The sequence below is a fragment of the Geotrypetes seraphini genome, chromosome 11 (assembly GCF_902459505.1).
Source record: "Geotrypetes seraphini chromosome 11, aGeoSer1.1, whole genome shotgun sequence".
Taxonomy (NCBI): domain Eukaryota; kingdom Metazoa; phylum Chordata; class Amphibia; order Gymnophiona; family Dermophiidae; genus Geotrypetes; species Geotrypetes seraphini.
In genome coordinates, this window is record NC_047094.1 from 55,051,040 (window position 1) to 55,117,830 (window position 66,791).

General features: G+C 42.0%; 2 protein-coding genes across 3 annotated transcripts; one reads left to right on the forward strand and one right to left on the reverse strand.

Moving 5' to 3' along the window:
• Positions 1–5,033: 5,033 nt before the first annotated feature.
• PIGQ (phosphatidylinositol glycan anchor biosynthesis class Q) lies at positions 5,034–50,280 on the reverse strand. Its single transcript, XM_033914714.1, has 10 exons — positions 49,589–50,280; positions 39,317–39,448; positions 38,760–38,880; positions 29,042–29,168; positions 21,758–21,911; positions 19,671–19,782; positions 16,529–16,609; positions 15,473–15,587; positions 14,339–14,400; positions 5,034–6,297 (listed from the first exon to the last, which is right to left on the reverse strand). Exons 1-10 carry the CDS (start codon positions 50,278–50,280, stop codon positions 6,145–6,147), a joined length of 1,749 nt encoding a protein of 582 aa, XP_033770605.1. The 3' UTR covers positions 5,034–6,144.
• A 5,062-nt stretch (positions 50,281–55,342) lies between these two features.
• On the forward strand, positions 55,343–65,526 carry NHLRC4 (NHL repeat containing 4). Of its 2 annotated transcripts, none has more exons than XM_033914580.1 (2): positions 55,343–55,392; positions 63,370–65,526. In XM_033914580.1, the coding sequence occupies exon 2, from the start codon at positions 63,385–63,387 to the stop codon at positions 64,477–64,479; it is 1,095 nt and encodes a 364-aa protein (XP_033770471.1). In that variant the 5' UTR covers positions 55,343–55,392; positions 63,370–63,384; the 3' UTR covers positions 64,480–65,526. The 2 variants fall into 2 exon arrangements, with proteins under 2 accessions (XP_033770471.1, XP_033770469.1); XM_033914578.1 differs by lacking the exon at positions 55,343–55,392 and adding an exon at positions 56,513–56,604.
• Positions 65,527–66,791: the final 1,265 nt, after the last annotated feature.

Below are 66,791 nucleotides of genomic sequence, written 5' to 3' on the forward strand. Positions count from 1 at the left end.
ACTAATAGTGCCTGCATCACACACCACGGCAATTTCTGCCCTTGCATGCCTGGAGTAGGAAGCGGCCAACAGTGTCACTGTGGAGGGGGTTGGGGGATAGAGATACTGGATAGGAGGGTAGTTGGGAAGAGAAAGGGGTAGCTGGTGGACCCTAGGGTGGTGGGAAAGGAGGAGTGTGTGGCGCAGTGGTTGGATCTACAGCCTCAGCACCCTGGGGTTGTGGGTTCAAACCCCGCACTGCTCCTTGTGACCCTGGGCAAGTCACTCAGTCCTCTATAGCCCCAGGTACGTTAGATAGATTGTGAGCCTACCGGGACAGATAGGGAAAATGCTTGAATATCTGATTGTAAAAACCGCTTAGATAACCTTGACAGGCAGTATATAAAATCCTAATAAACTTGAAGAGATGCTGGATGAAAGGGTAGTTGAGAAAAGGAGAGATGGTGGATCTGGGGATGGTGGGGTTCATTGCTGCAGCTGCAGGGGTGGAGATGAAAAAAAGGAAAGATGCCAGACCTCCGGGGGAGCGAAGGGAAATGGAAAGGGAGGACAGAGATGGAAGATGGATGGTTAGCATGGAGAAAGAAGGAACGACAAATGGGTAGGAGACCCTGGCAAGAGAGTTATCAAAAGACAACCAGAGCCTGGGACCAACATGATTTGAATAATGACCAGACAACAAAAGGTAGAAAAAATAATTTTATTTTCTGTTTTGTGATTACAATGTGTCAGATTTGAAATGTGTATCCTTTCAGAGCTGGTGTTAGACCACGAACATGAGCTAGGATTTAACAGAGAGGAAAAGTCTTTTTTCTTTATTTTGTTTACACCACAGTGCCAGTGTGGGTAGGACAGGGCAAAGGGGATGAAGAGGCAATAAAATAAACCCACCAGGATGTTTAAAAAAAAAAAAAACCACCCAAATGGGCAGGAAAATCAAATAGAATTGAAAAATTGATTCAATAGGCTGAATCGAATCAAAATTTTTTTTCCTGAATCGGGCAACACTAGTGCTTGGGGCTGGAGAGGCTTAGCCTCCCTAAGTCTCTTATATGGGGCACCTATGGTTAGTTACCATCCTCTTCAATTAAAAGCAGACTCGGAAAGCAATGAAACTATCTGAGACAGGTACAATTTGTAACAAATAGAAATGTCCTCATGGCTTAGACTTTGCCCCAGCTACTAAGCCTTTTCTCTTTTTTTGAACAGCAAGTGATTTCACAGTCATAACCAGATGTAAAATCCTATCATGAAGATGATTGGGGTAGAAAAGAGAATATGATGCATGTTTTTCTCTCTATTAGATGTCCACACTGACAAATACTGTAAAAAAAACATGAAAAATATGTGAATACTATACAGTAAAGGTCAAAGGATAACACTAAGGCTAGTTACTTAGTCCAGATCCAACATGTGATGGCACCAGTCCTGTCACAATGTTTGGGCAATGTAGTAATTACACTGGTAACCATTACCCTACTGTAAATTTTACAATCACAGAATTCACCAGAGCAGTGTTTTGGCTATAAAATTCATCTTGGCTTACAGACAGAAGACATGAGCAGTGTTGAAGTTAGAACTTTAAATTCTTGCATATCACATACTTCAAAACATTTTTATGCTGGTAGAGGAACAAATGTGCAAATGGTCCCAAGACCTTTTCATGGAAGATAAATGCATATCATTCTCACCTTTGGCTATACAAAAATCACAGCCACCTACCCTTAACAAATATAATTTTACCTGACCTAATACAGGGGTAGCCTGCATTGATTCCTCTCCATGCCCTCCCCACCCCTTTCTTTAAATACATTTCATGACTACTGCAGCAGAACAAAGAAAAAAGTGAATCTATGAAATACAGCATTCTTGAAATTATTTGAACAGTTATACAACATGGCCTCTGGCGTATTTTAATTCTACCACAGGCCAAAAAAATAGAAAAATCTTCACTGAAGAGCTGCATATCAGAATAGAGGATGTTACCAAATAAATAAGTTCATGTGTGTGTGTATTTTTTCTTGTTTAAGTTTAGAATGATGAGATTAAAACCCTTGGCTTTTTAAGTCAGACAATAAAAAGGCAATACAAAAAATTTTAGAGCCTCAAGACACATGTGGATTCCTTCTGGAACACTGGACTGTGTATAAAGCTACAATTCCAGAAGCATTCATTTGATCAGCCGGAGAGATTTCCTAATCATGCAGTGACTATTCAAAAGCCACTAAATGTAGCATTACCATTCTGCTGCTGTCTATAGGACTACAAACACTACTTTTGCAGCTTGTTCTCTTTAACAAAATTATGCTTTTGTGCAAAGTTTCAAGAATACATATATTCTGTTGAATAGTTTACCACTTACACAGCTATCTTCTTAAATTTCCTTTCCCTAACAAATCCGTGTGAACACAACATATTAATTAAGAAAAAGAAACAAATGTAGATCTTGGGTACTTGTCTGAACGGAAAAGAATTGCTTCAGTAGACAATTAGGTTTCCGCCACAACAATGGCTGTACAGTCTGGGTATTCAGGGTAGGTAAGACATAGGAGAAAGTATCACTGCTTTTTGTTTAGGCTGAAACTACTTCTTCTGCGCTTCAGGAAGGGCTCAGTGCATTTTAAGCTGCATTATTTTTCCTAACCTGTTGCATTCTGTGTCTATCACTATTATTTCAGGGTGCACCCTTCTCTATTGCCAGCTTTATGTTTGCATTAATATAGAACATCTTCACATTAGCTTACAGAATACCACGATATGAACCTATACAGAGAAACTCAGCAACAAAAAGCTACAGCTATTAGCCAGAGGCCAACAAAATAGCATTGCTAGAAATGCACAAGATAAAAAGGAAATAACTAAAGCTTAAAAAGATATAGTTCCCATGAAACCTGGCTCAAAGTGGCAGGGCACATGAGAAAGGTAAAAAAAAATGGCCACAGCTATGCTGTACATTACACTAAGCTGCATAAGAGGCAGTCCTAGCTAAGACACGGCCACATGCTTGAAAAATAGTCACCCAGCAAGTAGCAGGTTTCTGCTCTTATTCAGAAAGCAGACAAGCATTAGGGAGATTCCACCAATGAAAGCAACAGTGGAATAAACACTTTTGTTTTAGGGCTAAACAACCAACCAATATGTTTCTCTTCCCTCCCCCTCAGCCCAAGCTCTCAAACTGTGTTGATGCTGTGTTGAGCAAGATATTGGTAGGATCACAGAGGTAATGGTAGTCCACCCCATTCCAACAACCTAAGGATTAAACTGATGAACATATTAAACATTTACAGAACACAGGGAAGATGATCAAGTCACGCTTTTCAAAGCCCTACTAGTTTTCACTTTAAAAGACATTCAGTGTCATTATCATGCAATGATTTTATAAATGCACAAAATTTTCTAAATCAGGGGAAGATTCTCAAAACCCACTCCTTCCTGCCGCTGGTACTGCCCACCCTCTCAGTCCAAGGTCAGCCAGAGGAATGCCTATTCACTCCAGCTAAACAAAAAAATGGAGCAAAAAAACCTCTCAAAACATTGAGAGGAGAGTGATTAAAGGAAGTCAGCAAACATGCAAATTAATCACTCAATTAGTGAGTAAATAGGTACTTATAACCATACAACTTGTTCATAGAGTCTTGAGCTCAGAGATATGGAAGTGATAACAGGGAGACTCCCAACACTACCACCTCACCGCCCAATCATTGCTTCAACTCTAAAAGCCTGTTGTAAAGTCCATTACTATTTAGAGAGTGCACAAGGCTACTGTTTTTAAGACATAATAAACATAGTAATGTAAATCTGAAACCGCAAACTTAGCTTAGGCTTGCAGGTTCCGACAGACGTGGCCCGTTTCGTTCCTGCTTCAGGGAACCGAAAAAGAGGTTTGAAAAAGTGCTCAAAGCATGGGCGCGATGAAACTCTGAAATTACAAAAATATTAAAAGATGTAAACTTTATTACTAAGTAATCACCGTTAAAACAAGCAATTTCAAAAAGATATATAAAAAAACCATTCAAGCTACAAGTGTACAAAAAAGAAGAACATGAAAATTCAGTAATGAAAAAACGCAATACAAGAAATACTATATAAAAAAGCTGCCACTATCTCGCTATTTAAACCTCTCGGGTAGAGGGTGTTTAACTTAAAAATCCAACTTTGCTCTTTCATATACAACCTCCCTTTTAAGTCACCCCCTCGAGGTAAGTTGGGAGCTTCCAGAATGGAAAAACGTAATGTAGACACTGAATGATTTTCTTGTAGCCAATGCTGAGTGAGAGGCGCTTCAAGAACTTGAGTGCTAATTCTGGATATATAATGGGGAACATATATCCAGAATTAGCTCTCAAGTTCTTGAAGCGCCTCTCACTCAGCATTGGCTACAAGAAAATCATTCAGTGTCTACATTACGTTTTTCCATTCTGGAAGCTCCCAACTTACCTCGAGGGGGTGACTTAAAAGGGAGGTTGTATATGAAAGAGCAAAGTTGGATTTTTAAGTTAAACACCCTCTACCCGAGAGGTTTAAATAGCGAGATAGTGGCAGCTTTTTTATAGAGTATTTCTTGTATTGCGTTTTTTCATTACTGAATTTTCATGTTCTTCTTTTTTGTACACTTGTAGCTTGAATGGTTTTTTTATATATCTTTTTGAAATTGCTTGTTTTAACGGTGATTACTTAGTAATAAAGTTTACATCTTTTAATATTTTTGTAATTTCAGAGTTTCATCGCGCCCATGCTTTGAGCACTTTTTCAAACCTCTTTTTCGGTTCCCTGAAGCAGGAACGAAACGGGCCACGTCTGTCGGAACCTGCAAGCCTAAGCTAAGTTTGCGGTTTCAGATTTACATTACTATGTTTATTATGTCTTAAAAACAGTAGCCTTGTGCACTCTCTAAATAGTAATGGACTTTACAACAGGCTTTTAGAGTTGAAGAAATGATTGGGCGGTGAGGTGGTAGTGTTTGGAGTTTCCCTGTTATCACCTCCATATCTCTGAGCTCAAGACTCTGAACAAGTTGTATGGTTATAAGTACCTATTTACTCACTAATTGAGTGATTATTTTGCATGTTTACTCACTCCAGCTGGCAGGTCCGCCTCTTCAAAATGGTGGGCCTTCCCCTCCCCGGGGATGCGCCGAGGAGGGGCCTAAGGCTCTGATTGGCCCAGGCGCTTAAGGCATCTCCTATGGGGGTGGGAATCACCGGCAGCAGGAGGGAACAGATATCCTTCCTGCCAGGGGGATGGATGTGGGGTGTTTTGGGGATGGGAATCACTGAGGGCAGGAGATAGTGGGCATCCCTCCTGCGGAGATGTCAGGGACCCTGGCAGCTGGAGGGAATGGGCATTCCTCCTGCCGTCCTTTAATTCGGAGGTCTTTGTTTTAAATGTGCAGGTGTATTCTGCACATGTGCCAATTGCTATCACTAGCAACTTGTTATATGCAAATATAGCATGCTTCCTTGAAACTCATTTGGATGTGTGGGATTTTGAGAATGACTTATCTTTTGCAAAATGTTGTATTTAAGCTTGCGACAGTGGCCTGTCATATTTTACGGCAAAGTTTTGAGAATCTTCCCAAGTCAGTAGCACTCCATGAATTTCAGAAAACAGCTAAAAAAGAACAATGATCTACAGATAGTGTTGACAGATATGCAACCAGGAATGAGGTTCAAAGTAAAACAAAATCATCATGCTCCAACTATAAATACAATACCATGTTAACTAAACATTTCCACTATATACACAGCATCCTAAGATTGAGAAACCCAGTTTACTGTTTTAGCAGTTGTAGCAAGGGCCTGAGCAGTGATTGTGCTTGGAATTTCTGACAGCTGCAATTTTACCACACTTGTAAAGAGTATTTAGATTTGGAGTTACTGTTCTTCCCCCAAATCCTGTAATTCCTTGAAGTCTGTCCTTTAAATACCTCTGCTGGATACAGCAGCATGGTGCTGGACTGGTATAGGTTGTGTAAATTCTGCCTTCATGGAAAATATTCCTGGAGTTTGAGCACTTACATCCTCCTATGGAGGGTTTGGGGAGGAAACGGTTACTGGATACCTCTGGCTGTGGAACCATTGCAACGGCCATATTCTTGCAGTACCAGTGAGCAGATATGGGTTGAGCTTTTTTCCCTTCCTATCTTCAGTCTTGCTTATTATCCTTTTGCTTCCACGGGTAGATCAACTCTCCCAAGAAAAGCTTCTTAAGCAAGGAGCTCCAGGAGTCCTTAGGATAGTTGCTGGAGGTAGGCAGACTGTACAACTGTACCACACGACCATAGGACAGAGGGTTGATCTGAAAACATACAAAATATGGAAAATTGTAACTGGAACTAGTGAGCACTATCTCCTGTCTGGTATGGTAGATTCTGCTTTGATGCAATTACAGTGGAACCTTGGTTTACGAGCATAATTCGTTCCAGAAACATGCTCTTAAACCAAATTGCTCGTATATCAAAGCAAGTTTCCCCATAGGAAGTAAGGGAAACTCGCTTCGATTCGTTCTACCTCCTCCTCCCCCCCTCCCCCCCGAGGCTACCGGCGCTGCTCCCTCACCCCTCCTGTTCAAACTGACATCGCACCCCCCACCCGTGAAAGCCCCCCCCCCCCGCGAGAACCACATCACACCCCCGTGCTGGAAGTGGCATCTGCCCGCCCACCCAAACAAGCTCCTTACCCCATTTAAGGAAAGATCCTCTTGCCAGAAGGCCTTGAGCATGCACAGATGCTCAAGGCCCAGCCCAGGCAAGAGGCGGGATCTTTCCTTAAATGGCACTGGCACGCAGCAGATGGGGTAAGGAGCTTGTTTGGGTGGGCAGATGCCGCTTCCAGCATAGGGGTGCGATGTGGTTCTCGCAGGGGGAAGGGGTGCTCGTTCAGCGGGACAGTGCTCGTTTTGCGAGTTAAGGTTTGCGGGAGTGTTTTGCTCATCTTGCAAAACACTCGCAAACCGGGTTACTCACAAAACGAGGTTCCACTGTACTTTACTTTGCTCAGCTCTGAAGTTTTCCTCTTTCCTTTTGCCCAACATCCAATACACAGAGGCTATAGCACCTGACTAAATTTAGATGCCTACTTTCCTCTCTAGATCACAAATATAACTAAATATATTCAAATATGTACATATGCACTTAGGTGTGAACATATATCAGCCACAGAACTGATGTAAACAGGTTTACTTAAACGCCAAAGATATTTTTTATTTTTTTTTATTTATTCAATTTTCTATACCGTTCTCCCAGGAGAGCTCAGAATGGTTTACATGAATTTATTCAGGTACTCAAGCATTTTTCCCTGTCTGTCCCGGTGGGCTCACAATCTATCTAATGTACCTGGGGCAATGGGGGGATTAAGTGACTTGCCCAGGATCACAAGATGCACCATGGGTTTGAACCTACAACCTCAGGGTGCTGAGGCTGTAGCTTTAACCACTGCGCCACACTCTCCCATGCTTAACTAAGCATGAGTCCTGCCTAGCCTTAGCCAAACTATAAAATACGCTCCATGTAAGGTATGTATGTATTTACTGAATAGCACTGGTGAGTTTTTAGCATTTACTCATGCATGTACACATGTAAATGCCATTGTTCTAATAAGTAACACATGTAATCAGCATGTAAATGTTAATGTCTATTTTATGGAATTAACCTTTTACTTACTCAGCTCTTTTCCCTCCCTATATTAAGACTGAAAAGTAGACTACTACTCTATCTAGCCTTCAAAACATACTTCACAAATAGGGTTTTCAGGCACCCACAATGAATATGCATAAATTTGCATATGCTAATTTCATTGCCTTTCGTTATATTACATGGGCCTGACGTGCCACTGGGGCTTCTGCACATCTGAGAAGTTGAAAGCTATGCTATTTGTAGTTTTACTACCAGCAGGGCCTCCTCCCAAGGCAGACAGGTTTCAGTGGAGATGTCAGACTAATGATGTACCACCCATCCGGGCAGCAGCAGTTGGGCAATGTTGGAGGTGGAGGATCGCATTTGATGCGACATCATCAAATTTACAGTGCGCAGAAGAAAGACCCAGGCAATTTACTTCTGTATTTTGCCAAGAAAACTTGATGATGAGACATAAAGAACTGACATATAGTGCTGGAAGATGGTCCCCTATGTCAGAAGAGCTGACAGTCTCCCAGAGTATGCCCAGTGTTTATGAAGCTGACGAATCAAAGCCGCCAGGATGTCCTGACGCTGATGGACAGAAAAGAGAAATCAGAAGCTGTAAAGATATTCTCAACATAGGAACATGGAACGTACGAAGTATGAATCAAGGAAAACTAAGATCAAATGGAAAAAAAACAAAAATCGATTTGATAGGGTTCAGTGAGCTTAAATGGACAGGACAGGCCATTTTCAATCAAACGAGCATGGATCTGCTCTCTGGTCATGAAACTCACAGGAAAAATGGCATGGCATTAATCCTCAATAATAAGCTTTCAAAGACAGTACTAAAGTATAATGTTATCAGTGATAGAGTTGTGTCAATCTGTCTGCAGGGAAAGCCAATCAATGTCACCTTAATTCAAGTATATGCTCCAACAACAGACGCAGAAGATAAGGATGTAGAATTGTTCTATGAACAACTTCAAAATGTAATAGATCAAACGCTGAAACAAGATGTACTGATCGTTATGGGGCACTTCAATGCAAAAGTAGGAAGAACATCTGAAGATGCAGTGGTTGGGAAGCACAGCATAGGAGAAATAAATGTAGCTGGTGATAAACTTAGTACAGTTTTGCAAAACAAACCAACTTGTTGATCATGAATACACATTTCCAACACCATAAACGTCACCAATACACATGGACCTCTCAAAATGACATGTATTGAAATCAAATTGACTACATCTGCGTAGGACAGAGATGGAAATCTGCAGTTTTGACTGCAAGGACTAACCGAGGAGCTGATTGTGGAAGCAACCATGAACTTTTGACACGCAAGATCAAAGTAAAGCTTCACAAGAAGATGATCATTAGATACCTCCCAAAATATGACATTGAAAACATTCCATCAGACTATTGAATAAAACTAAACAACAGGTTTGCCATGCTTGCACAGGAGACAGAGAGCCTGAAGAGTTATGAAATGACATCAAAACTGTTATAGTGATGAAGCTAAAAAACACACTCCAGAAGAAAAAGAAAGCCAAAAAAAATCACCTTAGATCTCAGAAGAAACCAGAAAAGGAGCAGAAGAAAGAAGACAAGCAAAACTATCTAGTGATAGAGAAAAAGTATCACAAATGAACTGAGTATTTCAACGTCAAGTTCGGAAGACAAAGAAAATTGAATCAGAACATTTAAATGGAAAAAAATCAGATTAGCGTATCAGGATATTAAGAGATTGCGGCAGAAATTCCAACCTTGATTGGGAATGCTTAAAGATGCCAATAGAATGATATTGAATGATCCAGAAAGCATTAAAAAGAGATAGAAAGGATATACAGAAAATTTATATAAACAAGGAAAACATTGGGGAAATTAACCAGGAAACTGAAGCCGAAGAAGAACCAGATATTTTAAAAGAAGAAGTCATAGCAGCAATTAAAGCTTTACTGAAAAACAAGTCACCTATTATTGATGGTATTTCAATTGAATTAATAAAAGGCTCAGAAGGTGCTATCATGGCCCTCACTCGACTGTATCAACAGATTTGGAAGGAAAAAACATGGCCAACCAATTGGAGAAGATCACTGTTCATACCTCTACTGAAGAAAGGTGGTTCCAAAGACTAACAACTACAGAACGACTGTATTAATTCCACACACTAGCAAAATATTGCTGAAAATAATACATTGAAGGCTCCAATCATACATTGAGCAAGAACTACCTGAAGTTCAGGCTACTTTCAGAAAAGGTCAAGGAACAAGAGAAATTATTGCCAATCTTAGATGGATATTAGGGAAGAGCAAAGGATACCAAAATCCCCTATACCTTTGTTTCATCGACTACTACAGCAAAGCTTTCAACTATGTGGATCACAATAAACTATGGAGAACTCTACTGCAAATGGAAATACCCAAACAAATAACTCAGCTGATAAAGAGCCTATAAGAAAAATCAAGAAGCTGCAGTGAGAACTGAATATGGCAACACTGATTGGTTTCTAATAAAAGTGGCGTCAGGTAAGGATGCATCTTGTCACTTTATCTGTTCAACCTGTATGGTGAAACCATCTTCAGAAAAGCAAATTTGGAAGAAGAGAGTGTCGGTTTCAAAGTTGGTGGCTAAAATATAAACAACCTGTGTTATGCAGATGATATAATGCTCAGCAGCAGCAGCAAATAAGACATGCAGTATTTACTGAGAAAAGTTAAAGTCAAAAGTCATAACATGGGATTAGAATTGAACATAAACAAAACGAAAATCATGAACATGGAAAATGATGAAGATTTTAAGCTTGAAGGTGATAGAATAGAAGTTGTAAAGGATTTCAATCTCCTGGGCTCTTTTGTAAACAAATAAGTAACTAGCAGGGATAAATGCTCTGCAGAATAGCACTTGGTCGCTCTTCAATGAAGGCTCTCAACAAAGTATTCAAAGGCAAGGAGGTAACACTCCAAATGAAGATCAGACTTGTCCATGCGCTCATTTTCTCAGTGGTCAGTTATGGATGGGAAAGCTGGACACTACAGAAACAAGACAGAAAGAAGACTGACTCATTTGAGCTTTGGTGCTGGAGAACTAACAAATCGATTCTGGAAGAGATCAAACAGACTACGTCACTTGAAGCCCAAATGATGAAGTTACTACTCTCTTATTTTGGTCACACCATCGGAAGAGAGAGATCACTGGAGAAGGGACATCATGTTTGGGAAGATCGAAGGAACCAGGCAAAGAGGGTGACCTGGAATCAGATGGCTGAACACACTGAAAACAACCATGGGGATGATGTTGAAGGACCTTTCCAGACTAACGCAAAACAGATCCACAATTAATCAAGTCGCTAAAAATTGAACACGAGTTGATGGCACCTAACAACAACCACCTCCATTTTATTCAAATTACTTACACACATACTCATTGTGGGAATCCAGAAAAACCTGACTGGCTGGGTGTATCTCGAGGACTGGATTAGAAATCGTGCTATACAGCTCTAATTCCTAACCTATGTGTGGTCACTTCTCTTCTCCAAGCCTCATACTTTTAGCATAGTGCTTCTCACCCCTCTCCTGAAGACACACCTTGCTAGTCAGGTTTTTAGATTACCACTATGAATATGTATGGCCTTCAATACAGTGTAACTACAAAACAGAATGTCTAGAATTTTCAAAAATAACTTGAAACTGGTCAAGCAAATAGATTATACACCCTCAAAAAAATCCACTAACCAGTGAATAAAATGTTAACTGCAGACCTCAGCGGTACCACCCAGGATTGCCTGTATTAGCAGTCACTAACAGACAAGTTACAATGAGGACCTTATGAGAGATGTTGCCATAGGAATTTGATAAGTTCAAATAAATTGATATTTGTGTTGATAAATGGGAAGATGTTGACATGTACAAGCAGGACTAGAGAATGACATGGGGCAAAGTCCCCACCCCTGCCCCATCTCTGCAGGCTCTGTTCCCATTCCCGCACGCTCTGTCCCCATTTGCACAAGCTTCGAACACTTATGATTTTATATTTAAATCTTTTTATTAAAATATAAAAAGGGACAATATTCTGTACAACTGTTTAAAAACCGCAAATAGACCCTTCCATTTTGATCTGAATTTGGAACCACATTCCCAAAGATTCAGTTGCCTAAGTTTTTACATAATCTGGGAAGGTAATTGGATTGTCTTTCAAACATGGGTGTAAAAGAGAACCTAAACTGTGTAATGGATGAACAGGAAAATAAGTGTCTATTAAATGAGGGAAAATGTTCCTTAATACCAGCAACGATGGATGAATCTGTTGCAGTAACAGTAAGATGCTTCAGCAGCTGGGCACACATCATGGAAAGATGCTGAAGGTAGGAGTCTGATCAGCAGAAAATATTCTTGTTGCCACATCAAAGGCAGGCAAGACATAAATGATATCATTTAACAGTAGTTCATTTAAATCCAAAAGCAGCTTCTGCACTTCTTTTTAAATCACTTAAATCACTGAATTCAGTTGCCAATTGTCTATGTTTTTACATATTTATACTATTTATTTATATGGATACCAGCCTCAAGATTTTAGAGAATGACACGGGGACAGTGTCCCTTGTCCCCGCCCCATCGGCTCTGTCCCCATCCCCACCTTGTTGCCACAAGCTCTGTCTCCGTCCCCGCCCCATGGGCAACCATGGGTACCCATCTCTTTGTCATTCTCTAAGCAGGATTACATTATACAACACTTCTGGAATACTGTAGAGTCCAAAGAATTCCCAGAGACCCGAGGATACTTAAAAGAACCAAAAATGTCCTCAGATGATGATGCTGATGATTTTATAAAGAAATGGAATTTGATCTGATTTTGTGTCCGACTTTTAATAAGCCTGTTCAAATGCATTGTTGCCAACCTAATTAGTCCTTCTTTATTCTTTTGTGTTGTTGACCAGGTGCACTCTGACTTGATTTTACCTCATCTACTCATATTTGCTTTTGACCTATGCTACACGAGCCAACTGGTAAACTCATTTATGGTCTCTTTGCCAACAGTAATCAATGTGGCTCCATTAATACCTGCAAGTAATAGTACGAGTTGAATGTCTTCCTCCCCCAGTTTTAGGTTCATTTCATTCTCAGGATTATAAGGGGGTTATCAAGTATTAATTTTTTCCTTAAAACTAAAACCAACTGAAATCAAAACTAAATTTAGTTCAGATAACGGATGTTTTCTTAGACCTCCTTAGATCAAACTTTTTCTATAGACATTCCACAGATAGGGGGGTCCTATATATACATTTTTTAGCTTTGGTTTTCTTCATTCCCCTTTTGTAATGAAAAATGATCTTTTTCCGAATACATTCTCGGGATTGGTTGTTTCCCTTCTCACTCATGCGAAGGCGGACCGGTTCCTCTTCTCGGGGTAAGATGGGATAGACTTGTGTTATATAACCTGCAAAATCACATGGTTAGATCTGCTGGTGATTAACAAAATGTTATCCAGCTGGAGTGTGGGGTCGGGAAGTGCTCATTTGTAGTGCACTGTACTGCGGAGAACCAACATTTGGATTCACACCGTATCGGGAGATGCCCCTGAGGTTGCCACTGACGAAGGATAAGAAATGGGGCTCTGAAGGGCGATCAGCTGGCACCCCATAAAAATCACAGCGGTCAGCAAATTAAGATAAGTTCCTGAATTTGGAGCATCTTTTGACTTATGACAAAACTGATAAGATTGATTAATATAGGAACTTCTCTAATGTCAAATTAGATGCGATTTTAATTTTTGATCTTAAATTCTTCAGTTTGATTTATTTAAGACATTAGGATTATTTGGGCTGCAAGTTAGGTTTTTTGTAATAATATAGTCATATAGAAAAAAAAGAAAGAAAACCAAAAGAAAAAATTTTATGTATATCAATTATAGTATTTATAGGAAGTTAGCCAACTGGGTGTGCAAGGTGATGTAAGTGGGTAACGTCTGCCAGGCACTTCTGTGCTACTGGTGGTATTGAACCCAGGTGAACTCGCTTTAAAAAGTTGTTCTTAGCGAGTTCCCACATACTGATTGACACCCTACAGCAGGGCTTTATTAGTCACAATGAGCCTGATTCGCCCGTAATCCGTGTGGCGCTTGAAGAATAAGAGAGCAGGTCTTTATCCAGAGTTTCAAGATTTTTTTTGACCCCTCTCATTTAGAGTAAGGCTCTATCTTTTCTGTCCATTAATACCAGGAAATTTTCTATACTCCTGGACATTCTGCCCTCTGTCCTCCCACTAAAATGGTCCGAGTTGAGTAAGTAGCTGCCAACAATCTGTGGTTTTTACTTAGGTTTGTGTAAAAGTTATGTTAATTGAGTTTTCTATTCTTTTTTACCTATTCAGTTCAAGGATGGATTACATTACAAGAGGTTACCCAGGAAGTTTAATGGACACTTTGACACAGACATTCATTAGGGTTGCTAGTACAAGTAGATCAGTACAACTATTAATCACAGTTTCAAACACATAGTTACAAGTAAAAGTAGGTCATTGTTGGCTCTTCTTTTTGTCCCAAGAGTTGCGTTAGATAGTTTAGGAATGAGCTTTTACAGTTTCCATTTCAGATACATCAGGGTTGGCTCCCTAAAATAGCCACCATTCTTGTGCTCGCCCCCCCCTCCCCCCTTTCTTGCTTACTAGGACATTCGCTTCCCCTCCCGATACACCTCCATTTTTCAAGTGTCTTGCACCTTTGGTTTACCTGCATTAGCAATCGAAGAGGTTTCCCAGTCTGCTGTTCAAGAACTCGAAACTTTACACCAGCTGGGGGGGGGGATGAAGAGAGGGAAGAGAAAATTAACACATGGCAAAACAAGATATGAGCCAACATCTGCAGTCAAATGGGTTCTACTCACCTACTCTTTATCAAGGATTATATTTGGCCAACAGCACTGGTAAGGAGTGTTCAGGGTCAATAAGAATGTTGGCTCATGTATATTAAAGAAGTAAATTCCCAAGGTGATAGTACTGAAAGTGCCTAGGCAGAATTCATCGACTATCTTTATGCTTCATAGATATTTACAGTGTATTAGTAATAGTGCTTAAGGGGTTGTTACTCAATGGACTCATAACAGATTGTTATAGAAAATAGTGTTGCACAGCCATTTTCACTGATACATTCAATTTTCTTCCCCCTCTCCAACCCTACAATGGATATAAGCAGTAATTACCCAGTTTTCAAAATCACGAGAGCCAAATTTTGTCAGTCTTCTTTCTGTGAGGGCCCATGAACTTGCAAAACTTATTGATCCATAGGAAAGAAATGATGGATCATTTACAGAACAAGAGTAAAGATGTTCATGATGTCCATGGCATAGCATCTTACTAGTCCTCACTCATGTTGATAGACAAATGCACCTGGGATTATGATTGGGAGGGAGAGTGGGGTAAAGGTTTTTTACGTGGTGTAATTTCCATTTAGGTTTTTTTTAAACTTTTTAAAAATTTTATGTATTGTTCCACACTTTGCAGTCTTTTTGGCTAAAAGAATGGGCTATAAAAGCATGTATTAAATTTAATTTCACTTTAGTTCTCATTTCATCTGTAATTACTGGTTTCAGAACCTGGACATTATGTTGGATATCTCAATACAAGTGCTTTTCACCTGCTTCAGTATTTTCATGGTGCAACTCTTGCCTAGAGCTTACATGGAAGTACAAATCAACAATGCCAATGACACTTTGATTTTCCATGACTGAACTCAAAAATCTGAAAGCCTAAGCAAGCAAACTACTGTTGAATCTGACTCCTTCATACATGCAGTCACTGAGATATCAAATTCAAGTGCATTCCTACAGGAAAACACTTGCTATGCATAGTATAATGCAATCCTTACCTGCAAGCCTGTAGGATCTACACAGACGAAGTACAAGGGAATACAGTGGAAGCGAGTCGATCATGTCCACCAGCAGATGGATTAGACCTTGAACCAGCACCACCACCAATCGCAGCTACAGAATGAAAAAAAAAAAAAAAAAGAAATCCTTTGAACTATATAGGCAATCCCTTGCCATGGCAATTCACAGCTGATTAATGCAGAAATAAAGAAATGCTATTAAAGTAGAAATATTTTCTATTAAGGGGGAATAAGAATAAAAAAATATATAATCAAAGCTTATTAACTTCTGCACTAAAGAAGCAGTGGTGCCTAGGTGAATATAACTTTGTACAGGTTAGAGTAGGCCATTTGTTCATCACTATAGCAAAGTGGTGATGGGACAAAAGCGCGCCGGACAAAGCCGCGCCGACATTTCAGCACAGACAATTGCGCACAAGACTCCAGCGCACCGCTGTAAAAGTTAATTTTAAAAAGCTCCGACGGAAGGTGTGGGGGGAACCCCCCCACTTTACTTAATACTATTCGCGCTGCCATTTGGGGGGTGGGGGCTGCAACTCCCCACAATATACAGAAAACAACTTTTTCCTAAAAGAATCGGGAAAAGGTTAAGTTTCCTCTATAATGGGGGGTTCCAAGCCCCCCACCACCACCACCAATGGCAGCACGAACACTATTAAGTCAACTGGGGGAGTTCCCCTCTCACCCCCCCCTCGTCGGAGCTCTTTAAAATTAACTTTTCCGGCGGCGCACTAGAGTCTTGCGCCCAATTGTCTGGGCTCAAATGTCGGCGCGGCTTTGTCCTGTGCACGAATGACTGTGAACCTAGCAAAGTCCACAAACAGTGCCTAAGTGAATATAGTTTTGTACAGAGTAGAGTAAGCCATTTGCTCATCACTATAGTAAAGTCCACAAAGTCCTTATAGTGGAGAAGTTTCAGGAAGAATGCCATTGCACCAGTCAGTCTAATGTAATTCTTTCACTGCCATGCAGCCTCTATATAATGGTTCCAGCTACCACTGTCAATCAGTTTGCACACTAGATAAAGTCACTTACCAAAGTGAAGACCAAATAATAGAGGGCAGTAGTGGGCAGCAGGAACAAAAGGATGGTAAAAAGCAAAGTTCCGATAAATAGCTATAAAACAAAAGCATAAGACATACTGGCTCATGAGAATAGAAACAAATATATTTTGGTGTTATCAATTTGGTTCTGATAAGAGTGATATCATGGGGAGGAAGGGGGGGGAGGTATGAAAACAGACAGTATAAGTTCTGAGCTCTGGAATCTTAACTTCCCATTCCTTGCATGCTCAATTCTGTGTACACTCCAGATCTAATCTAAAAAAAAGTCTTGTTTAGTAAGTCTAGACAGTAGTGATGAGAAGACAGGTGAACCAAATTCAATGTACAGGTTTGATTAAACTTTCAATAAAATTTCTCAGAACTAAAAATAATTAGTACAATTTGGCACTGTGAGGTAGGATGTATACCTGTTGAAGTATGAAAGAACTGTGCATCATCCAGAACATCTATTTTTATTATTTTAAACTGCCTAAATTTGATAAATGTTCAGTGGTATACAGAGCCGGATTAAGGCATGGGCAAACTAAGCACATGCCTCGGGCTCAAAAAATTTAGCGAGGGGGGGGGAAGAGTCAGATAAGCCTAGGATTCAGGAGCCTTGAATTGTCAACTATCTGGATTTTTAAAGGATTCTACAAATTTTGAAATCATTAGGCTCAAAATCAGAATGATGGCTAAAGTACTTGTATCTGGATGTTTTTCACAAATTTAGCCCTCTTTAGGTCTCTACCCACTTCCAGGCAGAGACTTTGGTAGGATCCAGCCAATGGGGAGGCTGATAGTCATGAGAAGGAGGGGTCAAGACCTGTTTGGGGTTTTGGAGAGAGCTGTTGAACTAGTGAGTATTGTGGGGGAATGGGATTGTTGAATTTAAGAAGGGAATAAAGTGTGGGTAGTCTGCAGCAGGCTGAAAAAAGAACTGGCAGCAAATGCAAGAACTTTGCATGATGGTGTGGAGGTGGAAACACTGCCTGAGAGAGTACTTATGTATACTGTTTACTAAATGAAGGGAGGTTTTCAACCTAGGAAATTTACCTAGCTAGCTATTAAGTTTCCTGGACAAATTCCTTTGAACACCATCCTAATACAGCCTTCTCTCTCTCTATTCTTTCATAATCACCCCCCAAAAATGAATTTTTTTAATTTGCTGGTTCCATTTTTAAAGCTTTTCTCACATATAAAACTTTATAAATATATACCTCAATTACATTGTCCTGTGTTATCACTAGTTTTTATCAGAGGCAATGGAGGGTGAAAAAGACTTGCACAACTTCTTTGGTTCTTGGCTTACTGCTGCAGAGCTGCCAAGTTGCCCAGTTGTAGGAGGGAGACTTTTGGCCAGTCTGGTGGTTGAACTTACATCCCAATTCAGTGTGTAATTTGTAGTCCCTTATACTACCAAGTTAAATCAGTGCTTCATGTCCAATAATGTATCAGGATAGGGTTGCAGAAATCCAGGACTAGTTCAGAATCTCCCTCCTGGAACTGGGTAATTTAGCAGCTCTCCAGCTCTAACATTAAGTCTCTCCACTTGAGGCATGTGGTTTCAGGGTCCTCCTGTTCACTCAAAGTATTACTGCCACAATGTCCACAGGTAGGCTCTGCACTTTTCCTGCTACTTCTGGAGAGGTGAAATGATGGGGTGGGAGGGAGGGTGCAAGGGTGAGAAAATAACTAAATTAGAAAGAGGGGGAGGGGAAATCCTGGTAGGGGGCCCACAAATATATGTTTGCCTAGGACCCAGTATCTAATATAATAAAATGCTAGGCCGCGCATGCGCACTCCCATCTGCGTGCGTCCGTTTTCCGTGAGATGTAGGGCACCTTAGGTAGGAGTGCGCATGCGCGCTTACGTCACCAGCCGCCGATGCCTCCACAAGCCAGGACCGCAGCCAGCTGCCGATCTATGTTCCTCCAGCGGGCGGGCGAGCAGGGGGGGTGTCTCGGAGGAGAGGGATTGCGGCCGCTCAGCACCCCCACCGAAGAGCCAAGCAACTTTCCGCCCTGGATCGGGACCCAAGTCCCTTGCCCCCCCCCTTCCCTTCCCGCGGATCCGACTACCTTGGCGATTCAAGCAGCGTGTGCAGCAGTCTTCACACGCTGCTTCGGGCCCTTCTACTGCCCTGATTTGCTCTGCTGTGTATCTGATGATGTCATCAGTGACATGCCAGAGTAAATCAGGTCAGTAGAAGGACCCGAAGCAGCGTGTGAAGACTGCTGCACACGCTGGAATCGCCAGTTTCGTAGTCTGTACCGCGGGAAGGGAAGGGGGGTAGAGGAAACGCTAATGCTGCTGCAGGGAACTGGTGTGGGGGGAGGGAAATGGAGGGGGAGGGAATGCTGCTTTGGACTGACAGACAGAGGGAGGAAGGGAGACAGAAAGAAAAGAAGAAAGACACAGGGGCAGGGAGATACACAGAAAGACAGAAAGACAAAGGGGACCAGGGACAGAGACAGACAGAAAGAAACACAGCGGGAGTCGTGTCAGGCGGGGTGCGGGATGCGGCAGAGGGAACTTTTCCAATGGGTGCAACTGGGCGGCTGTCGGGAACCTCTGATCAGGAGCAGAGCAAGGTAAGTGTATCATAGGGATAAGAAGGAGGGGGGGAGAAAAAGGAAGGGTCGCCTACTGCTGGACAGGGGGAGAAGGAAAGAGGTGCTGATGGACAGGGGGGCTGAAGAAAAAGGAACGGAGGCCTAATGTTGGACAGGGGGAGAAGGAAAGAGGTGCTGCTGGACAGGGGGGAGGTAAAACAAAGGGAGAAGGGCTGCTGCTGCATAAGGAGAGCAGTGAAGGGGTGGTGGTGGACACAGGGGAGGTAAAAGGAAGGGAGAATGGACAGGGGGAGCAGGCAAGGGGTGGTGATGGACAGCCAAGGAAAAAGAAAGACAGAAAGAAAGAAAGCGGCTAAGGAGAGAGAGAGAAAAAAATAAAGACAGACACACACATATATTCTAGCACCCGTTAATGTAATGGGCTATAAGACTAATATGACCCTGCTGGTATATCAAATTTTAATAAACTAACTGCATTTTCTGGAGGAATAAACCTAATAAAATTCTAACAGAGAGTGTACATAATCAGAGCACACAACTCTCAATTTTTGCTTATACCTGATCCAAATCATAGGAGCAAGAATCCACTCTCTGCCTCAGTACATTCCATTTCTTCCCCCGGAAGAGACGCCAGAGTGATGACAATCCATGGATTTTCAGGCAGTACAATCTAGGCAAAGAGAAAGTGGATCAGAAGCAGGAAAACGGGCTTAATGTAGTAATTAAATGCAAAAACAAGACCCCTTAAATTCATAGTTAGAAAAAGATAAAAAAGTGAAATATTTATGAAAAAGCTTCTAGGATTTTGTTTTATATTGAGCCTTGAACCTCAAGAGTACATACAACTGGTCAGTGAATGGCAGAGCCAGAACCAAAAGGAAGTTAGTGGGATTCCCAGTCCAGTGTTATCTGTGTGACACACATTTTCCATGCAGCTGTTTCATAGCTTTTAATAACAGATTATGAGTTCTGTACTTCTGACAGCTTTCAGATAAGTCTCAGAGCGGTAACTCCTACCCCGTAGTTTGTTTCTTTCTTTTACTGGAACTAAAAATTCCTTTTTTGGTATCTCTCAGTAGTAGCATCGAAGAGCTAAAGGCAGTTTGTTAGGCTTTAAGAAAACAACCTTGGCAAAAACTAGGAGAGAGGGAATTCTTCAACCTTTTTTCTGTCCCCCAGCATTGAAGATATTCTTCTAGTCATGAGAAAAGCCTGATTAGTATGTTAAAAGGAATGAATTCCAGACTATTCCCAGGGCAGATTCCAGCAGGAAAGAATCTGCATGACATTCCCCATGTGTTTAATAAATCACAACATGCAAAGTCCTCACCACATCCGGTCACACATTGTCCATATTCATAACCCTCTTAACTTCACACTTCAGATTCACCTCCAAAACTTATTTTTCTTACTGTAAAACATTTCAGGCTCAGTGTTTTAAGGCATAATTAACTACAAAATATTAACAGACTTTCATGAACAATATTTTTTAACTTGACTTCTTACTGAAAATAGAATGTATTAAGAAATGTACTGAGGAACAATAAAATAGAAAAAAATCTTCATTGAACAGTCAAAATTTGCAAGTGCACTATTTTCTGCATGTAGGTTGAGAATAGAGAGTTACATGGGGACAGAAATTTCACCAACCCTACCCATCCTCAACAGAATCTAGCCCATACCCACCTGTACCCACTAAGATCAATTCCATTCTCACAATTAATCTCCTCCATCCCCACCTGTACCCACATAAGTCGACAGTATTAGTGCTTGCAGCCCTCTGTTCCTCCCAACCCCAATAACCGTTTGAGATTTCTTGAATGGTAGTCACTATTCAACCAGAGTATGTTCCAAGCCTCAGTCTCATATTCTAGTTGATTCTCTGGGTATTCCAAGCCTCACTCTGGTACTCCAACTGCCTCCCTTTGTATGTTCCAAGCCTCATTCTGGAGTCATCAGAAATTTTGACTACACTCCCACAGGAATCACATAGCATCTACTTCCATTCCCACGGAATTCCGTGGAACTTCTTCCATTCTCCAATTTTGTGCAGCTCTCTAGTTGAGAGACCTTGTACTAAGTGTGTTTCTATGAAACTATATTAGTAAATAGGCCCTGCTGCCTTTCACAATAAACATATATTTAAAATAAAAAAAGAAATAATGGAGTGCACTACCAATTACACCACATGGTAATTGGTAGTGCACTTTAATGAAATAGTCTGTTAAAGAGGCAATGGGGGAAGGTGAAGAAAGAGAAGAAATTTATTGCTTATGCTATCATAAAAGGGAGAAGCTTAATGCCTTGCTCTGCACACCATCGAGGGAACGCAGAAGGAAAATAAAGCCCTTAGATTTCTTACTCTCCTAGGAAGAGAGAAATGGAACCTATTACTCTGCCTGGCCCTATGGGAGTACAAGGATCCACTGTCCTACCCTCTCCTGAGGAGACATTAAGCCATTAGTCTAGCTCAGAAATACCTATTTGGCACATCTTAAGAATGTGACAAATCCATTATTCTCCCTTTATGTGCCTTCAGAATAAACAGCTTAATATGTAAACTTCTCCCTCACACTATAGTGGTGGTGAGCAATATTTGTTCTCTGCCCTTTACATCCACATTCAATGTGTTACTCTGCACTTACCTGGCACCATAGACATAGAAACAGTAGATGTGGAAGGTGAGGAGAGCGATAATGTCAGAGAGTATAGAAAGAGCCATAGTGAAACCCAGAAAGGTTGACAACCCAATATACCACAGGATCATCTCAATGAATGGTGACATCAGATGGATATAGCCTGGAACAGAAAAAAATTTAGCAATGAACAAAACAGAGGAAAAGTAGAGGACACCAAAACCAGAGAAGTTCCACAAGAGTAATTTATTGGTATCCAACTGTGTGATCTATCTTAATTGCATGCTCACGTTTCAACAATTTCCTGCCTCAGGAGCCCAGAACTATATGGATACACATGCATAGGAAGATTAGGTTATTACCTCAATCTTCTTTCTAGTAGAAAGACATATGAGTCTTGAACCAGTGGATTCCACTTTCTCCACTCTCTAATCATGAGTTGTGTAGAAGGCACCATCTACATTTTTTGGCTCTGCCTCCATCACAGGGCTATGCTGTAGCTCCTCAGTTTATTCCAAAACAGTCGACAACTGGAGAAATAACCAAGAGAGGTTTGGGGACCTCCCAGAAAAAGTCAATTCTGCTCTGCAATGATTACAATTAAACAAATCAACATCAATAGAAACATAACCTAAAACAAGGTGGAATGAAAAAGCCACCCACCTGAGTGCAACCAACATTAACACTTATGTAGTTCTCACAGTCTCTTTCTTCCTACTTTGCAACAGAGAATTAAGGGCTCCTTTACAAAGGCGCGCTAGCAGTTTTAGAGCAGGCAATAGTTTTTTGGGTAGCACGCGCTAATCTGGTGCATGCACTAAAAACGCTAGCGCACCTTTGTAAAAGGAGCCCTAAGTCATCAACAAGATGGCGGCCAGTTAGGTCATCATCTGTGCCATTTCCTCACTTTACTTTTTTATTTTTGTTTTCTTTTGCTTGGTTTATATTTTATTTAGTTTTTTGATCTTCTGTTTATTGGTTTTATTTATTTATTTTAATTTCATTCCTTTGGTCTGGGACCTCCAGTCTTATTTGTTAAATCACTTCATTGAAGCTCCGATTTGACCGTTGGCTCTGGTCTAACTGTCGAGGGGCCTCCTACCTATTGCTTGGTTCCAGCTGGTTTCTTTTCACTCCTTGGCATGTTGTCTCTACAGACTTCTAATATCAGAACCTAATGTCTGACTGGAATTCATTTTATTTTTTTAATTTTAATTCAATTTAATTTTACTCATTGAATACTTATCTTGTCTCTATCTCTATCTTTCTACATATCTTGTCTCTATCTCTATCTTTCCTATCTGAATATGTTTAATGGATTTCCTTTCAGTATTCAATTGTTACATTGTAAACTGCTTAGGTCAGTAAAATGCTGGAGCGGTATATCAAAAATCTTTTTTTTTTTTTTTAACTTGAAAATCTTTATTAAAAGTTTTGTATTATACAAGCAAAATAAGGATATCAAGGCTCAAGTACTCCATAGTATTGAACAGAAGACAACAGGCTCAGAAATCACAATACAGCAAGAAGAAAACATCATTGCCAAACAGATATCCCCTGCAATGAATCACAAATCCCCCCACCCCTCCCAAGTAAACTGAAATATACAAAGTGGACACCTCCCTGTTGTTCCTTCAGGAAGTTATCCCCACAACAACAATCCCCCCAAACCCCCCAGCCCCAGTAAACTTAAACCAAAGTATCAATCTTGTCCATAATAACAGTCCAAGTTCGGAAAGATGAAAAGTAGTGCCCATGACGTTTAGCAATTGAAAGTTCCATGGTACACAATTGATGAAACTGCAAATACCATTCTAACATAACAGGTGCCTCGGATCTTTTCCAGGATTTAGCAATTAAACATTTAGCTGCAGCCAATCCCCACCTGCGGAGTTTAGTTTGCCAAGTGTGTTCACACACATTATGTAAGCCCAGTAAACATTCCACTGGCACCAACGGGAGCACAATTTGCAACAATTGGGATAAACAGCCAACAACATGTTTCCAGAAGATTTGTAAAGGAAGACAATCCCACCAAATATGCAAAAAGGTGCCAACGGCCCCCCCACACCTCCAGCACATTGCAGAAGATCTCAGAAACATTTTATGTAACCTAGCAGGGGTATAATACCACCTGGTAAACACCTTGTAGGCATTCTCCTGTATAAGAACACAAGAGGATGCCTTGCCCACCTCAAGACAAAGTTGGGTCCACTCCCTCTCTGAGAAAGAACACCCCAAGTCCCGTTCCCAAAGACCTTTGTATTTAGGGTGAAAGACAACCGAGCCCCTAAAATATTGATAGAGAACTGAAATGGGTTTGGGCAGGTTACGAAGTGTAAGACACAGATGTTCCAAGGGAGCCCTTGTCCTGATCGAATCCCCAGTCCAGCCCTATGATTGAATAAAATGTCGGGTTTGGGAGTAAGCTAAAAAATCCCCCTTAGGCAAAGCTGCACTCTTCTGAAAAGCCTCAAAGGACACCAGGATCCCCCTATGAAGGACATCCGAGAACGTCCGGAGTCCCTGACGCTCCCAGCGCTGAAAAACCAAACTCTCCCTACCCGCTATATCAAAAATCTTAACAAACACTCTTTACCTGTCTGACAGAAGAAAACCAGCACATGCATGTCTGAGACACTAAGCATGCTAAATGAAATCTGTCAGGGTGGGCCTTCAAGACTCGTATGCCTTTCTACTAGAAAGAAGATTATTGAGGTAAGAACCTAATCTTCTCTTCTAGTGCAAAAGGCATACGAGTCTTGCACAGTGAGATATACCAAAGCAATAATCACTAAAAGGACGCAGAAGATGATGAAGTGGGGCAAACTGGAAACAACCACAGCAACAACAAACCCCACTTGTTAGGGTTCAATTAAAGGAAGGCAAGAGGGCTTACGAAGTCATTTACATCAATATGAATGAATATCCAGCTTTGGCTCCTCTAATTGCCTCCTTGCAGATCAAATTGCCCCAAATGAGTGAGGACGCTGAAATAGAGCTCCTTTATGAACCCTTGAAAAAGCCCTTGTGGGCAAAACGGGTCCTGTCGGGACATGCTAGAGACACTGCATTAAAAGGATAAGTAATAGAAAAATGTGCTGTTTTGTTTATTTTGAAAAGTGAAAGAAAGAAAAACAGCAGTAAACAAGCTACATTTTATTTAAAAAGGAGGCAATTAGAGGAGCCAAAGCTGGATATTCATTCATATTGATGTAAACGACTTTATAAGCCCTATTGCCTTCCTTTAATTGAACCCTAACAAGTAGGATTTGTTGTTGCTGTGGTTATATACCAAAGCAGTCCCTGTCTTGTCAGCTTGCAACCTCATCTTTGATTCATCTCTCTCCTTTTCTTTGCATATCCAACAGACCGCCAAAACTTGTCGCTTCTTTCTATTCAACATCATTAAATCTGGCCCTGCCTTTCTGAAAAAGCTGCCAAGACCCTCATCCACACTAGTCACCTCTCTCCTAGATTACTGTAACATACTTCTCGCGGTTCTTCTGCTAAGCCATCTCTCTTCCCTTCAATCTGTTCAGAACTCTGCTGCACACCTCGTATTCCACCAACGTCATTATACTCACATTATCCCCTTCCTCAAGTCGCTTCATTGGCTCCCTCTCCTCTTCCACATAGAGTTCAAACTCCTTTTACTGACCTACAAGTGTATTCACTCTGCGGCTCCTCGATATCTTTCCTATCTCTCTCTATACTCTGCCCTAGGAACTCTGTTTGGCATGTAAGTCTCTCTTGTCTGTATCCTTCTCCTCCACAGCCAACTTCCAATTCCGTCCCTTCTGCCTTGCTGTGCCATATACCTGGAACAACTTGTCTGACTCAGTATGATGGGTTCTGTCTTTGGTATTATTTAAGTCCAAGCTGAAGGCCCACTTTTTTGAAACTGTGTTTAAGTCTTAACCCTATCAATTTGTAAAGCACCACATTTGTTTGTCATTCCCTCTATAGCCCCCTACCCTCTACCTCTTCTCCCTTTGTATTTCCCCACATGGACAGCATATATTGATTTACCATTTTTATCCAGTGTGTCGTTCATAATTAGATTGTAAGCTCTTTCGAGCAGGGACTGTCTCTTGTGTGTTTAATGTACAGTGCTGCATGTGTCTGGTAGCACTATAGAAATAATAAATAGTAATAGTAGGATGGGGACAGATGAGCCTGCTGTGAGCACCGAGGACTCAAAAGTGGTGTCCAATCATACTGCCGCATTCACCCTGTAAAATTTAGTGAAAAGTATGGAGAGTGGACCATGTGGTCGCCCTACAAATCTCTTCAGGTGGAACTGCCCTTGAAGCAGCCATGCTCCTTGTAGAGTGTGCTTTCAAAGAAATCGATGGTTGCTTACCATACCCAATGTAAACTGAAGAAATATCCATGCAAATCCATCTTGAAATGAAAGCTTTAGAAGCCAGTTTCCCCAGGCAGCCAGGACATAGAAACATAATGGCAGATAAAGGCCAAATGACCCATCTAGTCTGCCCATCCACAGTAACCATTATCTCTTTCTCTCTCCGAGAGATCCCTTGTGCCTATCCCAGGCCCTTTTGAATTCAGACACAGTCTCTGTCTCCACCACCTCTTCTGGGAGACTGTTCCATGCATCTACCACCCTTTCTGTAAAAAAATATTTCCTTAGATTATTCCGGAGCCTATCACCTCTTATCTTCATCCTATGCTCTCTCATTGCAGAGTTTCCATTCAGATGAAAGAAACTCAACTCATGCACATTTACATTACGTAGGTTTTAAAACATCTGTCATATCTCCCCTCTCCTGCCTTTCCTCCAAAATATTCAGATTGAGATCTTTAAGTCCGTCCCCATATGCCTTATGATGAAGACCACATACCATTTTAGTAGCCTTCCTCTGAACCAACTCCATCCTTTTTATATCTTTTTGAAGGTGCAGCCTCCAGAACTGTACACAATATTCTAAATGAGGTCTCACCAAAGTCTTATACAGGAGCATCAATACCTCCTTTTTCCTACTGGCCATAACTCTTCCCTATGCAACAAAGAGATGATCTGAGGGATGACAATCATTGGTCACCTTAAGGTGATGGAGGAGAACTCTACTAATATCCAGCAATGTCAAAATTTTGTCCTTTTTCCTCAAACCCATGTCAAGGAATGTGGGCAATTGGACCTCCTGATTTATATGGAAGGTTGAGACAACCTTTGACAGAAAAGAAAGTACCATGTACAGTGAGAGATACCAGCCTCCATAAATCTGAGGAAAGGCTCTCTGAATGAGAGCCTGGAGCTCCAAAAGCCTTCTTGCTGAGGTGATAGCCATCAGAATAACCATTTTAACAGTACATTGGAGCAGCTGAAACTGCTTCAGAAGGTACTAATCTTATGTTTAGGGAGATTAAAAAACCATCAGTGATTAATTTGGAAGCATTATAGCAAACTATTATAGTTATGGGTACCAATCTAAAAACAGCCTCTTCTGTTTTGAAGACTGATTTTAAATCTGTGACAGCCAAGGTTGAAATGCAAGGAAAGATGTTATAAATTCATCGACTAGACTGGGGAAGCAGGAAGAGCAGATCAAAGATTCAAAATCTAGACTTTTGAGTTTATGGAGAGGAACTTGTTGAGAGGCGACTGAACATGTTGATAACAACTGAGGAAAAATAATCTCAGACTATTAAACTTCCCGAAGTCACCTATAGTATTAGTGATCGAGGTAAGAAGGTATTTTTGAGAGATATTAATGACGCCATCAGAATCTAAGCTCCCTATAGTTAGTGCACAGTTTCTCAATCTAGGTAAACAGAAGTTCAACTCCCGATAAAAAGAGAAGATTAACAGATGATATAAAACCTAAACTCTTTTTTAGAAAGCTCCCTAGAAGTTGTCATGGATAGAACAACTCTTTTGACCTTTGACTTGCAGCTTGACAGATAACTTTGTTTTATGTACATTTAAAGTGTCAATGAGCAGTTTTTTGGCTCTAGTGTTCATATATTTCCTGATATTTCTCAAGCATCTCAGAGGTGTAGGAAGAACTTCTAGGTATTTAAACCAAGGGCCTTTGCTACTTTTATTTTGTGCTTTCCTGTTAAATGTTGCGTTTTGTGGTAAAAATTATTTGAATGAAAGCAACTTGCTGAATTTACAGTGGTGAGAATATTTAGCTGTTACAATTCAGTCTGAGGAGCCTGTCATAACTTAACATGTTCCAGCTATGGGAAGATTGCTGTACCTTTGAATGGTATTTCTTGGTATTTTTCTTTTTTGATCTTGATCCTTATATTGCTGGCTAAATAATTTGGCTATTTTTTTATGATAGAATTATTTCTCCATTTCCTTTATTATTTTGGATCTGTTCAAATAATCTGAAGTTTGCTTGATGTTATTAAAAATGTGTGTAAATAAAAAAAAAAAAAAAAAAATCATATCTCATATTTTTCTCCACCTCCTCTGACTACCAATGTTCTCTTCTACCCACCTGGCCCTATCAGTATATCTGTAGATCTAGATTTTCTCCTCTCTTATTAATTACTTCTTTAGTCCATCCTCCATTTCTTAGTGTCTTAAATATTTACCTAGAGGCCGAGCAAAACCAAATTTGTGGCCAAAATTCACTGCTTGGTTTTGGCTGGAACCAAAGCTGTGGCCCTGCCTCCCGCCACAAGCAAATAACTTGTACATTTTAGATGATTTCAACTAATTTCAATTGACCATGTACACAGCATGAGGTCAGTAAATTTTTGTCATGTACATAGAACTGAACTTCCTGAGTTATATTTATGAAGCCAACATATCCCACATTCCAACACACTTTACTGAATCCGATTCACATAAGTGAAATATAGTATTTTTATAGGTTATGGAATTGGCTTGCAAGAAGTCCTTCAGTAACTACAAACAGCAGTATGCGAAGATACAACCACCTAGTTTTTTATATAAACTTAAAGGTCAAACATTAAATTTCATGAACTCCTGATGATGTTACAAGCTTTTTCAAATGATCCTATTTGTATGAAAATTAGCATAATGATTGAAGAAGAATAAACTACAAACAGTTTCAATTTGGTTCATGATACACATCTATTATACTATATTAACAAAGCATTCATTGCATAAAAATCTTTCCAAGGATCCAAATTCTTTGGATATTTGCTTAATTAAGATATTTTCCTCAGGCAAATGTGATTGCAGACTTTTGTCATTAGGGGATGAATAAAGATCTGGATGAAATAAACTTAGCACAATTTCAAGCCAAGAAATGGTCATTGACACTTCAGCCCTAACAGCACACTTACTTATCCATAGGTGAATATGGTACTGGAAGAACCGTCCCAAAACCTGGTCCAAAGCTCGATTCATTTTAAGGCCAGCTGGTACTCCCATCAACCACTGAAGCAGGTCTTGGAGTTCTTGAGCCACATGCTGAAAAAAGAAGCAATGAGTTTTATAACTGTATTGTAAAGCATATGTTTATTGTGTAATTTACAATTGTACCAAACTACTAATGGGGCAATTCTGTAACTTGGCACTCATAATGGGACATACTTAGCACCAACTCTATAACAGCACGCCTAAGCCTTTATATTATAGAAACAAAGGCAGATCAATGGCTGGTATAAGAGAGTGTGCCATGTACAACTGACAGTATTCTACATTGAGCATATTGCATGGTGACATGCCCATGGTACACGCATACTCTGTAGAAATCAAAAAAGATCTTCGCTACTGAATATAGGGGTGGTTCTCGCATTGAATATGTAATGTATATAGCACAGTGATAATGAAAAATAAATTGCCGACATAAATAGTGGAAAAAATTTATAAGCCTACATAAGGAGTAAATTCAGTATTGGGGTCCCTTTTAGGTTCAAATTGGATTTACCCCCAGGGTTTTGACAGAGGCTCCTTGCAATAAAGATAAGACATCCTCTTACATCTTATTGCACTCTGTGATATTTCCAACGACAAATGTGCTCACATAAAACGGGAGTTTAACCACTGCCCCAACAACTTTACGTCAAAAGCTTCAAATTTCAATGTATATAACAATTCAAATGTTGCTAAATGCAATTATGTTATGACATCCAATAAGTGCAGTTCAATAAAAAGAGAAACTTATCTCAATCTCAGTCAAGTATGAGGCAAGTTCCAGTGAGTACTGTCCATGAGTATGCCCTCCTTGCAGGTACATACTTAACAAATTTGGCACATACTTTATAGAAGGACACCAACATGCATAAATGCAGCTTATTGGCAACAATGATGCACATATTCTATTTACATATTCCAGTATTCTATAACTGACATGCATATCTGGCACCTTATTTTATAGTACTGCCCTTTAGTTGTTAGAATACCAACTGACAGGGTTAGAAACTGGTTGAGTAGAAGGGTAGATTTAAATGGAGTTCATTCTCAGTAAAGAAATTACCAGGGGTGTTCCACAAGGATCAGTTGTTTACCTTTTTTGAAAGCAAAGCTGCAGAAGGGATATCTGGTAAGGTTTGCCCCTCTGCAGAAAATAGCAAAATATTCAATAGAGTAGTCACCACTGATGGAGGAAAGACCATTGGATGATCAAGAAGCAAAAGGGGAGCTCAGGGAGGATAAGGCCATAGTGGAGAGACTGAATTAATTCTTTGCTTTGGTCTTGACGGAAGAAGACATAAGAGATCTACCTGAACTGGAAATGATTTTCAAGGGTGATGATGTGGAGGAACTAAAAGAAATCTTGGTGAATCTGGAAGATGTACTAAGCCAAATCAACAAGTTAAAAAGTGATAAATCACCTGAACCAGATGGTATACATCCCAGAGAAAGAACTCAAATATGAAAATGCTGACCTGCTGTTAGTGATCTATAGCCTGTCGCTAAAATCGGCTGTAGTACCTGAAGATTGGAGAGTGGCCAATGTTACACTGATTTTTAAAAAGGATTCCAGGGGAGATACGGGAAATTACAGACCAGTAAGCCTGACTTCAGTGCCAGACAAAATGGTGGAAACAATTATAAAAAATAAAATTGTGAAACACGTAGACAAACATGATTTAATGAGACAGAGCCGAGGAAGATCTTGCTTCACCATTTTGCTTGACTTCTTTGAAGGTGTGAATAAATATGTAGATAAAAGTGAGCCAATTGATGTAGTATATTTAGATTTTCAGAAAGCTTTTGACAAAGTTCCTCATGAAAGGCTCCTGAGCAAATTAAAGAGTCATAGGATATGTGGCAAAGTTCAGTTGTGGATTAGGAATTGGTTATCAGATAGAAAGCAGAGGGTGGTTTAAATGGTCATTTTTATCAATTGAGGAGAGTAAATAGTGGAGTGCCGCAGAGATCTGTACTGGGACCATGCTATTTAACTTATTTATGTTTAAATAATTTTTATTGAGCAAATAAACAAACAAATCCAATATTCCTTACAGCAAAACAAGAGCTCAACCATTTTTAAGTGTAAACTCCCCCCCCCCCCCTCCCCTATCCGGGGTCCCATAGAAACTGGCACTAATATAAAGGCACATAATTTAAGCAAATGTTCAATAGTTCAAAATACGACTTCTGGCCACAGGTGTCATAGTATTCCAAAAAGGTTCCCAGATAGCCGTGAAATGGAGACCACGTACTGAGGAAAGGTCCGGAACACTTTGATGTTCCCAAGCTAGCAAGGTAATCATCTGAGTCCTCCACAAGGAAAGCGTGGGAACTGTTGGCTCCAACCAGAGCTACAAAATGCATTTGAGAGCAGACAAAATTGACCATCGCAGGAAGGCCCTAGCACCAGGTTGTCTAGGGTGATGAGAAGGTAAAGCCCCAAAAAAGAAATTCTGGTGAGGGACGTACTGTCATCTTCCAAATATGTCCAATGAAATTAAATAAACTAGACCAAAAAATCTGAACAGCCAGGCAAGACCAAAACATATGGCCGTGGGTAGCTTCCAGGTGTCCACATGTTGCACAGCAGGGGGAAGGGCGTAGCTTGGCTCGATTCGCCCACTTAGGTGAAACAAATAATCAAAACAGCAATTTATATTGCATTTCAAAAAAGGATACATATTTCCTTAAAGAAGGCAATTGAATTACAGCAGTTGAAATAGTATCATCAGGCAGTATAACTTTAAGATCCTGTGCCCAGGCGATCTGATATTTAGCATAATCAGGCAATGAAGTCTCATCTTTCAAGTATTTAACTATTAGTTGTGGTATGCACCATATCAATGATTATTTCAGGGGAACGTCTGATTTTTCTAATACCTCCTTAGAACTTACTTGTTTCTTGGGAGATCACTTCAGTGCATATCTACATTCCATTTCTCTTAACTTATTTATAAATCATCTGGAAATTGGAACGACGAGTGAGGTGATTAAATTTGCAGATGACACTAAACTATTCAAAGCAGTTAAAATGCATGGAGGCTTAATATTCTGCTAGCAGTTTGAGAACTTTAGTATTTTGTCCTTTATGGGACCAGAAGTTTCAGTGTATGTGCTGGGTTGGAATGGGGAGGAGTTTGTATTGCACTGATGTCATCTTGGGGCGTCAATTAGCTGGAGCTTAAAACAGGCCTGTCCACCGGCACTCTTTTGGCCGCTGTATAATGAGGAGGTACGAATTTTTGCAGTTAGCACTGGAGTTCTAACAATATATGGTGAGTTCCTTTTTTCCTTCTGAAGTCAGGATGTAATTTTAGGTTAGTAAAGATGTGTTGGTTTTAACAATTGTGTATAAATAAAGTAATGCTGGATTTTAACTTTGTTTGCCTTAGAGACTTCATTGCCCACTTTTTTGGAAGGGTTCAGCAGTGGCTTTTCGGTTCCCTGATGCAGTATCGAAACGTGCACGTCGGAACCAGCGATTCTCTAAAGCTAAGTTTTATTCTTTTTAGAGTTTCATACCCAAAATGATAAAGCTATAACCTGTTTGGTTTTGCATAATCAACTAAAGAGATATATACCATTCTTCTGACACTGTATTGAACTATGCAATGATTGGGTGGTGAGGCGGTTTTATAGCCTTCATGTCTCTGAGCACAGTTCCTAAAAACAGTAAAGAAGAACATTTTTAGATTTTTTTTCTGATTCAATACATATGGAGTGACTTTTTGTTTGTTATGTTCTCTTTTGTCACTTAACAGCTTAGTACTGTGTGAGTTATACTGCCTCTCTTTTTGGGTTTTTGACTGTGCCCTGGATCAGTAGCATGGAATATTGTTACTCTTTGAGTTTTGGCTAGGAACTAGTGACTTGGATTGGCTACCATGAGAACGGGCTACTGGGCTTGATAGACTGTTGGTTTGACCCAGTAAAACTTGAAGAATGGCCTACAATTTGGCAGCTATAATTTAAGACAAAAAAAGGCAGACATGCATTTGGACTGCAAAATTTGAGGAAGCAGTATAGTATAGGAAGTGAAATACTTCTGTGAACGAGAGAAGAGCCGGACTATTGGCTTGATCATATCTGATTTTGTGGTGCAATGTGTCTAGGAGTCCCAACAATAGACGATTTCCCATACTCATGCATTGTATTGTAATAGGATGAAATTTACATTCTTCAGCTCCGTCTCCTTCTCCAGTGGCTGAAGTGCCTCCTTGAGTTTTTCTTTCAGAAAGTGAGTCAAGCAAGTGTAATTCCGATCTGATAACTTATTATTTTATTGGGGGGTTTTCTCCAAATTTCAGGCTTTTTGATCCTGGGGCAGCTCTGCCCAGGAGAAGACGCAGACTCTGTGACAGGTCTGCAGCAGGCAAGGCAACCTTCCGGATTCCTCTCTGGCCAGCCTGCATCGAGACTTATGGAGTTTGGGGTCTGTTCCCATTGAAGCTAGCTCACATCCTGATTTATTGGGTGCTTGAGCACAGGCTGTTTGGCCTCAGGTCAGTCCAGCTGCGTGGATTCCTCTCTCTGCTCATGCGTGGATCCATGGGGGATTGAGGCCTCAGTCAGGCTTTAGTCTGACTGGCAGCCCAAAGATCTCAGCTTGTGGACCTGGTCTGGAGGATTGAGGCAGTGTCCTCTCCATTTCCAGTTTCTGTGAGGACTGATGCAGGCTATCACCAGCACACACAGACAGTGAGTACTGCCTTTTGTGGTCTATGTGAAAATCAATGAGGGGGAAATCTAAATTTGCAGGTTTTGAGCTTACCTAGGGGGTATTTAGGGTTCCTCACCTCTAAAAACCCTTTCCTGAATTTTTTGACCCTTTAGTGGGTTTTCCTAGGCCGTATTTGGCGTGACCACATTGTCAGTCAAGGAAGCACTAAGGACTGCACAAGGAGACTTGGCTTCTCCAAGTGCATGCTCTCCAGTGGAGAATTCTGAGCAGCAACTGGAGAACCAGTCGGATAATGACTGGAGGGACTAGAAGTCGATTCTATGCCTTTACTGTCCCAGAGTGAATCACCCCTTCTGGGGGATCCAGGGTCTCGGTCAGAGGCTAAAGTTCAGGAGACTGTAGTCCCCTTTGAGCAAGGTGAAGACCCAACAGCTGCCACCTTTTTAAAGCAGCTATGTGGATGGGGATTATTCCAAAGTTGCTATGGGAGTTAAACCTGGAGTCTCCACAGACTACAGCTGCTCGATTAGGAGTATTTCACAGGCTCAAACTTCATTTTTTCCCTTGCATCCAGATCTTACAGCTTTAATTACAGAGCATTGGCAGGCCCCATAGAGCTCCTTAAGGAGGGTTAAGACAATGACCAAACTGTATCCCATGGCTCCTGAATTTCAGCATTTCGTCCAGCCTAAGGTAGACTCACTGGTAGTTCAGGTTACCAAACGTACTTCCCTATCTAGTGAGGGGGATGTATGTCCAGGACCACAGGGTTTATGTGATCCTAAAATGTCAGTATGAGGCCTTAGTCTTGGGAATTAGAGCAGCATCAGCAACCTCTTTTGTGGCATGCATGTGTCATACCAGAATCCATTAGATTTCAGGCACAGACGATGAAGTATGTCCCCAACTGGTCATGGCGTGGAAAGACTATGTGGCAGATGCTCTGTATGACATTATTAAAATATTAAGCGAGATCTCAGCCTATTCCATCTCTGCCTACAGAATGCTCTGGACTAAGCAGTGGGCGGGAGACTCGGCTTTCAAAGACACTTTAAGCAGGCTCCCCTTTAAGGGTCAGATGCTGTTTGGAAAAGGTTTGGACAACCTTATGGTCAGTGAAACCGATCATTGGCCAAAGACCCTTCCAGACAGCAGAACTTGGAATTCGCGAGGGTCTACTCTGAGTAATTTTTGTAGCTTCTGGCGTTTTCGTCAGTACTCTGGAGATTCTCTACCCAGAGATCATTTCAAGGGTCCCAACAAAGGTTTGACAACTTGAGACAGACCCAGTCCTCTAGACTGTGCTCTGCCACAGCCCCCCCAAAAGTCCCAATGAGCAGTAGCCAGACTCCAATAGATAAGAGAAAGGCTAACAGGCTATTGGGAGGCATTGGTGCGGATCAGCTTGGACCGCTGGGTGCTGGACATAATCAGAGACGGTTACTGAGTCAAATTCAGCTACCCTCTGGAGAAGCAGTTTGTGGATTCACCAGCAGGATAGCCAGAAAAAGCAGTCAAAGTTCAGGCGACAGTGCACAAGCTTTTAGTCATTTGAGCCATAGAGCTCATTCCACACACAGAATTGGGCTAGCTTAGCAAAGCTTACAAAAGGTTTGGATAATTTCCTAAAAGAGAAGTCCATAGGCCATTATTGAGATGGCTTGGTGATATCCACTGCTTATTTCTAGAATAAGCAACATAGAATCTGTTTTGCTATTTGGGATCTAGCTAGGTGCTTGGGACCTGGGTTGACCACTGTTGGAAACAGGATACTGGGCTTGATGGACCTTTGATCTGTCCCAGTCTGGCAATTCTTATGTTCTTACTCTATATACTTCATAGTGCCCACAAATGACTAGAAGACTGGAGGCCAATCCTGGATCTGAAGTCAGTCAACACAGCCTTGAAGGTGCCATGGTTTCACATTGAGACTGTTCAGTCATTGCAGCGGTCGTCCAAGGGTAATATCTGGCATTCTTGGATCTGATAGAGGCTTATTTCCATATTCCAATTTTTCCAGAATATCGGAAGTTTTTGAAGTTCCATGTTCTGGGGCAGCACTTTCAGTTGTCCACACTTCCATTCAGGCTGGCAATGGTGCTACGTACCTTCACCAAGGTAATGGTGGTGACAGCAGCGCATCTCAGAAAGCCAGGAATTCACGTACATCCTTATTTGGATGATTGGCTGATCAGAACTCTGCCTAAGACGGAAGGAGAGAAGGCAGTGCCTCAAGTGATCCAGCAGCTGCAGGACCTGGGTTAGATTGTCAGCTTCCGAGAGTCTCTTGGAACCAGTTCAAAACTTGGAATACCTGGGAATCTGCTTCAACACGACAGAAGGCTGTGTCTTTCTTCCTGAGCCACACAAATGGAAGCACATAAAACAGATAGACTTCTGCTCATTCTATAGCACAGTGGTTAGAATGAAGGTTACCACATAAATCTTGATGATGCCAGTGCCGACAGCATATAGCAGAAAAAATGATATCAAATTTTATGACAGTATGGCATTATCTCCAGGTTCTAGGCTTGATTAGAAGCAACCATATAGGTGGTCCCTTGGGCAAAGGCTCATATGCATTCTCTCCAGAAGGCTCTGTTGTCCCACTGGTCTCCCACAGAAGGATTTTCTCCAGAATTGCTGTCTTGGACAGTGGAAGATTGGCAGAGCTTGCATTGGTGGTTGCAACTGGAGTCCCTGGCAAGGATGTCACGCTCCACTTCGCTTTGTGGGCAATTCTGACAACAGACACCAGTCGTTACATCCAGTCCAAGGTAGATGGACTCCATTGCAGAAGAAGTGGTTAGAGTTATGGGCCATTTGGCTCACCTTGCAAACACTGGAGAAATCTCTGGAATGCAAAGTGGTCAGGGTTTTCTTAGACAATGCCTAAATCAATCATCAGGGAGGCATGAGAAGTGCTCCTCTACGTCTGGAAGCCAAGATGCTATTCAGGTGGGTAGAGCTCTATCTTCAAGCAATATCTGTTATACATGTAGCAGGAGTGAACAATATGCAGGCCAATTATCTCAGCAGGAAGACCCTAGACCCAGAGGGTATTTGACTGCATAGTGCGATGCTAAGGCATTTGGTGGACAACAAAAAGGTGGTATGGTTTTTTAGCAAAAGCTTTGAGCTAGGAAGCGATGGATTGGATGACCTGGTTCAACTGTGGCTAGCATAAGGTGTTTCCCTTGTGGCTCCTGATAGGCCAGGTCATCCACTGAATAGCAAACCATTGCAGACAGGTAATTTTGGTGGCTCCGAATTGGCTGAGGCAGCTGTGATAAGGGGGATCTGGTGCACCTGCAAAAAGACAGATGTCTCATTCTTCCACTGCATGTGGATCTTCTGTCCCAGGATCCAATTCTCATTGAGAGTACAGAATGCTTTTGTCTTACAGCATGACTCTTCAGCGCACAGCCCTAGTGCAAAAAGGCTATTGCTACCCTCTTTAGAGCCAGAAAGCCTAATACCCTCACTGCCTATGCTAAGGCCTGGAGATTGTTTCATTAGTGGTGCGCAAAAACTCAGATGGAACCCTCAACAGCACCAGTGTTGAGAGCTGCAACCCAAAGCGATGTTTAATATTGATTCCTTTCGGGAGCTCGGACCTCCTATGCTACCCCTTCCACTTTGTTTTGACCTCACTTGTGCAGGAGAGTAAGCACATGCGTGGATTGCATCTACAGCCAACAATGATGGTCTGCGCATGAGTCGTGATCCATGGGATCGCTTGTGGGCGTGTGTCTGATCAGGTAATTTGCATGGGGAGCTTTTAGTGGATTGGTCGCCCGGCAAAACTCATCCACGGATCAGAAAGGTAAAGGGGGTTTAGTGAATCTAGCCCTTAAAGATCTCAATATGTTTACTATGGAAGAAAAGTCAGAGAGGTGTTATAGTATAAGGATAGAGGCATCTAAATACTTCTGTGGCATAAACGCACATGAAACGAGTCTCCTTCAATCAAAAGAAAACTCTGGAATGAGAGGGCATAGGATTAAGATAACAGGGGATAGACTCAGGAATAATTTAAGAGAATATTGCTTTATGGACAAGCTCATGGATTTGTGGAATAGCCTCCTAGTGGAGGTGGTGGAGACAGATTATCTGAATTCAAGAAAAGAATGGGACAAGAAAGTATCTCTAAAGGAAAGAAAGGGTTAGTAGATTGCATGGATGGTCAGACTGGATCAGCCGTATGATCTTTACCTGCCATCATTTTCCTATGTTTAGCTATTAAATGGAGGTAGTGCCATAGAGCAATTTTCTTCTTTAAAAAATGAACAGAGCAATACTTTCTATTATTTAATAACTTACATCTTAAGCAATAGCCTGGAATGTATGCCTTTGAGTTGATCACTGACCCACAGCTGCATGCACAGTGAGAAATCCTCCCTGTGATGTCTCAAGGCAGAATACAGGAAGTGATAGCCCGCAGTATTGTTATATGCCGCGACTTGTTCAATTGGCAATATGACAGCGAGCCCTTGAGATCCTAATATCTCTTTATTTAATTTTCTTGATCCATGTTTATATGTATATGATGTTCTGGCTCAAGCATTAGCCTATTTTTTGATGATAAGAGTGTGATCCACAAGTGTTTAGAAGGGATTATTAGAATACAGGAAATGACAGCCTAGATTAGAGTAATTGATTTTTCTTGCCTAAGTTTCTTGCCTGTGTGTATACCTTATGTTCTCCCTTCTTCACTAGTTACAACTTTCCATTTTCCTGCTGTTGGAATAGATTTTCCTATGAATCCATATAAGAGCAAGATCACCTGTTTGGCCAGTAGGATAAGAACTGCACTAGATCAGTAATATTAATTAACATTCTAAAGTACAAGTTGCAGAAAGCATAATTTTATACATTGCTCTAATTATGCCACAGGCCCCATGGCAGTCAGTCTACTTTGCTACAAAGTAGGTCGCCATGCCAAAAGTCATATTCCTTACATCAGCCATGGGAATAAGTGTGTCAGCTAATTGGCCAATCCGATTATTACTGTACAGCCAGGACAGTAACAGGACTCCCAGAACAATATCCAAAAGGAACGACATCAGAATGTTTGCCTTCCTGCAACAAATCCAAACAGAAAAAACAAACAAGGAGTGAAAAAACTACTTTAAGGATAATCATACAACAGCTTGCAGAGATACTGTGTAAAAGTGCTATATATGGAGAGCTCATTATAAATCAAATGTGTCAAGCATGTGGTTTGTCCAAGATACACAAAGATTCTAACAAAATTAGTCTGCTTTGTGACTAAACTCCCTACATGCTGACCGTTATAGCCTCTCCTACCTAATTTTAAGGAGGAAGAGAAGACAGAAATCATCACCATTCACATCTGCTTGTTACAGAAGCAGCATTCAGAGTCAGCCTCAAATAAAACTTCTTTCCTGTCCATCAAGGGCACATGTGTATCATCTAGGCATGGTTTTACGATTATAGTGGGGGGGAAGTTTGCCAACTTAGCACATATAAATCTGTATTCATCTACTGCCCAAACCTCATAAATTGAATTTGATCCTGAGCCTTCTTGCTGCTGCAAAGGAGACGAAGTTGGTGCAGACGATGCCCTAGCTGTTCGCAAGTTGAGAGCTTACTCCAAAGGAATGATAAAGGCCACAAATGGAGTACTCTGTAGGAAAAAAAAATGGAAAAAAAGCTTTAAACTTACTTGTATCATTAGAAATCCGTTATGGATAGTGGCTAGTCTTATTGAAAAACTATGCACTTGTCTCATTTCACTGACTGGCATTGCCTAGCCAGAGAATCAAATGGCTGGCCACACATGTTAAAAATGAGCTACCATATGGTCACTTTTTCTAGTATACACTGATCAAAATATGAACCTGCCTAATTAACTACTTTTTTAAGGGGAAAAGGGAATGGGACTTGTATACTTCTTTTTTGTGGTTGCACATTCAAAGCAGTTTACATATATACAGGTATTTATTTTCTACCTGGGCAGTGGAGGATTAAGTGACTTACCCAGGGTCACAAGAAGCACCACTGGGATTTGATCCCACAACCTCTGGGTGCAGAGGCAACAGCTCTACTACTAGGCCACTTCACAGAGGTTGTGGTAAGAACGGTTAATGTAACTGGTTTTAAGAAAGGTTTGGACAATTTCCTGGAGGAAAAGTCCATAGTCTGCTATTGAGAGAGAAATGGGGGAAGCCACTGTTTGCTCTGTATCGGAAGCATGGAATGTTGCTATTTGAGCTTTTGCCAGGTACTAGTGACCTGGATTGGCCACCGTGATGATGGGCTACTGGGCTAGATGGACCATTGGTCTGACCCAGTAAGACTATTCTTATGTTCTAACTACTGACTCAGTAAAGTTTTGTACAATTAAATAGGTTGTATCCAGGCACAAGGCTTGTTTATTTAAATAAAGTTTCTATGGAAGACTTGTTCAAACTAACTCTTGCTTATTATAAAATCAAAACAATTAAAAAAAAAAGACTATTAGCATTTCAAATGACAGAACTCATGCAATTAGAGAAATGGTATATCATTGTAAATTTTGTGAAGGCACAGAGACCCCAAAACTTTTCCTAATCTGCACTGTGATAACATGAATGAGGGCAAGCCTGGAGCCCAGATAAAAACGGTCACACAGTAGGTTAAAGTGAATGAAAATAATATTTAATAAAGGTGTTAGGTAGGGAGTCTGTTCAATTTACGAGTAGGGGAGAAAGTAAACATGAAACTAGTCCTTAGATGTAAAAAGGTCTTCTCATGGCCTATTTCTGCAGGGCTGCATTGTGTGGTTGTGTACTATGGTACTGTCTCTGCAAGGCAGCATACTCTGCTTAACTGGTCTGGAACCTCCGATTTTACCAGTATAACTTTCTGCAAATAGCCTAGACCAGTGGTCTCAAACTCTTTGCAGGGCCACATTTTGGATTTGTAGGTACTTGGAGGGCCTCAGAAAAAATAGTTCATGCCTTATTAAAGAAATGATAATTTTGCATGAAGTAAAACTTTTTACAGTTTATAAATCTTTCCTTTTGGCTAAGTCTTAATAATAATATTGTAATTTACAGCTGAAGAGACATATTAATTAATTAATTAAACAAATACCATAAATAGATTGTAACCTACCCTCTCTAACTGAATTCCATATGTATTTTTCATACAGTTCTTCACTGTCAGTTTAATTTCCATCCTATAAATTCACATAGAATTTTTCTTTTTTCAACCATCTTTATTTTCTCTTCTTTATTAATTTCCAGGTACTTTAGTTAGATTGTGAGCCTTCGGGACAGTAAGGGAATTTTTTAAGTACCTTCTTACTTCTCATTTATAATCTTAATGTATATTTTCTTCAAACCGCTTAGAACCTAACGGATGTAGCGGTATATAAGAAATAAATTACATTACATTACATTACATATGATCAAGAAACTGTTTTATTTTACTTTTGTGATTATGATAAACATACTGGAGGCCTCAAAATAGTACCTGGCGGGCCATATGCGACTCCCGGGCCACAAGTTTGAGACCACTGGCCTAGGCTGACAGCATCAAAGATACAAATCTGCGAGATCCCAAACTGAACTTGGCCTCCCTAACTGTTAAGGTTGCAGTTCATAGATATGTGATTATGACCTATGCAGTAAGGCACCACTGCATTCTCCTGGGCCTCCTTAACCTAGCAGTGCCCTGAGCTTTTATGCTTCTTGAACCATGCCCTCCTAGCTCTCAGGACTGATGCAGAAGGAATATCAGAAGACCTGAATATGTATACTCGGAAGGAAAGGAGGGTCAGGGGATATATGATACAGATGTTTAAATACTTGAAAGGTATTAATATAGGACCAAATCTTTTTTAGAGAAGGGAAAATGGTAAAAACTAGAGGGCATAAAGTGATGTTGCAGGGAGGCAGATTTTGGAGTAATGGGAAATTATTTTACACGAAGAAGGTGGTGAATGGCTGTAATGCCCTCCCGAGGGAGGTGGTGGAAAACAGCGACAGAATTCAAAAAAGTGTTGGATAAACACAGAAGACCTCTACCATATATACTCTAATATAAACTGATCCGAATATAAACCAAAGTAACCTTTTCCCCTCCAAAGAGGAAGAAAAAAAGTTGACTCAAATATAAACTGGGGGGTGATTTAATATTCAAGTGCAGTGCCTTGCCCAGCTCTACACCCTGTTACCACTCCCTCGCTGCTCTGCCAGGCTCTCCATCCAGCTCACTCACTCCCTTGCCCAGCCAGTCTCTGCAACCAACACCCCTCCCAGATTCCGTATGCTTTCCCCCCTCCCTGGCGATGCCTTGCAGGCCTCCACTGGGCCTGCCATGAGACCTGATGGTCCAGCAGTGTCCAGGACAGGAGGGATTCCTCCCGCCACCCCCCATACCTTTAGTTTCCCTGATGGTCCAGCGGTGTCTGGGACAGGAGGGATCCCTCCCACCTCCTGTCCCAGACGATTCTAATTATTTTTAATCTTCCTCTTGCCTCCTCTGCGTGGTGGTCCAGTGGTGAAATGCGACTTTCCTTTGCTCTTATCCATGCAGAGCAACTAGCTAATTGGTTACCGCAAGTTCTTGAAAACGCGCTCTTGCCGCAGTGGAGGAAGGAGGGAGATAAAAATAATTAGAATTGGCTGGGACAGGAGGAGGGAAGGACCACCAGGTCTCATGGCAGGCCCAGCAGATGCATGCAAATATGTTCAGGAGGAGGGCAGGTCAGCACTGATCTGAATATAAACAGAGACCCCCATTTTTGGGCCCAAAAATCTCAGTTTATATTTGAGATGTTAGAATCTATCATATCCACTCAACTCTCATCCTACCTAGAAAGATTCTCTATTCTCCTGCCCCACCAATTCGGCTTCAGACCCAACTTCAGCACTGAATCCCTATTGGCCTCACTAATCTCTAAGGTGCAACAACTACATTCTCGCAACAAATTAGCTGTTCTTCTACAATTCGACCTTTCCGCAGCATTAGACGTCGTCCATCATGATATCCTAATCTTTCAACTCTCCGAAATAGGCATAAGCTCCATAGTCCTAGATTGGTTCTCAAAATTCCTATGCTTCCACTCCTACACCGTTAACATAAACGGTACCTCATCCTCCCCCTGGAGGCCGATATGTGGAGTCCCGCAAGGCTCACCCCTCTCTCCTATCCTTTTCAACATCTACATGTCCTCTCTGAAACTCTTCCATCTATCCCCCCTAGAAACTCTCTAAACCTATGCTGACGACATCCTCATCCTCCTCGAGACCGACTCGAACCTCACTAACCTCGCTGAGAACATATCCGCATGTATAATGAACCTCCAATCCTGGGCCCAATCTGTACAAATGAAACTGAATGAGTCCAAAACAAAATTACTTTGGCTCGGCCCAATATTAGATCATTTACCCACCTCCATACCATTATCTTCAGGCCCCACTCTTCAGCTTGAGTTTTCAAGCAAAGTCCTGGGCATCATCAGACTCCTCTCTCTCCTTCAATGACCACCTCAACTCCTTGGTAAAAAAATGCTTCTTTAGTCTTAATATGCTGAGGAAAGTGAGATCCTGCTTTCATCATTCTCACTTCGCCGTCCTTGTACAATCCACCATCCTCTCTAGACTGGATTATTGCAACTCCATCTATATAAGCCTAACTAAGAAAAACCTCCATAGACTTCAGCTAATTCAGAATGCTGCGGCTAAGCTTATTTTCGCAAAAGGCAAGTTCGACCACGTCTCTCCACTCCTGTCCAAGCTTCACTGGCTTCCAGTACACTCCAGAGTCCTCTTTAAATGTGCCTGCTTAGCTTTCAAGATCCTACACGGCATCCTTCCTCCCGTTATTCCACTCTTTTGGAACTCCTCAAACCCCAACTCCACCAGATCATCCCAAAAACTGAAACTATCATTCCCCTCTACAAAAGGTATATCCCGCGCAGGAAAACTAGGAACATCCCTACCCTTTAGAACCACAGAACTCTGAAACAACCTCACATCCCAGCTCAGAAATTCAAGCTCCCTCCAACTCTTCTGCAAACACCTGAAAACCTGGCTCTTTTCAAAAATCTAACACCTCCCGCTCTCTGGTACCCTTGTCCCTCTCTATCTTCTTAGCTCCTTTCCTTTAACCCTTCATTGGAATTCCTTTCCATCCTAACTCTGTAAACCGTGCCGAGTTCTACGCTTGCGGAGATGGCGTGGTATACAAACCTAAGATTTAGTTTATTTTAGAGTGTATACAGTAATTAGAAAATGAAAACTAAGGCCAATACTGGACATACTTGCATGGTCTATGTCCCATATATGGCAATTCTATATAGGAGTGGCTAAGGAGGACATTGATGGGAACTCTAGTAACTTGGAACAAGAGGACTTTGCTGGGCAGACTATGTATCCACAAATGACAAAATGATTGGATGAGTTGGAGTTAGCTTCATTGGCAACTCCAGTAGTTGGAACCTAAGGACAGTACCGTTATGTTTAATTATGATTGTATTGTACTCAATGTATGTATTTTAGTGTATTTTAAATTGTAAGCCACCCTGAAGGTTTCCCCAAGGCACGGGGTAGTAAATTTGAATAAACTTGGACTTTACGGTCTATGACAAATATCAAAGAAAAAAAAAAAGACAATTTAATTTAATCATGATTTATAAGGCGTGTAACTAATGGGCAGACTGGATGGACCATTCACGTCTTTACCTGCTGTCATTTACTATGTTACTATGTATCCTATAGACTTCCTCACATGGACATTCTCCAAGTCAAGGGCTTTACCTAGTATTACTCTGTGTGTCCTCCAAATCACTGGCATCCTGGTAGTATTATGCAGGTGCATCTCCCACAAACCTAACTGCTGTCATAGTCCCAGTCCCACTTTTGCCACTCTTCGTTCTGCTACTAATCTGAAAACTAAGACACATTCTGCTAATCCAACAAGATTACAGAGAATGCTGTATATACTCGAATATAAGCTTTCATTAATTAAATTAAAACAAAAAATTTGGGACAATTCAGAAGAAAAAGGATTTGGGTTTTTTTTCCACCAACTATTAAAAAAAACCCTTAAAAATCACTTTACACCCCCCCCCCCACACACACACATCTGTTCTGTGTGTGCATGTGTAGGTGGAGGTAGATTTCATAACAAAATGTCTATGTCAAAAATCCAAAACACCACCCATTTTATGAAGGCAACATAGGTGCCTCTGTGCTTTTATAAAATAGGGATAGTTCTGAGAGCCCTAACAGTGCACAAATTCTCATTCAATTTACACTTGCTCCAAGAATGTAAATAGGTGCAGCACATACAAGTGTTGTTGGAGTCAGTAAAAATGTATCAACTGACTCCAGCTTCAAAATAATAACTTACATTATAATATACAGTAAATTTATCATTAAATTTTTGTTATATTTACCAGTATTTACCTCATAGTTACAAAACGCTGCTTATTCCTGCTCTTTTTATGAAATATTTGTGGTGTTTATGGTCAGTTCAGACAGCTCATTTACTCATTCTCACCGATCTAGTCAACTAGCTGACAACACCCAAAAGACAGCTATCTGTACAGACCAACAGCTGATAACAGCTATCTATTCACCAACAGCTGATAACAGTAACAGGCCAGAGTCTCAATACTGCAAGCTTTCCAGCACAATGAAAAGTCTGTAGAATTTGTTCACTTCTACAGATATCTCCTTTAAAAAAATCCCCATTTAATATTTTAAAAATATTTGTTTTATTTTTATCAGAGGAGAAACAAAAACAACAGTGGAGATGTGTGATGTTCCTGAGATGAACTTTATTGATATTAAAACTTGGCAAACCACATACAAAACCTCTAGGACTCAATCCACTGAGAGCCTTGGACCCTGGACCCAACAAGGTCCGTGTTTCGATAAGAATGTCTTCTTCAGGGGTCCCTATAAGTCCTAAAATAAGGATACATGGATAAATTGAACAACCCAAATGTACTAGTTTGTAGAAACTCTGCTTGAGAGAAGGGCTCGGATGTACATTTAGACTGTTCAATTTATCCACATAGCCTTACTTAGGACTTATAGGGATGTACTAGCTCATAGAAACTCCACTTGAGAGAAGGGCTCACTGTTTTGCTGCTGTCCCTGCTCCATTCCTGGGAGAATTAGAAGCAATAGCAAAGAACAAAGAACTGGAAATCATTGGCATAACAGAAACCTGGTGGAATGACGAAAACAAATGGGATACAGTACTTCAGGGATACAAACTTTACAGAAGAGATAGAGTGGGGCAGAAAGGTGGAGGTGTTGCACTATATGTTCGTGTAGAAATAGAATCTGTGAGAGAGACTATGACAGAAGAGAAAGAGAAGCTGGAATCCCTCTGGATAAAGATTCCCAGACACAACGGAGCTGACACAAAGATTGGCCTTTACTATCGACTACCAGGACAAATAGAAGAAACAGACGTGGAAATGATAGAGGAAATTAAACATGAATGTAAGACAGGTAATGTCATAATCTTGGGGGATTTCAATTTTCCTGGAATAGACTGGAACCTGGGAATTTCAAATTGTGGCAAGGAGGCAATGTTCCTGGAAGTGCTAGGGGACTGCTTTCTGGAACAATTGGTGGGAGAGCCAACAAGAGGAAACGTCACCTTGGACTTGGTCCTAAACGGCATTACGGGGCCAGCAAAGAAGTAGAAGTCACGGTCCCGCTGGGGACGAGCGATCACAACATGATCAACTTCAGACTCGATGAAGGGAAGGGGAAAAGTACCAAAACCTCAACCACAACTTTAAACTTCAAAAGGGGAAGATATGACAGCATGAGAGCCATGGTGAAACAACGGATCAAGAAAAAAATGGGCAAAGTCAAAACGGTAGAACAGGCATGGTCCCTTCTGAAAAATACTATCACGGAAGCACAAAGCCTCTATATTCCGAGGATATCCAAAGCAAAGAAAACCAAAGGCAAAAGAGAGCCGGCATGACTTACTAAAGAGGTGAAGGAAGCCATAAAAGAAAAGAAGGACTCCTTCAAAGCATGGAAACGCACGAAAACAATCGAAACTTGGAACAAACACAAGGGTGATCAGAAGAAGTGTCACAGGGCAGTGAGGGATGTCAAAAAGGACTATGAGGAGAAAATAGCGCAGGAGGCCAAAAACTTCAAGCCCTTTTTCAAGTACGTGAAAGGGAGAAAACCCGCAAATGAGGCGGTGGGACCGCTGGACGACCAGGGAAGGAAAAGGTACATCAAGGAAGACAAACAAATCGCAGACAGACTAAATTCATTCTTTGCGTCTGTCTTTACAAAGGAAGACACTGCAACAATTCCAGAAGCAGTGAAAGTGTTCAAAGGAGTAACAGAGGACAGCCTTACCACAGTAGACATGGACTTGGACCAGATATACCGCCAGATCGACAAACTCAAAAGCGACAAATTCATCCGAGAGTCTTGAAAGAGCTAAAAGTGGAAATCGGAGAACTATTCCAAAAACTTGCCAACCTGTCAATCAAAACAGGGCAGATACCAGACGACTGGAAGATAGCGAACGTCACGCCGATATTAAAAAAAGGATCAAGAGGAGTACTGGGCAACAATAGACCTGTGAGTCTCACGTCGGTCCCTGGGAAGATGGTTGAGGTGCTGATCAAGGATAGCATAACCCGGCACCTAGACACACACGACCTGATGAAAGCCAGCCAACATGGATTCAGGAAAGGGAAGTCATGCTTGATGAACCTACTTCAATTTTTTGAGACAGTGAACAGACAAATTGATAATGGAGAACCGGTGGATATTATATACTTGGATTTTCAGAAAGCGTTCGACAAAGTTCCACATGTAAGACTCCTCAGGAAACTGCAGGGCCATGGAATAGAAGGAGATATACTAAGATGGATAGGCAAATGACTGGAGAACAGAAGGCAGAGAGTGGGCATAAATGGGAAGTTCTCGGACTGGGAAAATGTGACTAGCGGTGTGCCCCAGGGCTCGGTACTTGGGCCCATCTTATTTAATATCTTCATCAATGACATAGAGGATGGAACATCCAGTGAGATCATCAAGTTTGCAGATGACACAAAGCTATGCCGGGCCATCAAATCACAGAAGGACAGTGAAGAACTCCAGAGTGACTTGAGCCGATTGGAGAATTGGGCAGATAAATGACAGATGAAGTTTAATGTGGAAAAATGCAAAGTGATGCACTTAGGGAGAAAAAATAAGGAACACAAGTATAGTATGTCAGGTGCAACTCTGGGAAAATCTGAACAGGAAAAGGACCTGGGAGTATTAATCAATAGGACACTGAAGCCATTGGTGCAATGTGCGGCGGCAGTGAAGAATGCGAATAGAATGCTAGGCATGATAAAGAAAGGAATCACGAGTAGATCGGAGAAAGTCATAATGCCGCTTTATAGAGCGATGGTCAGACCACACTTGGAATACTGCGTCCAGCATTGGTCTCCATACCTAAAGAAGGATATCATACTGCTAGAGAGGGTGCAGAGACGAGTAACAAAGCTGATGAAAGGTATGGAGAACCTGGATTACGAGAAAAGACTTAAGAGACTGGGGTTGTTCTCCCTTGAGAAAAGGAGACTACGAGGAGATATAATCGAGACATTCAAAATACTGAAAGGAATCAACAAAATAGAGCAGGAAAAAATGTTATTTACAATGTCCAATGTGGCATGGACAAGAGGACATGGGCTGAAGCTAAGGGGGAACAAGTTCAAGACAAATATCAGGAAGTTCTGCTTCATGCAACGAGTGGTGGACACCTGGAATGCTCTCCCAAAAGAGGTAATTGCGGAATCCACCATTCTAGGATTTAAGGGTAAATTAGATGTACATCTTCTTATGAGTGGCATGAAGTGACATGGGTAGGGGTAGGCTAGATGCACTTCTCTTTACGAGAAGCTTGGAGCGATATGGGGACTAAAACTATGCCAGGGTACACCTGGCGGGGCCTCCGCGTGTGCGGATCGCCGGACTTGATGGACCTAGGGTCTGTTCCAGAGATGGCGCTTCTTATGTTCTGCTTTAACTGCACAAGCCCCGAACACTTATTTTAAAGTGTTTGAGGCTTGTGCAGATGAGGGCGGAGCTTGCAGGAATGGGGCAGGGACAGGAAAAGAAGTCACAAGGACAGGACAGGAAAATGAGTTCTCAAGGGGATGGGGAAAAATTTGTCCCCTGTGTTATTCTCTACTTCATAACAATATTTAGCTCTACAACCAGAACTAAGAGGGGAATTCATCAAAAGGCACTAAATGCGTTAGCACCCTTTGATATAAATTCACCTTAAGTATCATGACAAGAAAAAGCAGAGAATCCAGGACACAGAACTCCCTGAATATAGATGGAATCAGTCTGTTGTCTCATATGTCCTGGTCCCTGCATGTCAGCAGACAGGCAACCCATGATATGGCTATTGTTGCAGAGGGTATTTTCTAACTGCTAAGGAAAACATCTCCTTTATCCCACACCCCTACTAAAAATAGTCCTAATATTAACTCTTCTGCTAGGAAATCCTGCCAGTTGATCATCTGGTACAGTGTGCCCTAGGGCTGAAGTGTTTGTACTACACACAGCTACTAGGCAGAGAGAGGAAGAGATAGTGGATGCTTCTGATGGGCAGACTGGATGAGCTATTTGGCCTTTATCTGCCACCATGCCACCATGTTTTCATTGAAATAAACGTAAAGGTCACTTTAAGTTTTCTAATAGTTGGCCATTACTTTCCACTTCTCAGATATGGCCCATTGGGGTCCTACTCTCCACGCCCCTTATTGGTAACCTACCTGCTTTTACAAACAGTAGACAGCAAAGAGAGGAGGAAAGTGAGTAACATGCAGACTGGCCCGGACACTTGCTTCAGCAGCTCCACCAGAATGCTGCCCTCCACGCCCTCTGACTGCCAGTGGGTCAGCCTCACCGGGCCCTCGTCGTACCTGTCTGTCATAAACAGGACCCGGCTCTGAGCCACTGTATTGAAGACGGCAGACAGCTCCGAGGCGCCGCCTGCAGAGAGAGGATCTGTCCGGTGATCACCGGCTGCCAGCTGGCTCTCCGGCGGGTGCAGGAGGGACAGCATGACTTTGCGCTGGTCGTGGTAAATCAGGATGACTTTGCCCTCCTCCGCGGCGCTCTCCTCGTGGCTCCTGGCGGCTTGGCAGCTCCAGAACTTGGTGCCGTTCTCCCTGCGAATCTGCAACCAGGGCTCGTGGCAGAAGATGATGCGCAGATCCTCCAGGAACTGCCCCATGTCCTCCCGCTTCTCCTCGGAGCTGTTACTGAACGAGCCGAGCACGGCCAGGCCGAGGCCGCTCGCCAGCCGAACTTCTGTCAGGTACTGCTTCACCTGGCCGGGGATGAAGGGGAAGTGCAGGACAGCGAGCACCACGGCAGAGCTCTGCTCTGGGATCCAGCGGCCCACTAGAAGCCCGCTGTCCGCCGCCGAGCACGACGTGGGGAAGAACACCTTGACAACCATGACGGCGGGCGGGCAGCCTGCCAGCCCACCGAGGAGGGGCGCGAAGCGCTGCCAGCCGCTCACAGAGTCCGCGGCGTGCCGGAGGCGCCAAACCGAAGGGCACCTCCAACGCTTCAAAAACTCTGAGCTTCCGGGATTCTGACGTATCGCGCAAGAGGCGTGTACGCCAGGCTTTTAAAGCGAAGGCGGAGCCTCAAGGAATGGGATGGCGCCTCGAGAGCTAAGGGCCTGACTATGTGGCACGTGCTCTTCTGCTAGTTGGCGGGCTTCCAAAATGGGCAGACAGCCCATTTTGAGTGGCCCTCTCTTTTTCCCTTCCTTGCCACCCCAGCCCGTTCAGCCTTTCAGCCTTTCTTTCTCTCCCTTGCCAACCCCTCTCCCCCAGCCTGACAGACAATTTTGAATAGCCCTCTCTCTTTCTCGCCCTTGCTACCCCAAAACCGGTGCCGCCTTTTTCCCCCTCCCTTGCCAATCAGAAGGCAGGACCCCGACCTTGGCCTAAAGAGGAAGAGAGAGGCTGCACGGGCTGGGAAGGGAGGATAGAAGAGAGGTTACTACACAGACTGGGGGGATTGGCAAGGGTGACCTGTGGCTGCTGAGTGAACAGGCCCGCCTGTGGCTACGCCCCTGGAATAGATGGATTCATACATTTGGATTTTATGGTTTATTGTTTACAGTTACCAAATTTGAGCTCAAGGCAAATTGCATTCAGTTCAACCAACTCTCACATTTTCTGGATGAAGTGTGCAAACAGGCAGAAACGGCCTTAGGATGCAGAGCAGAATCAGAATGCTTCCTCATGCTGCTTAGGCTCTGTTCTGCTTATCCATCTCTCTTTCCTTGTATTAGACGAGAATGGAGTTGGAGTAATCTAGTTTAGACAGAACAAGAGAATATGGAGGGAACTTTGTTGAAGAAAAGAACGAATGGATCAGATTTGACAAAGCGTAGAAAGAAGAAGATACCATCTTAGAGATGTGTGAATGAAAACTTCTCTGCTTAGTATATTTGCTCTTTATTTACTATGTACTCATAGACACATTGTTAATCTCTCAAATTGTAAATCAACTTGAACCTTGTTAGGCATAGAGCAACCCAGAAATTACAGATTAGATTAGATTATTTAGAGCTGTATCAAATAGCTTATTTTACTATTTGGTTGAATATGAATAATTAAAAATATTCAGCCGAATACAAATATCGAATACTAATAATGGACATTGTGCTTTAACATAACAAATAATAAAAGAAGCAATGTAAAATCAGAGATCAAGTGTTTGTTTCAGTAGGATTTAACACTGTAGAATCCCAAATTATTTGTATCCAAATTTAAATTACTGTTCAGCCAAATATTAGTAATGTATTTAGGGTATTACTCAAGGCTGATTTGAATCAAATATGAATATTCATAACAGCCCTACTTATTATACAAAATCGGATATTTAAATTATTGGGTTACCTCAATAACAGTGGCACAAACTTATTCCACTACACAACACTCTGTGAAATAACACAAGACCTTGGGAAAATCACAACCAAACCAGCCCTAATTCCAAGAACTCAAAACAGCTACATCCTTGCATAGAAATCTGTTTCTCAAATGGAGTACATGGTATAAATTACAGGGAACAGGGGTGTAACCAGCCCTCCAAATTTTTTTTTTTTGGGGGGGAGAACTCAGGGGTGGACTGGGGGACAATGCATTTCTCCTCTCTTCCCATTTCTTGTTAAACATACCATTGCTGGTGGAGATGCCAAAGCCCTTTCAGCCAAAGAAATGCAGTACCTGAGTCATTCTCCGCCTTCTTGCACTGCATCTGTAATGTGGAAGGCTGCAGCATGCCTCCAGCCAATTTCAGCACTCCCTGAGCCTGCTCAGTTCTTGCATGAACTGAGCATGCATGTTATAGAAGGAGAACAAGGAGGTGGGGAGCGGCCCAGGCACTGTATTTCTTTGGTTGGTAGGGCTTTGGAATCCCTGCCAGCCATTTAAAGGGGTGCTGTATATTTGGAGGGGTTTGAGCCTAGAGTGGGGGACCCAGGCCTCTCAGTGCTCCTCCCCCTTGGCTATGCCACTGGTCTGGATCAAGAGATGTTTGTTGGCCTGATGCAATTTCAGTCAGAGTATAAGAAGAAAGCAAGTAGAGCATAGCTCATGGAATGCTTTTCAACCCTTCTTGTGTGCATATATATTTCTCTTGTGCTTCTGAACCAAAGGTGGGAAGGGAGGGCTGGCTGGAATGGAGCCTTTTCCAAGACTCCTATGGTTTGGAAAGAACAATAAATTGAAACCAAGTATGATAATATATTTAGAGCCAAATTTAACACAGAATGTGGAGATTAGAATTGAAATGTACAAGTGCAGACATACTCAGTTCCACTAGTATTTTAGAAAAGGCTCTGCTGAAGCAAAGCAGCAGAAGAAACATACATATGGATAAAATGAATGGAACAGTCCAGACAGCAATGGCAATTGTGCAACTTCCACAGGTTAAATGCCACCAATTAAGTAATAAGGTTTCAGTGGAGGTGAGGAGTGGCTTAGTGGCAGAGCACTGGGGAATCACAGTGCTGCTCCTTGTAACCCTGGGCAAATCACTTATCCCCTCCTTTTACAATGCCATGGTAGTAGTTTCTACTGTGGCCCAGAGCACTGAATGTTCTGATGCTGCTCCGATGCTCATAGAATTCCTATGAGCATTTAGTGCTCTGGGCTGAGGTAGAAACCTCTACTGTGGCTTAGTGAAAGAGGGCCTTAATCCTTCATTGCCCAGGAACAAAATAAGTACCTGTAGTGGGGAAGGGGTAAAACGCGGACCTCACAGACCTGATGGATCTCGCGGATCTAAACCCGTACCACCTTAAAAATCTGAGGTCCGTGTCGGTCCGTGTCTGTGGCGCTTGTAATTGCTGTTGCTGACAGACCTTGATGAGATTTTTGCACTGACGGATCCGTCTCAGCATAGGGAGGGAAAAGTGTTAGGATCCGTCAGCGCTAAAAATCTCTTCCAGGTCTGTCAGAGCCAGAGACTAGTGCTGGAGTTTGGAGACTTCTTTTCTATAACGCACGTCCAAAACCTATGTCCCCACTCTCTTGGCTTCTGCTCTGCCGCTCCAGCACTAGTCTCTGGCTCTGACAGACCTGGAAGAGATTTTTAGCGCTGACGGATCCTAACACTTTTCCCTCCCTATGCTGAGACGGATCTGTCAGTGCAAAAACCTCATCAAGGTCTGTCAGCAACAGCAATTACAAGCGCCACGGACACGGACTGACACGGACCTCAGATTTTTAAGGCGGTACAGGTTTAGATCCGCGAGGTCCGTGTTTTACCCCTTCCCCCTGTAGTGTATACTGTATATGTAAACCACTTTGAATGTATAACCACAAAGAAAGCAGTATACAAGTCCCATTCCTTTTCCCCTTAAAAAAATGTTATTTTAGAACAAATACATGGAGAATATTTCATTTGGGCTCAATTTTATAAACTCAAAGGGAACTGACAATACATTTATTCACTCATTCTGGTTTTGCCCTCAACTATAACAATTCTGGTCTGCTATGATTTTTAACTCATATCTTGGGTATTCAGGTGAGGGGCTCACTACTTTTAGACAACCCGGGGTCTTTAGAGGGAAAAATAAGGGAGATTACTCTTTTGTTTAGGAAATTATGCTTAGTAGCCAGTAAATGTTTTTGGTTTTTTTTTTACAAACCTGGACTGCTGAGGAACCCCCAACCTACTTGATATGAAGGAATCAAATCCATGTGTTGCTTACTTGGGAGATAAGGGAAACACAGGGATTTCTTAAATGGAAATAAAAGCTCTTGGGTACCTGTATTTGGGACAGCTATATATAACATCTGACTTCAACTAGAAGAAACTGGGAGTGTGGCATAGTGATTCAAGCTACAGCCTTAGCACCCTGAGGTTGTGGGTTCAAACCCTGATCTGCTCCTTGTGACCCTGGGCAAGTCACTTAATCCTCTACTGCCCCAGGTACATTAGATAGACTGTGAGTCTTCCAGGATAGATAGGGAAAATGCTTGAGTACTTGATTTGTAACCTGTTCTGAGTTCCTTTGGGAGGATGGGCTAAAAATAATAATAATAATAATGTGCTCTGCTCATTTAAAGGGTTGTTATTTTTGGTTATTGCCTGGAAGCTTTCTCCAAGGCAAGGCTTTTTTTAAAAGTTGTAGATGTTGGAGGGAGGGGACTTCTGGGGGAGAAGGGTAAAGGGGGAGTAGGAATAAGACATATGTAAAAAGTATTGAACCTTGTTGCCTTCTGTTTATTATCAATATTTTCATATGTTGGTTCAATAAAAATTGTTATACAGTAAGTAATAAGGTCTCAGTTTTAATTTGGTTTACCCCTTTTTTATGAACGCATGGCATGGGTTTTAGCGCCGGCAGTGGCTGTAACTGCTCCGACACTCATAGGAATTCTATGAGCGTCGGAGCAATTACCGGCACTGCCGGCGCTAAAAACCCGTGCGATGTGTTCGTAAAAGAGGGGGTTAATTTTTTTAGACATAAATAAACAACAGGAGATTAAGGAGAAAAATAAAACTTAATCCTTCAGGTAATGCCTGGCTGCAAAAGGCACTTTCTAAAAACCTGTGCATGCCTCTAAGCTGGTGTAAAACTTGTCAGGGAAAATTTTCCTCCATATACATATATTCCTTTTGTAAAATGAGAAATACTCATGCAGATTTTTATTCCACCCAGGCCCTGCCCAAACCATGTCCCTTTGAAATATCTGCATGGTGTGGATCTCCACTTGGACAGAACAGCTTTCTGAAATTGTCATTTACATTTGTATGCAATCTACACATGTAATTGTTGTTATTCACATGTGGAGACATTTCTAAAACAAAGGCCTTAGCCATTAGATTTCACAGCAACAGATACTATTGCTGTTCTTCTCTACCACTAGTTGACAGTACACATAGAAACCATAGTGAAGTACTACACTATAGATCTCTAGTTGCCACTGTACATAGCAACCATGAAGAAAGCCATATGGTTGTCACTAGTTTTTATAACAAATACAATTAAATGCAGATCCAAATCAGACCCAGCCCAGCAGGGATAGAGGTGTGACAGTAGGTAAGGGGGAATATGCCTAATAGCAAAAGTATTTGGAGCAAGCCTAATGGAATTATTTTCTCTTTCTGTATATATCTTTCTGTTTGTGTCTGTGTCTTGTCTTGTTTTGTATATGTATTTTAGGTTTGTTTGGTTTTTTTCTGTGTGTTGGTATGTATGTGTTTGGTTTGTTGGAGGAAGGGAGCAGGGGGAGCTGTCTGTGTGGTCGTATTAAGTGTGTGTCAGAAGGTGGAACTGCTTCTCCCACAGAAATGCATTGGACCATGTATTGCAGTGATTTTTCACCAGCACCAAATATGGTCCCCTTCTGTTAATATTTTCAGAGAGTTATTTTGCTCACAGCCATATTTGATCCCATATCTATAACATTTTTCTAACAGTCTGTTGGGTTGTAAGGGAGAGAGTGGGCATCTCTTCTGTTGCCAGGGGGGTTCAGGGGTGTGGGGTTGCTTGACGGCAGCAGTAGAAGGGAGTGGGCATCTAACCCCTGGCGGGGGACATTGCTTGGTAGCATGAGAGTGTGGGCATCTCTCCCACTGCCGGGAGGGTGTTAGGGGGTGAATTGCTTGGCAGCAGGAGAGAGTGGGCATCTCTCCCACTGTCAGGGGGAGTGTCGGGGAGCATTGCTTGCCGGTGGGAGAGAGTGGGCATATCTGCCGCTGCCAATGGGGGAGGGTATCAGGTGGGGAGTTTTTTGACTTTGGCAGCTTGATTTGTTGTTGTTTTTTATTTTTGCGTTTATTCGTTATCACCAGCACATGCACATGCAAATTTAGCAAGCCTTCACTACTCTCCTCCAATCTCATTTGATGAGCGTTTTCTGGAGAATGACTCGCATTTTTAAAATTGCTACAGTAACGGCTGCGACAGTGGCCCATCGGTTTTGAACGCAGATTTTTGAAAATCTAGCCCTTGGAGTCTTAATTGTATTACAAAGAAGAAAGGGGAAAGCCTTAAAGTTGAGACACAATAGCATAGAAGACTGCTTGTAGGTTTATGAAAGGAGTACTATTTTATTAACACAATAAGCACTTTAGCCTGGGTTGTTTATTCAGTCTTGGTCACTAACAACAGAAAACATCTAAACCAAGACTAAATCTTAAGACATATTCACTTGGCTCTGCAGTTGAGAGTACAGAGGCACCTTCCAGAGAGGAATCTTGTGGCTAAACCAGAAATATCCTCTTGTTCCCTGACTGTTGGAAATAGAAGGTAAATGACTTGTGGCTTTTTCTTGGAATCTTAGTTAAACCTAAATCGTGTTTTATGGCTAATTTCCATTGTTTATCATAACAAGTTGGAGAGGTGCTGACATACTTTGCTGGTGGGCTGCAGTTTTCCCTTCTCTGCACCCTTGGATCACCCAGATTGACCTTTTCTTGAAGTGGAGGAGTAGTCTAATGGTTAGTGCAGTGCTCTGAGATTCTGGGAAATTAAGAATGATCAGATCAGTCACCAGTCTACTAGAACCTTCATCTCTTAATATTCTACTACACTCACCTTGTGATTTCACAAATTGATTATTGCAACTCCCTAGATCAAGGAATAACCCCAAAAATAAAATAGGAAGGTTACAAATTATCCAAAACATGGCAGTTAAATTAATTCATAATGCAAAAAAATTCACGTTACCCTACTCCTAGTAAAATCTCACTGGCTACCAATCACACATAGAATCCTCTATAATAAAAGCCTTACCCGCGCATGCACTGTTGAAATGGCGTGATTCCTGCCGCCATGATTTCTGCTTCTGTGCCGTGTTCCATTTGCGGCGCGCGGTGGCTTGCGGTGCGTGCAACGTGCGGCAGCTTGCAATACGTTTGGCAGCTTGCGGTGGTGACAGCAACGGCAGGAGGGTGTCCAAGGTGCTGCGAGGCGTCCGGCTGCTACTGCTGCACAGGGAAGTGGAGGGGGAGAGGGAAAAGAGGCTGCTTTGGGGGGAGGGGTGTGCTGGGGCAGGCAGCAATCTTGGTTTGCTCGGGGGGGGGGGGGCAGAGAGAAATAGGCAGGGGGCCAGGGAGAGAGACAGACAGAAAGAAGTGGAGGGGGAGAGGGAAAAGGGGCTGCTTTGGGGGAGGGGTGTGCGGGGGGGAAGCAGGCAGCAATCTTGGTTTGCTCAGGGGGGGCAGGGAGAGAGACATAGAGACAGACAGAAAGAAGTGGAGGGTGAGAGGGAAAAGGGGCTGCTTTGGGGGGAGGGGTATGCTGGGGGGCAGGCAGCAATCTTGGTTTGCTCGGGGGGGGGGGGCAGAGAAAGATAGGCAGGGGGCCAGACAGAGAGACAAAGAGACAGACAGAAAAAAAGTTGAGGGGGGAGAGGGAAAAGGGGCTACTTTGGGGGAGGGGTGTGCTGGGGGCAGGTAGCAATCTTGGTTTGCTCGGGGGGGGGCAGAGAGAGATAGGCAGGGAGGGGGCCGGGGAGAGAGACAGAGAAACAGACAGAAAGAAAGACAGACAGACAAGGGGCCAGGGAGAGACCAGATAGAAAGAATGACAGACAGGGGGCCAGAGAGACATCCAGCCAAGGAGTGAGAAAGAAAGTCAGACAGGCAAGGGGCCAGGGAGAGACACAGACAGAAAGAATGACAAACAGAGAGACAGACAGCGGCCAAGGAGCGAGAAAGACAGACAGACAGACAGACAGGGGGCCAGAGAGACAGACAGACAGCGGCCAAGGAGAGACAGAGAGATAGACAGAAAGAAAGACAGACAGAAAGTGGCCAAGGAGAGAGAGAGACGGAAAGAAAGAAAAACAGACACATCTATTCTAGCACCTGTTAATGTAACGGGCTTAAAAACTAGTTACATATAAAATCCTACTGCTCACCTTCAAGGCCAAACTAACACACACTCCTGGATTTATAGACAGACTTCTCATCCCTCATTGTCCAACTAGAACACTTCGATCCGGTAACCAACACCTTCTAAATATTCCTTCCCTACGTCATCTTTTTTTATGATACCACTAGAAAGAAGACTTTCTCTGATACAGCACCTATATTGTGGAATGCCTTAGCCTCACATCACTGAGAAGAAATACCTATGGACAAATTTATGGTTAACCTAAAGACTTTCCTTTTTAAAGACGCTTATGACAAGTAATCTCCAAACTTTAGAAAGAAGGAAGAGCGTATCCTTCTCCTTCTGTATTGACCTTTATTGTCTCTCTTTTTCCTATCACAAATTGTATTTCCCCCCATCCCCCTTGTCTCATTATGTCACTTAAGTCTGTTGTGTAATTTTATTCATCCCCTGATTTTATCTGTTCATGACCTTGTACACTGCTTAGACAATCTTTTAAGCGGTATATCAAATTTTAAATAAAACTTGGAATTCTCATGGCAACTCCTTGTGATCCTGGGCATGTCACCTAATTCTCTATTGCCACAGATAAAAACAAAAACAACTTTATATTATAAGCCCATTAAGGACAGATAAAGTACCTGAATATAATGGGGCTCATTTTCAAAAAAGATAGACGTTCAAAATACAGCATAAACCAGCACTTGGACTTCTTACTAGTCAAAACATCCAAGTAGGCATTCTTAAAACAGACTTTCTAGATGTCTTTCTGCTTGTTTTGTCTCAATGCATCCAAATCTTAAGGGGGGGTGTTTTGGGTGGGCTTAGGGTAGGCGTAGGACTTGGACACTCATCAGGCATAATCAAGCCTTTAAGAAAAGGTCCTGGGCTTTCTTTTAGATGTTTAGAGCTAGACCTATTCAGATGACCACTGGAAGGATTAAGTCATGACCCCCCTTACTCCCCCAGTGGTCATCGACCTCCTCCCACCACCCAAAGATGTTTTTAAAAAACCAGTACATTCTAGCCTGTATTAAGAGGGAGTGTTGAAAAGTTCTCACCCAAGCAGCTTCAGATGTTAACACAGACATTTGATCCCAGAGAGCAGAGGAGCACTCTAAGGGTTACTGCAATGAATTTCACATTAAAAGTTCCAGGTACAGATGTCACCATATCTTGCTTATATTGTTTGGTGAACCCTCAAAAACCTACTATACCTACTTTAAGATGACACCTGCAGGCATACGGGTTATTGTTCTGATGTACAAGTGGATACAGTAAGTTTTGGATGGGTTTTGGAGGGCTCACCATCCTCTATAATATAACCCTAAGCACACATCCACTTAGGTTTTGTGATCCCTGCTGCTGTGATGTGCCTCCGTGCCAAATTCGGAGCCGCGTGAGGCAGCTTGTGGCACGTGGGGCGCTTCCTGCGCTGCCAGGATGCCTCTTGCGTGTGGGGCGGCTTGCGGCACGTAGGGCGGCTTGTGATGGCAGTTTGACTCCTGCGCTGCCGGGACGCCTCTTTTCACCCCCTGACCAGCAAACGCAGCAGCCGCAGGGCATTTGCTAGGCCGGCCCACTTCGATAATGTGAGAGCAGGGAAGAGTTGCTGCTGGACAGGGGGGAGTTAAAAGGAAGGGAGAAGGCCTACTGCTGGGCCGGGGAAGCAGGGAAGAGGTGCTGCTTGATAGGGGGGAGGTAAAACGAAGGGAAAAGGGCTGCTGCTGGACAGGGGAAGAAGGGAAGGGGTGCTGCTGGACAGGGAGGGAGGTAAAAGGAAGGGAGAAGGCCTACTGCTTGACAGGGGGAGCAGGGAAGAGATGCTGCTTGCCAGGGGGGAGGTAAAACGAAGGGAGAAGGTCTACTGCTGGACAGGGGGAGCAGGGAAGGGGTGGTGGTGGACAGCCGAGGAAAGAGAGAGACAGAAAGAAAGACAGACAGACAGAAAGCGGCCATAGAGAGAGAGAAAGAAAGACAGACACACACATCTATTCTAGCACCTGTTAATGTAACGGGCTTAAAGCCTAGTACAATATGAACAGTTTATAGTGACATGTGCCTGGGACTTTGAAATGTGACAGAAGTCACTGCAGTACCCCGTAGAGTGCCCCTCTGCTGTGCTCAGATCTCTGTGAACAGTTTGCTAAGAATGATGGCTGCTTTGAGGTCTGAAAAATTTCTTTTGTGCATTTTTCATGTGGACATATTTATATTCAAGAATGGCCATAAAAGATAGACGTACTAAAGACCAAAACATCTACATAGGTCATTTTCAAAACAAGATAGATGTCTTGCTGTTTTGAGAATGGACATTTTGTCTACTGGATTTCTGGACATCTTTCCCTTCATTGCCCCTCAATGTGTACATCTAGTTATGCTATAGAAATGATTAGTAGTGTAGTAGAAGGAAAAAATTGTTTGTATAGGAATGTATCTTCTATTATTTCCTAAAACAAAGGGGAACTAATCAAATTTTAAAAAACAACAGCTTCAGCTGGGAGAGTCAGAATTCCATCCATTACATCTTTCAGCAAGTGGAACATGTTTCATTACTAATGACAGTAATAATAGTAAAACCAAAACAAAACCACAAAACAAAGAAGAGGCAAAGATCTGCCACTTAATCAGAAGAAGCACAATAAGCAGATCAAATTGAAGAGAAATGCAGTTTATTAAAACATACAACCCAGCGTGGCCACATTTTGCCTAGATGGCTGTGTCAGGAGCAAAAGTATAGGGATTTTTTCCTAAGCATAACCCCTATGAGTAAACATCAAACTACAGCAACACAGCAGTTTTCTCTTGTATGCAGCAAACTCATAGGGGTTATGCTTTTTATTCTGCTGACCGTGTGGTGGAGCTGTTTGCTGCATAGTAGAGAAAACTGCAGTGTTGCTGTGGTTTGATGTTTACTCATAGGGGTTATGCTCTTTATTCTGCTGACCGTGTGGTGGAGCTGTTTGCTGCATAGTAGAGAAAACTGCAGTGTTGCTGTGGTTTGATGTTTACTCATAGGGGTTATGCTTACGAAACAGCCCCTACAGTTTTGCCCCTGACACAACCATTCAGGCGAAAGATGACCACGTTGGGTTGTGTGTTTTAGTAAACCACATTTCTCTTCCATTTGATCTGTTTGTTTTGTTCCCTCTAGTAATAATACAGTAGTAATGTATTAACTTATAAAGTTTACAGTTTATTCAAAATTTGAAATAAGAAGGGCTGCCTTCCCATGTTCTAAGGCTGAGTAGCGGTCATTGAGTAGGGAAGTAATTATTGTTTTGGTTGAATGAAATTTCTGAAATCCTGATTGAGATGGGTGGTAAGTTCAATACTGGATGCAAATTTGATGCCAGGGATGTATCAAGAGATTGATTCTTTATAATAGGATGAATGATAGCAGTTTTCCATTCAATTGAAACAGACCCTAGCAATAAACTATTAGTTATCATATTGAAAGCTAAGGGAGAAAGGTCATGTCTAGCATCCGAAAACCAGGCAGAAGGTATTAGATCTAAACAACAGGTCATTTTTCGCCAATACCAAGGGTCTTCTCACAAGCAGTCATAGATGGTATAGTAAAGTCAGCCCAACTGCAAGAAATTCCCACGTTAAGTGAGCGGGGTGATACCTGTGAAGAAGTAAAATCAGGTGGGGGAGATTGAGGGAATGGTTCTGAAAAGAAGTGATTTTGGATAAAAGAAATAGCAAAATCTTGGTCTGCAAGGGAAGAGTTCAGCATATGTTGAGGATTAAGAGGTGAAAGATTATTCAGTGTAGAGAATAATTATTGTTTTGGTCTGTTAGATGCTCTAGAGCAGCGATGGCGAACCTATGGCACGCGTGCCAACTGTGGCATGTGAAGGCCTTGCAGCTGGCACGCGGGAAGGTCCGCAATTAAGATATGCGGCGCGGCGGGAGGCGAGTGTGCCTGTGTCTGCTTTGCAGCTCACCTGGCAACAGGGCCGGACTGGCCATTGGGAGGACCGGGCATTGTCCCGGTGGGCCGTGGCCCATCCTCCTGTGCTGGCTACAGTCCTGTGAGTGGATGTTTAGCCTGCCTGTCTTCCCCTTAGTATCCTATGAGCCAGGCAGTGTGTGAGGGGGAAGTGGGGGGAGGAAGAGAAGCTTCACACTGAGTCTGTCACAGGAACGTGCTGGCATTTTGAGGAAATTCTTTGGTTTTGTGCGGCAGTTTGGGCACTCGGGCTCAAAAAGGTTAGCCATCACTGCTCTAGAGATTCGATTAATATAATAGGTACAGCAAAAAGATTTGAGCTAAGCACGATATTGAAGGTTAAGAGAATGGGGCCATTTTACCACCCCATTTAGTTATGCTATACGTGGCCTCAGCGTGTGGGGAAAACCCTGCTCTGGGGATAGTGTTAGCCACTTTTTAGCACAACTTAGTAAAAGGGTCCCCAGTTTTCCACATGGACATCCTTTGTAAAATTACCTTCAAAATAAAACTATCATTAATACTATTAAAAAAAATTAACTGACTGATAACAAAGAAAATACAGCAAGAAAGAACAACAAAACTAAGCTTTAGATAGCCACATTGTCACCCCTTCCTCTCTGTGGCATAGCTGAGCTCCCCCTGCAGCTCTTGGAGAGGTTCTTCCACTGCACCACACTAGCTGAAGTAAAAGCTCTCTTCCTATGTTTTGCCTAATTAAGAGCTGTAATGAAGATATCACAAATGGTAAATCTAACTATATCTTAACTCCTGATTGGACTTCCATCCTCACAAGATCTTAAGCATCAAGGCTGTCACTTTTAATGCTGCCTTTGCTGAACTGGGTATTCAGTGCAGTTCCCATGACATCTCTAAACCAAGCAGATAACTAAACTCACAGACAGGGCTTTACAGTAATCTAGATGGGAAATCACAAAGAGAGAAAGCCATCTTTTCAATGCTTCCAACTCAATCCTTCACTCTCCCCCCCCAAAAAAAAAACCAACAAAACCCCCCCAACAACAACCAGGCACAGCTATCTCACATATCAAGTTTAATAAAAGCCCTTCTGGATTCCTCAAAAGCAAAGAAATCTAAACAAACTTTATGAAGCCTTGAGCTGATTGCTGAACATTTTGGTTGGTTACAATATTGTAAGTCTATCATGACATGTAGAATGTGTCTTGCAATAATGTATGTCATCTGTCCTTTAACAGAAAACCTTTCTAACCATGGACAATTCTCTGGAGACTACAAGGCAAAAGGAGAATCTCCTGAGGGCTGTACGTAGCTTGCAGGTAAAATCAGAGAATACCCTCCAGAAGTCCAGTCCCATCCTGAGCTACCACCAGGGGATGGGGATGGTTAAAGAACATCACATCCAGCAGTTGAGTGAAAAAACCAAAGTCATATGCCATGACCTGGAGAACATCAAAAACCTCCTTTACTTCCGACAGAATAATTTAGTTTTGCAAATCCCCAACCCAGATGGATCTCGATATGGACAAACAAGCAGTATACATTGTTCTCTGGATGGCACTGCATATGTGAGTAGTGAGAATGGACCATGGGTCCATCTCCTCAGCCGCTCAGGGCACATCTTACAATCCTTGCAATGTGTTGACTGGGGCAGGGAAAAGGAATACTTTCTTCCAGAAGATATAACTGTTACTAGGTCTGGAATGGTGGCAGTTACTGACATGCTTAATGGGGTCATCCGTATCTTCAACCCTCATTCAAAGTTTTCCCAAGGTGACTGGATAAAAATTGGGAAGTTTGAATCCCCCATGGGGATTGGGGTAGATTCTATGGGAAGGATACTAGTAGCAGACTACACTCAAGGAAATGTTTATATTTTTACTGTGGACCATGCCTTCAAGGTGCAACATGTTCATGCTGTATCAGGTCTTTGTGGACCCCGCTATGTCAGCTTGGCACCTGATGGGGGGATGGTTGTAAGTGAAGAATGTGGTGATGTCAAAATTTTTGGTAACAACCACAAACTAATCTACTCCATTAGTGACAAGTATGGCCACCAGTTTGGAAATCCAGCTGGAGTGTGTACTGACACAGAAGGCAATATCATTGTTGCAGATGAACAGCAGAAACAAATTACTCTGTTTCCAGTGAATGGCCCTCCAGTTTGTCTGGTATCCAAAGGTCTACGGAGGCCAACGGGAGTGTCTTGCTCCAGCTTTGGACAGCTTTTGGTAGTAGATGCTGGAGAAAACTGTGTGAAAGTCTTTAAGTACAAAGTGAAACCTTATAACAATCCAGAAAGCCCCAGGATTAGTGAAAATTCCAATTTAAGTCCGAGACTAAGGTAGCTTGAATAAGACACAGACTAAACTAATGTCCATTCTTTCTCACGACATTTGTCTCCACAGTCAGTAGTTTGAAGAAACTATTCAGATGGTTTTCAGCCAGAGGACAGCTACCTCACTATCTGGGCTAGGTAAAATGGGGTTAAAAATAGGGTCAATCTCTGTGTGGCTGTAAATGAAGTTTTAAAAACAAGAAGTTTTAAAACATAAGAATTGCCATACTGAGACAGACTTAAGGTCCATCAAGTCCAGTATCCTATTTCCAACAGTGGCCAACCCAGTTCACAAGTACCTGGCAAGATCCCAAGGAGAAAAACAGATTTTATGCTGCTTAACCTAGGAATAAGCAGTGGATTTTCCTCAAGCCATCTTAATAATGGTTTATAGACTTCTTTTAGGAAATTATCCAAACCTTTTTTAAACCCTATTAAGCTAACCACTTGTACTGCAATCTCTGACAATGAATTCCAGAGTTTAATTACCCATTGAATGAAGAAATATTTTATCAGTTTGTTTTAAATTCAAAGTCCAAAATAGGGTCCAATTCTGAGTCGAATAGATGTCCAAAGTAGTAGAAGGATAAACAGCACCTCCACGATTCCTAATCCTTTTGCACTGGTCCTGTCCCAGCCTAGTGAGGCACTGGAGAGTGAGATAGTCTTTGTTGAATCAATGCCTCTGGTGTCTTCCACGTATCTCTGTCCTGGTTCCAGCAGGCTCCTATTGACCCAAAGTAGAGGAAGTGGGGCCTTCTGCTAAGAATATTCATGTGGAAGTGATGTCCTTGTTTAAAGCCAGCTGGATGTACAGAGCTCCTATTGCTCCTATCAAGCACTACTTCTCTTTTCCAGCTCCAAACTATACTGTGTATATACTTTTACTTTTTATTCAAAAAGTATTATATTAAGCAATAACTCTTTACTTTTATTTGTAATTTTTAAAATGTGTTCTTCATTATACTTTCACTTTTACTTAAGTATTAAAAAAAAAAAAAATATAGCTTTTACAAATAAATAAGTTTGTATAGTGCTACCTTTACAGGCACATACAGTCCCTGATTTTTGAAGCTTATAAAAAAGAAAATAACACTTTTCATGGAATGCATTGACAGGAGTCATTGTCTTTGTGGCACTGACTAGAATAACGTAAACATAATGGTTACCCTGACTACATACAATATTCCAGGATGTTTTTATGAAATAAGATTTTTGCCTGACACTTAGACTAGATCAGATAGAGTCCAGCCAAATGCTGCATATAGCTGTGAAAATCTTAGAGATTCCAGTTGAACACTCTCAAATTGAAAGCACAAATGAGAGCACATCAAGTTGAATTTCTTTGCTGATACTTCACAGCTGGGGTGGGTGGGGGATAGGGAGCATGAATGCTTTATGTGCCCTATAATTTGCTACTTTAAGATAGTCTGATAAATTTATCAGCTTGACAAATTTGTAGCCACACCCAAAGAGCTATAGCCTGGTTTATAGTCAAAGAAAAGTACTGTACTTCAAATGTTAAGGACCATTGCTCTAGGAAAGCTTTCTGTATTGTCAAAGTCCACATAACATGCTTTATTATCACACACAGACACAGCATAGAAGGATACAAACAGGTTGATCAAATATCAGAAGCAAGTATTTATGGATTAATGACTGCAGGCCTTGGTTGAAAGGGGATTTTCAGGTAGTTGCAGGGAAGGAAGAGTAGCCAGCAACAACAAACATAGACTCTGATATTCAAAGGCCGGCTGCTAAGGCCAAGAGCATGGGAACAGCGCAAAAAACAAGACCTGTGATGCTCAATGGCATTCAAATTTTTTGCATCTAGTAAACTGAATGCAAAAGAGAAGAATGTGCCTGGTGCATACACACAAAAGTTTTGTAGTAAGCACAGCTCTTGTACGCATGCACAAGCAAACCCGGAAGTATAAGCCACATTGTGGTAATTTTTGAAAGGCTCATATTTAAACACAGATAAACAGGTGCCAATGTGTGCTTTCCTTGACATGTTTGTTTCTCACCATCAGCATTTAGGGGGAAATTCTATAAATGTTATCCCGAATGTAGGACCCCCCCAACACTCACTTGACATTCCCCAACACCCACCTGACACTTCCCAACAAACCCCAACTTCCTCCCCCCTCCCTGTAGCTTTAGGAGATGGCCGGCATCATCAGTGACGCAGCAGAGGGAAGGCCGCGAAGCAGCCCATTCAGAGCGCTGCCACTGGTTTTGAGGCTTTGGAGTTATGTAAGGTGGTTGGTAGTGTTCTGGTGCACAAAGGGATGGGAGGGAGGGATAGGTATAACATGGTGG

What these genes read in the sequence shown, in the direction of transcription:
- NHLRC4 (XM_033914580.1), top strand. Translation starts at nt 63,385, where the DNA reads ATGGACAATTCTCTGGAGACTACAAGGCAAAAGGAGAATCTCCTGAGG.
- PIGQ (XM_033914714.1), bottom strand. Translation starts at nt 50,280, where the DNA reads ATGGTTGTCAAGGTGTTCTTCCCCACGTCGTGCTCGGCGGCGGACAGC. An exon ending in TCTACTGTTTGTAAAAGCAG is followed by an intron (nt 39,449 to 49,588) that starts GTAGGTTACCAA and finishes TTTTTCCTACAG; the next exon opens with AGTACTCCATTTGTGGCCTT. An exon ending in GCTCCTATGATTTGGATCAG is followed by an intron (nt 16,610 to 19,670) that starts GTATAAGCAAAA and finishes TTTGTTTTATAG; the next exon opens with CTATTTATCGGAACTTTGCT.